This window comes from Marmota monax, unplaced genomic scaffold (genome assembly GCF_021218885.2).
Source record: "Marmota monax isolate L192 unplaced genomic scaffold, Marmota_monax_Labrador192_F-V1.1 WCK01_AAM20220418_F8-fsc00097, whole genome shotgun sequence".
Classification (NCBI taxonomy): domain Eukaryota; kingdom Metazoa; phylum Chordata; class Mammalia; order Rodentia; family Sciuridae; genus Marmota; species Marmota monax.
The window spans coordinates 3,097,653-3,169,741 of NW_026694162.1; the positions used below are offsets into that span (position 1 = coordinate 3,097,653).

At 37.3% G+C, this 72,089-nt stretch overlaps 1 protein-coding gene and 1 non-coding gene across 3 annotated transcripts; both read left to right on the top strand.

Moving 5' to 3' along the window:
- Nucleotides 1-26,108: 26,108 nt before the first annotated feature.
- On the top strand, nucleotides 26,109-54,585 carry Fem1c (fem-1 homolog C). 2 transcript variants are annotated; one of them, XM_046465838.2, is made up of 3 exons: nucleotides 26,109-26,369; nucleotides 27,228-27,954; nucleotides 49,904-54,585. In XM_046465838.2, the coding sequence occupies exons 2-3, from the start codon at nucleotides 27,411-27,413 to the stop codon at nucleotides 51,211-51,213; spliced, it is 1,854 nt and encodes a 617-aa protein (XP_046321794.1). In that variant the 5' UTR covers nucleotides 26,109-26,369; nucleotides 27,228-27,410; the 3' UTR covers nucleotides 51,214-54,585. The 2 variants fall into 2 exon arrangements, with proteins under 2 accessions (XP_046321794.1, XP_046321795.1); XM_046465839.2 differs by lacking the exon at nucleotides 26,109-26,369 and adding an exon at nucleotides 26,425-26,560.
- Trnag-ccc (transfer RNA glycine (anticodon CCC)) lies at nucleotides 34,404-34,471 on the top strand. Its single transcript has one exon. It is a non-coding gene; the product is annotated as a tRNA-Gly (tRNA).
- Nucleotides 54,586-72,089: the final 17,504 nt, after the last annotated feature.

Consider the following 72,089-nt stretch of genomic DNA (forward strand, 5'->3'; position numbering starts at 1 on the left):
AGTCTGAAACCTGACATTATTCTAGCTAATTTGCAATCCAAAAGGAGGTTGTGATGGTTACAATGAGGATAGCTGCAGAAAGAACAGGCCTTGTTGACATTCCTAAGCCAAGGTCATCATGGAAATAGGAGACAGTAAATTTTCTTCATTATTTAAACCACTTTTAATTGGACATTCAGTTACTCATAGATACACCAAGTTTACTGGGTTTTAAATGAGCTAATTGGGCACAAAGCCCCTAATCCAACACTTGTCTCAGGAAAGCAGGGGGCTGAAACTCCAAATCTCGGTTCTTGTGTTCTGATGATAGAAAATTTAAAGTCAGACACCAGAAGTCATGCAAGAGAACTTTATTAGAAGTGAAAATGAAGTGAAAGAAAAGTGAGGCTTAAGCAAAAAGGACTCTCAAGGGAGAGAGTGGGCCGAGACAGTGCTGTCCCCAGATTTTGTTACTCTTTGATGTTTACCAGGAGAACTGGGGACCACCGTGTCTGTACTCTTTGCCAATCGGGTGTTCAACTTCTCCTTCACATTGGGCGGTGGAATTTTTGACCTTAGTTGGTGTAAGCAAAAATAACCAACAGGGTTTCAGCACCATTATGAAAACACAAATAACCCAGACGGAAGCAGACCTCAAATGGATCATCAAGTTTCCTTTATTCCGCAGCAGAGACCATCAGTCAGGCACTGGAGGGCCTCATTTTCTAGGTGTAGGAATGGCCCTCAGTTACAGAGGGGCTCTGAGTTTTGTAGTTTATAATGAGGGTGATTTAATTATTGGAGACTGAAGGAGGATGTGTCGGTTTGGGCAGTCGGGAAAGAACTTGTAAAATGCCAGGAACCCATTGTCACTGGGAAAAGCTCAGAACTCCATGTTCACTGTTTATCTTCTTCCCCTGGGGCCCACTGTTACCCAGAGAGCTTCACTGTTTGCTTTTCTCCTTCTAGGCCATTGTCAGTGGGAAAGGTCCAGGGCCTAGCATTTCAGTATCCACCTCCTCCCTCAGGACCCATTGTGGTTGGGATGGAATGAATGTTTGCTTTTGGTAGAGATGCTGGGGATAAACCCAGGAAGGAATAACAGTTTGCTTTTATCGATCTGGGCCCACTGTTACTGGGAAAGGATTTACTGGGAGAGGTTTAATGTTTGGCTAATTTTCCTCCCTCCTCCAGAGGCACACCAAATTTCTGTTTTTCCCAGGGGCTGTCTTGTAGGAATACTATTTTCCATAACCCTTCAGTTGGTCCTCTTCGGAACTGTCATGGTGGCCATCCTATTTAGGGGGGCTTCATCTACCAGTCAATCCCATGTTAATGTGGGCACAGAGGTTACCTTAATGCACCTGCATACTAAAGGAATCTTCCTTCCAAGACAATTGGAGACACTTGTAGCCGTAATTCATAGCTTTTCATCTACATCAATGGATCCTGTCAAGAGTTAGTCCCATTAGTTCTTTTCTCTTGATATATGTCCCAATTAGCTCTTTTTGCTTCTGTTTATTTTCTACAAATTAACTACCACCCTTTGCTTTCTCATCTACTTTGGAAGTAGTTTAAAGAAGGACCCTAAAGTAATTTAAAGAACACTTGTGACCTTGCCTGTAGTTCACTGCTCATTGTTAGCTACTACCTAACACCCTGCAAACAGTGCTCAGTAACAGAGGTTTTTATAATCTTGGATATGTTACCTAAGCATGGCTTTTTTGTAGTTTTTGATCATTAGCAAGATGTGGAGGGTTTCTTTCTTTTTAATAATCATTTCCAAATCTACCATATCTAAGCATATAAATATAGTCGTGCACCACATAATGAAATTCTGGTCAACAATGAATAGCACATGTCATGGTGATCCCATTAGATTGTGATGGAGCTGAAAAATTGCTATTGCTGAGTGACACTGTAGCTTTCACAACATTGTTGCACAACACATTTCTCAGGTGTTTGCAGTGATGCTGGTGTAAATAAATCTACAGTGCTGCCAGTCACATAAAAGCATAGCACATGCAATTACATATAGTACCTGATTGTTGATAATAAGTTACTAAGTTACAAGTTTTCTAATACTGTACTGTACTTTATATCATTATTTTAGAGTGTGTTCCTTCTACTGATAAAAGAACTTGTTAATTGTAAAACAGTCTGCTGTGCTATGCAAATAGCTGCCTCATACATCTCATGTTTACTATGTCTCTTGATTGTATTAAGAAGCAATCTACTGCCTAGGTTTGTGCAAGCACACTCTATGGTGTCCACACAATGACATAATCACCTAATGACATATTTCTTGCCATATCCCCTTCATTATGTGATGCATGACTATAATATATAAACCAAGTAGTTGATGCTGGTTGGCTTCTCAAGAAATTAAACATGCAGCAAGGTAACAGATGAGTTAGCACAGAGCATTAAACTATTAGATGAGCTTCTGGGTCAATAATTAATTTGTTTTTCAGATCTATTCAAGTTATTATTCAAGGTCTATAACTTGTATTAAAGGATTGCAGGCATGCACATTAAATGATTTTCATTTGTTTTAAAAGTTAAAGTAATATACAAAGGACTGGCAATAACATACTTATAGTGGATCGAGTTGGGCTTTTCATTCATAGCTGGAAACATGTATCAAGGGAGACCAAGAGGCATCTCTGTGAAAGTGTATTAGAAGAACTTGTATAGGATTCAGGCTTTTGTTGGGTAATTTAGGGAAGGGTCTAAGTTGGTGAAAGGTTGTTCTATATTGGATGTTGTATGAAAGTAAGGGCAATTTCTATGATTGAATCTCTCAAAAAATCTTATCTACAGTGAGGAGAGATTAGAAAAAGAATAAAGTTGTAATTGTCTAATAAATATCAGACAATCATTTTAGCCAAGAGACCCCTCTCTTGCTTGATATTTTGCATGTGACATGCTGACTTTATTTTTCTGTACAAAGACAAAGTTATGAAGGGCCTTCTTTTGTCAAGGTCTTCAAGTAACCTTGTGTGAGGTTGATAATCTCTGAGATGATTTATATCTAATGGGAGAGTAGCATAGCTAGCATATGGTGAGTTTCTGAATGCCAGGGTCTGTTGTCTTTGTTTTCTTCTCAATGCAAAGTGAAGCAATGTAAGATGCACACCTGCTTTTCTATATGTAATGCTGCACTTCAAAATTTATACTGAGAATCAATAAGGTAATGGTATATTATTATAAAGGTAGCAAACCCTGTTGTTTCTATTAATAGTCTACATTGGGGATGTTCTGCAATTCTTGATTTAAGTAGACTGGTTTAATGAAGTCAGGGACTCCTCCAACAATAGCAGAAAAATATTTCCTGAAAAGGGTGGAGCCTCAGACTAACCATTCCTTCATCCTGGTACAAAACATACAAAGGGAATTTCTGTTGTATGATTTAGTCATTCCACAATCATCTTTTGGCAATAAGATTTAAGCAATCATCCTTAGTTTAAAAGAAAACCCATTGTTTACTTTTTAAAAACTCTTTGTCCTAAGTTTCTCTTAGTTTCTTTTCTTACAAAGTCAAGATTTTTAAAGATCATGATAATAAGTTGGGGATTAATATTCAAGGATATTAAAAATCATAGATGAACTTCAGTTATGTTCGGGTTTTAGAAATATTTGGAGGGGTGGGTACCAGGGATTGAACTCAGGGGCCCATGACCACTAAGCCACATCCCAGCCCTATTTTATATTTTTTTTAGAGACAAGGTCTCACTGAGTTGCTAAGCACTTCACCTTTGCTGAGGCTGGCTTTGAACTCCCGATCCTCCTGAGCTCCTGGGATTACAGGTATATGCCAGGGCATGCGGATTCAGTTCTAGAAATATTTCAATGCCATGAAAGTTATAGTTAGAGTCTAGAATATAAGTTGAAAAAATAAGCCATATAGGAAAAAGTCAAAGAGACATTTAATAAAAGTATTTTAGTAAATGACATTTCTAAAAAAAAAATATTTAAGATAGTATATTTTGTGTAAATGCAGAATGACAGGTGCAGACCTCAACAGATTCAGGGAAGTGGATTCAGTGGATTTGAGCCCTGTAGGGACTTATTTATTTTCTGGATGCAAAAATGGCCATTAGTTACAGAGGGGATTTTGGTTTTTCAGGGTGCAATTAGGGTGGTTTCATCATTGGAACTTTTGGGTATGCTGTTCGGATAGTCAGTGGCTTATTATGTAGGTTAAAACTTTTAAGTCAGGAGGGCAGCTATAAAAGGTTAAAGTTATTGTTACTTGGAGAGGTAGGAGTCCAGATTATGAGTGAGGGTATTTCTATTTCTTTTTCTGGAATTTACTGTCTCCCAGAGTTTCAATATTTGCCTCCTTCCTCCAGGGCCCATTGTTCAGTATGTACTGTGTGTCCTTTTAGGACTAAGAGGTTTAATAACTAAACAAAATAGGTACAAAAACTCTTTATATCTCTTGCATAACACCCCTAATATATGTAATTCTAAGTAAGAATTTTATTATTTCATTTTTGTTGCAAAAATCATTCTCTTTTCCAGAAAAGCAATATAAACACATATAATTGTATTGTCTTTCCTGAGGGAACTCTTGAGCATGTCAGTTTAGGGCTCTCTCACTGTTGTTTTTCTTCTTTTGTGCCTATCTATCCTAATAAGGTATTAGGATATTAGGTTTTCCCCTTCTCTCCTGGATCATATTCCACTTGCCCTTGTTTAACCAGTAAGAATTTAAAATCTATCTTAATTAATAATCTTGAATTAATATGCATGCATGCAGCTCAGTAGTAATCTGCTTTGTCATATGCCCAGGATGAAAATCAAGAAGAGTAGCATTTTGAAGCTGTTGACCTGACGTGTCCTGTTGGGAAAGCTCTTATGTGGCATAGAGGAAGTTGGGCCTCTGCTATCGATGTGGCTCTGTGGATCTCAAGATACTCATCAGTGGGAGATAAACGTAAAAACATTATTGCTAGCTGGGCATGGTGGCACACACCTGTAATCCCAGCTACTCAGTGAAAGGAATGTGAGGAACTGGGAAACGGGCGAGCAAGAACTAAAAGAAGGAGACCAGGCAGAGATGGCAAATTAAAGGCACATCTTTCCATAAATGGAGAGAGGCAAAATAAGCTTGAGGTTCCGAACTTTGATGGGGCAGACTCAGGGATTAGAGCCAGGTCCTCCTGTGGCAGTTAAGGGTGGGGTTGGTATGAAGGAGTGGTGAGCCCTTCTCAGAAAGGCCCTTGGACAGGAAAGAAAAATTTTTTCTTAAAATGGCAGCTGTCACTTAAGATGGCCATCCAGATGCTAAGCAAGGACCTTACACTCAGGAGGCTGAGGCAGGAGGAGAGCAAGTTTGAAGCCTGCCTTAGCAAATGAGAGAGGCCCTAAGCAACTCAACAAGACCCTGTCTCTAAATAAAATATAAAAAGGGCAGAGGATGTGGCCCATTGGTTTAGCACTCCTAGGTTTAATCCCTGGGAAGAGAAAGAAGGAAAAGGAGAAGGAGGAGGAGGAGTTTTAAACTCTAGATTTCAGGTGAGGCTTAAGAATTTGCATTTCCAAAGAAAGGTTGGGTATTTTATGAAAATCAAAGGGAAATCGGTAGAATAAAGGAGAGGGACCAGGGGGAGAGAAGAGAGGAAGGCAAGGAAAAGTACTAAGGAGTGATATTGACCAAATATTTTGTGTGCATGTACTATAAGTAAAATCAAACCCCACCATTTTATACAATGATAATGTACCAAGGGAAAATATATGGGGCATAAAATACATCATGATTTCTGGTTAAAAAAAAATCTCATTTTTAAGTTGCCAGTTGCTGCTCATACAGCTGATACAGAACCAAACCATTACTCTACAGGAAAAGAAATTACTTTTATCTCTGCCTGTTGGACCCTCATTCAGGTGGGTTACATGGGTCTTTTCTTAGGGCCAATCTTTGAACATGCTGACATTGGTTTTTCATGACCTAGTTTCAAGTTCCCTCCTGTTGCTATGCTAAATCTATTTTCTGCATTTCTTGTTTGGAACCCTAATCTTGAAGTCCCAAGATTCTTTATTATTATTATTATTATTACATATTGCTTGCACAAATTAATGGGTTTTATGATTTATTAAATTTCAATACATGTATATAGTCTACCCTCCTGGATCCTAGTATTCTGAGAAGCAAAGGGTAAGGGACTTGAGCATAGGGCCTGCAAAACTAGTTTTCAAAACCGGTTTGCTGGTTCCTGAGTTTTGCAAGGCCTCTGCTCATGTTCCTGGTCCTTTGTTTCTGGATTCTTGACATGTATCTTGGCTTTACCCACAGCTTTTTCCCTGCACCCATATAATTTGTTAGGTCTTCGTCTTCCTGTACCAACCATTCTTGACCTGCCCTGTTCTGTTATCCCCTAAATTCCTCATGAAACTTACTGATACTGCTGGTTACCTTGACGAGGCACTATTCCCCAATGCTGAAGTATAACACCAGAGAAGCACGCTGAGGCAAGTGTAGGGCGGAAAGTAAGAGGCTTTATTTAAAGGATAGCAGAACAGACAAGACATCTCCCCGCAGGAAGCGGGGGACCTGAAAGACAGAATGTGAGGGATGAGGAAGTACCATCCCTTTTATATCTAAAGTTTCCTTTGTCCCTCTACATTCCTCTCCTTTATCTTGTTTATTTCCCTTTGTCCTGCAGGTGATAGGTGATGCAGATGGGAAGGTCAAAAGGTGGGAAACAGGTGTGCCTATGGGTGGGGGGCAGATGATGGGGCAGGAAGGAAGCCCAGAGAAAATTAATTGGCAATTCCCTATTTGCTGGGAGTTGCTTCATTAACAGTTCTTTAGGATGGGCAGTATAGGCCTGGCTTTGGGGACATGAACACTTCAATCTCCCAGGTGCAGTTTCTGATTTCCCCCGACTTGGATGGACTCCATTTTCACTAACCGACTGGACTCCATTTTCTCTGTTAGACCCACTCTCAGACCCAATTTACCTAGTTACCCTAACTACCTATCTTTAAGTCTGGTTGCATTACCACCTATAGAACTCTGATTTAGTTTGGTTCCATTGTCATGATTAATATAATAAATTTGAGTTTCCCTTAGGGGTTCCAGGGTCATAGAAATGTTTATTTGATTGAGTTTTAAAGCAGAGGTATATGAATTTTTAGTAATAACTAATAGAATAATGAGCAATTGAATGTTTGAATAATATTTGGCTTCACTTGTGCAATGACACATTACACTGAAAATAGTCAATAAATATTTAGAAATGATATTGGTTTTCTCTTGCTGTGTAATAAATTATTACAAACTTAGTGGCTTAACATGATACCCATTTATTATCACAATTCTTTCTGTCAGAGTACAGCACAGCAGAGCTAGAGTCTCTGCCTTAAGTCTAATAGGGCTGAAATCAAAGTGTCAGCTGGCTGCAATCTCTCTGCAGGCTCAACTAAGGAAGAATCTGCTTCCAATCTCCTCCAGGTTGTTAGAAGAATTCAGGTCCTTGTGACAGTAAATTTATAACCTCCTCAGTTTATACCCAAAGGACTTAAAATCAGCATACTGTAGTGACACACCCACATCAATGTTTATAGCAGCTCAATTCACAATAGTTAAACTGTTGAACCAAACCCTTCAACAGATGAATGGATAAAAAAAAATGTGGTACATATACACAGTGAAATATTACTCAGCCTTAAAGAGTGAAATTATGGCATTTGATGGTAATGTTAGGTCGGTTTGAGGTGATTATGCAAACTGTGCACATGAAAGAACTACCAATCAGGAGCTGACAGAACTGCCTGTCAATCAGTGGGGTCTCCTGGCCAATCCTGGATCTCAGCCAGCTCCCCTAACCAACCCCAGTAGGACAAGGGACTCTAAAAACCCCCTTTTCCTGTCCCAAGCCCTCCCTTCCTATCCTAAACCCAATAAATATTCCAATCTGGTCCAGCCCAGCTGGCTTTTCCTCAGACCCACCCTGTTGGTCTGAGGGTCTCGCCTAGAAGTGAAATCTCAATAAAGCCTCCTTGAGCAGCCTTTTAAATCTGCCTCCTTTTGGTCGTTGCTGCCTGACCTTACAGGTAAATGGATGAAACTGGAGAATATATGCTAAGTGAAATAAGCGAATCCCAAAGAACCAAAGGCCAAATGTTTTCTCTGATATGATGATGTTAATTCACAATAAGAGTGTGGGGTGGTGGGGAGAATAGAGGTACTTTGGATTAGACTGAGGAGAATGAAAGGAGGGAAGGGGTATTGGGGTAAGAATGATAGAATTAATTGGACATTATTACCCTGTGTGCATATATGATTATGATACTGGTGGTTACCCGTGACGAGTTCTGCTTCCTTATATGTTAAAGTATAATATTAGAGAATCACGCTGAGGCAAGCATATAAACAGGGTTTATTTAAGTAGGGATAACAGACTTCTCCCAGAGGGAGAAGGGGGGCATAGCTGGTATTCTGGTATCCCAAGAAGTGAGGGCCTTCTGCCTTTTTTATATGTCCTAGGCTTTCTTTGTTCTCCTGCTCTCTTCCCTTTATCTCTCTCCTTCCTGTGAATGCTATTAGTGACTAGGCCTAGGAGATGCTCCGTGGGATGGCCAAAAGGTAGGAAATAGTGGGGCTGGAGAGACAGGGAGGAGTTATCTGAGTAGGAAGGGGGCCCAGGGTGAATTATTAGCAGTTCCCCATCTGCTCAGGAGTTGCTTCATTAACAATTCTTTAGGATGGGCAGTAGAGGCCAGGCTTTGGGGACCTTAACATTTCAATCTCAGTTTCCAACCTTTGGACCCAAACCGGTTTGGTCTGTTTTCTTCAAGGCCCTATTTATCTATCTATGCTGACTACCTGTTTTTAATTCTAACTCAATTTCATGACCTGTGTAACTCTACATCCGTACAACCAGAAGGATAAGAAGTTATACTCCATTTATGTATGATGTGTCAAAATGCATTCTACTGACATATATATCTATTAGACTAAAAAGAAAAGAAGAAGGTAGAAGTTATCAGTCCACAGCAGTTTGGACATCCAGCTGGTTCAACTTCATTAGGTTTCAGAGAGACAGGGAATACAATAATTATCCCTGATTCTCTGCTTCACCCTTTAGACTATAATCTTTTCCCACACAGGTTCCTGGTTCTGCCTATGGGTGAGCGCCACTGGGGATTCGTTCTTAGAATTCCACCTACTGCAGTTATGGTTTGACTTTTTGTATAGCCCACATTTAAGAAATCTTGAGGAGTACATGGTAGAGTGACAAGCAAAATATAACTCAAATATTTATAAAACTAATGAAATGGACCCCAATTTGTAAGCACAATATTAAATGCCATATGCAACATTGTTTAGGTCCCTTGATCATTTCCCCTGCGCTGATCCTAGAAGTAAGAAGCATGCATTGTAAAGGGTGATCTGATAATGAGCAAAGGATTAAAAAAAAAAAAAAAAAAAGGACCTGAGGCTTGAGACCTAGAATGTAATTATGCATCAATTCTCATTCAGAGGGAATCTTCAAGGTCTCTGAGTAGAGAGAGTAAAGAGGTTAATATTGTTGGAACAGCAAACCACAGATAACATTGGCAACAGAGTAAAAAATAGACTAGCAGATAGAAGGGAGAAAAATAATGATGGAAGGAATTCTAGAGATAATGTGAACATTTTGTTCTTCACATACGAAAACAATAGCCCTAACCTACTGTCAGCACAGTGTTTTCTGAGGCATTTTTCAAGTGGCAGTCATGGGTTTGTGCTAGTATAGCCATAATTTTTTGTCTCTCCTATGAACAAGGGCAAAGATTATAGTGGGTGATTGCTACAATTACTACAGTGCATAGGGTTATATGAAAATTCAGTTGGTGGTGGTAGAATCACACAAATTTAGCCAATACAGATAGAACAAGAACTCTGGATTCTGGCTGTATAAGATAAGTTAATGGATACCACTTTTGAGTGCCTTCTGTGTTTCAGACAACATGCTATGTTTTATAAATGTTATCTTGTTTTGTTCTCCTGGCAATCCTCTGTGCAGTAAAGCCAGATTTAAAAGACTGGTAGTTAATGTAGCTAGATAAATGGGGGTCTGATGGAGAAAATGAAGTCTGATTTAGTCTGAGAAATCAGAACCTGCTGCTGGGAGATTGAAATGTTAATGTCCCCAAAGCCCGGTCTATACTGCCCATCCTAAAGAATAGTTAAAAAGCAACTCGTGAGCAGACAAGGAACTACTGCTTAATTCTTCCTGGGCCCCACTTCCTGCTGGGATCACACCTCCCTGGCCCCTCCAATCTACCTGTTTTCCACCTTTTGGCTTTCCCATCTGCATCCCCCAATAATACATATGCAGGATGAGGGAGAGATGAACAAGATAAAGGAGAGGAATGTAAAAGGACAAAGAAAACTTTAGGTGTAGGTATATAAAAGGGATGGGACTTCCTCACCCACAGATTCTGCCTTTTGGGTCCCCTTCTTCTACCTGTGAGGATTCTGTTCTATTATCCTTTAAATAAAGCTTCTCTCTACTCTGTTTGCTCGGTGTGATTCAGCATTCGGGGGAAGGTAACCGGTGACCAGGGATATCAGCAGTAGGTGTTATGCTCGAATTCGGGACCCCCAAAAGACCACCAGAGACCAAGATCAATGTAAACAGCAAAGAGGTGTTTATTGCGAGCTAGCTCGGTCCTCCGTGCGCACACACAGCAACTGGTGACATTGAGAGGCCCCGAGCCCAGGGTTTGCAGCAGATTTATACATTCTTTGGAGAAGGCAGGGACCCCCACATACATCATAGCATCTCTTAGCAAATCATCACACACCGCGGGAAAATCAAATAACAACTCTAAAACATGATTAGCACATTCACTGGCTATGGGTCCCCACCTAGCCTGACCGAGTCAGGGACACCTGGTACAGCAGATCTCTCCTGTTATTTGTAGATAAACAACTTAGAAGGGTGGGAATGTGCCTAGGAGTGCTCTGTGGGTCTTTCCAAGGACAAAGGTGATGTCCCTTCTTTGGACAGGCTTTGCTCTGAGGTAGAGGCTGGTTTTTCATAGGAACTCTGGGTCCCACTTTAAAGTGGAAGAATTGGGTTCTCCAAGAAAGAAAATATCAATTTTTCCAAGCAGTGAGTAGGAGGTGGTTGCATTTATAGCACTCTGTATACTTTCTCATGGCTTACCCATTTGATCTAGACTGACTGTTGGCACCTTTTGCCCACATCAGAATGGGAGGTCAACAGAAGAGAGACTCTAACTTCTTCTGAACCTAGTATGGTCAGTATACCTGTATCAAACTGAACTGTCTGCCTCTAATGCATAAGTTATTAACATCTGTCCTGATGTGCTAATTATGTAATGTTGCTATTCATAAAATTATAAAAATGTGTCAGGGACATGATTAGGCCCAGACATAAGGACAGCTCAGGGTTTTACTGTAGGAAGGCCTTCTTGAAATGACCTATGTCTGTTCTTCAGAAGAATTCATGAAATTTTTTTGTTCATGCAAATTCTCAGTGATGAGAAACTGGACTCCATGAATAGCACATAGAATCAGTTGTAAAAATGTCTTTCTTCCTGGGGCTAGGGTTGTAGCTAAGTGGAAAAACTCTTGCCTAGCATATGTGAGGCATTGGGTTCAGTCCTCAGTGCCACAAAATAAATAAAATAAAGATATTGTGTCAATCTACAACTAACATATACATATAGATAGATAGATAGATATTTCAAAAAAAAAAAAGTCTTTTTTAAAATTCCTCTCCCCTCCACCCAAGAGTACATAGAATTGAAAGGAAAGCAAGGAACCAGGGGACCAGCGAACTTATTTGTCAGAGGTGACAAATAAAGGCACATCTCTCCATAGACATCAACTTTCTCAGAAACACCCTTGGGCAGGAAAGCAAAACTTTTTCTTAACATAGCAGCTGTCGCTTAAGATGGCCATCCAGATGCTAAGCAAGGACCTTACAAGAATAACAATAGAAATTTAACAAATAGTTATTGCATGTTTCCTATGTTTCTGCAACCATTGCTTAGCACTAGAAAAGGATCCATGTCACTCACAGAACTGCAGATAGTAAACAAGGCATGACACACTGAGGAGCACAGGAGCTGTGAGAATAAACTAGGGGGTCCAACTAAGTATTCATGGGTAGAGCAAATAGGAGGGACATTTTCACGGAATCCTGAAGGCAATGTGGTTAACTAGGCATTAGCCAGGAAAGGATTATGTGTGAAGCAAGAGGCAGAATGCAACACCAAGATGGCAGATGAGGAGACAGGGAGGAAAGAATGATAAGAATCAAAGATGTAGAGCAGATAGAGGCCAGATCCTCCAGGGCCTTGAAATCCATATTGACATTTGTAACTTTTTCCTAGGAACAGTGAGAAGCCATTCAACTTAGAGGGGTAGCATGACACATGGACCTTTTTCGCTGTGTTAAACCCTAGAGAAGAATCAGGAAGGAAACTAGTGCCTCAGTCTTGAACAGTCTTTGAACTATCCCACCCCCAGACACTACTGTAACTAAAAGCTTGGTCCCTGTTCCCAATGCCAATCAATGCCTACTTAGTAATGAGGACAAGGTTTTGAGAAAAAGGAAAAAAAAAAAGATTTGTTGCTTTGCTAGCAAAGAAGAAATACAGGGGGCTCCTATCCCAAACACTGTGACTCTCCTGATCAGTAGGGACAGGGGGATTTTAAAGGAACAACAAGGGTTACATTCCAGGTGTGCTCTGGTAGGGGGTCCCAAGGCCCCCTAATGGTGTATTAGGATTCACTTGTTAATTTGGGAGATATTCTTGGCTGGCACCTCCTTTCTGGAGTGGCAATTAACTGGGGGAAGAAAAGATAACACTGTGGCCCTAATCTTCTTAGGGAGGATGAGAGGGGAGAAGAGAGAAAGAAAAAGCAATTTTTTTTCTAAAAAATAAGCCTTAGAGTAAAGAGGGCTACATTCAGAAGGTGAAGGGACCACTGTTGCACTACCACTATTACATTCCCAACCAAGTTATTTTTCTGTCATGAAATTCACTTTGCATCCATCAAAAGTCTGGAAATACCATGAGAACAGAGTGCCTTGGACTTCTTGGTCTGGCCCTGGCCTACTTCTTACCTCTCTCACTGGCCATATTCCATACATGTTTACTTTCTTTTATTTCTATAAGTGCACTCAGTTATTTGCTCCATGCATGACAGGTCCTTAGTAAATGGTGTTTACTTCCACCTGCACCACTCGGCCTCCCTCCCTCATTTTCCAGGTAACTGCTCCTCTAACTTTCTCATGAAATGTCATTTCCTCAGAGCAGCCTACCCTGATCCCAACTGAAAGGCCTCTTGTTGTACACCCTAGAGAGAGTCCTGTGTTTCCTTCCCAATGCTTATCTCATTTCATATAATGCTGTTTTGTGAACTGTTTTCCAGGAATATTTTGATAGCAATGAGTGAAACCCAACTCAAGTTCACATAAGAAAAAAAATAAAAACAAAACAAAACAAAAAAGGGTGGGGGAACAATGCATTGACTCACCTAACAGAGAATGGAACAAGGTTGACACCTCGCTTAACTCCCTGGAGCATCACTGAACAATTCTGGAGATAAGCAATACGGTGGAACCAGCTGAGGAATGGTTAGTTCCTGACATGGCAGGATCCAGAGGTTCAAACCAGGGCATCATCCCATCTCTCCTTCATTTATGTTGACTTCCGTTTCTAGCAGGCTTGCTCCATGTGGTGGAACCCAGCAGCTTCAGGATCATATTCACCCTGCTTTAAATTCAGTGGGAAAAGTTTCTTTTTATCACCAGGTACCCAGAAAATCTCCAAGTTGTTTTCAAAAATAAAAATGGGACCAGGTATGGTGGCACACATCTGTAATCCCAATTACTTGGGAAGTTGATGCAGGAGGATTATAAGTTTGAGACTAGCCTCAGCAACTAAAGGACATCTGTCTCAAAATAAAAAAATAAAAAGGACTAGGGATGCGCTGGGAATATAGCTCAGTTGGGAGAGTGCTTGCCTTGCATGCACAAAGCCCTGGATTCAATCCCTAGCACCACACACAAAAAAAAAAAGACTAGGGATACAGCTCAGTGGTAGAGTACCCCTAAGTTCAATCCCCAGTACCATAATAAATAAATGGGAAATATTTCTCTGTTAGGTAAAAGAAATCCATAGATAAATAATCTTTAGCTTGTATGTTGTTCCTCAGTGCCAGGGTCCCAAGCTTCTTTAGTTCATGAATGTTACTTTATGTTCTGATATGGCAGCTTCAGTTTCAACCATCAGTCTATATTTCAGTCAGACGTGGAAAGAGGAAAAAGACAATTTCTCCCTTTAAGGGCCTTTCTCTGAAACTGAACACAAGACTTGGCTTATATACCAATGGCTAAAACTTAATTACATGGCCATACCTAACTGCAGACTAAGGTGTGCACAGCTAAAATTATTGGTGGTGTTGCTAAGGAAGAAAAAGAATGAATATTGGATGACAACTAACATCTCTGTCATGCAGGCTTATTTCATAGCTGGTAGATAACTAGCGGACTCATGAGGAAGAGTATCTCCCAAAAGAAAATGGAATATTATTATCTAGAGAGGAGGGAATCCTACTGAGACTTCTGGTTTAACTTCTATGTATCAGATTTCAAAAAATGGAAAACAAAACTCAAATTTTCTTAAAACTTGGGACTGGGTTGTGGCTCAGTGGTAGAGTGCTCACCTAGCACATGTAAGACACTGGGTTTGATCCTCAGCACCACATAAAAATTCATTCATCAGTGAAAGTTCATTCCCCTCATGTAAGCAGAGACTAAATCTCTAGGGTCTAATACTGTATTTGGTATACAAGAAAATGACCAATAAAAATCCATTGAATGGGTATGAAAGCACAGAAAGATCAAATACTTCTACAATCTAGTTCCTGCCCCTCACTAATGCTACCTTTAGACCTTTTTTAAAAATTTTTATTTATTTATTTGTTCACTTATTTATTTATTTTGTGATGCTGGGGATCAAACCCAGGGCCTTGTACATGCAAGGCAAGCACTCTACCAACTGAGCTGTATCCGCAGCCTACCTTGTAAGGTCTTCTGGGAAAAGTCAAGTGGGCATAAAAATGTTTCAAATTGATCCTAATCACAGACTAAGACCAATATCTGGGTCTCATGCTGGCATGGACATCCTCATGGATGCCTGCCCTGAGTAGGACTCAGAGTGTTTGTTTGTTTGTTTGTTTTTATTTTTTGGGTAAAGTATTAACTTAAGCCAGAAACAGAAAAATGAAAATGGTAAGTGCAAACCATAATCAATGAGTCATTTATAGATTTTTCAGTGAAACATGATCACATATCAAATCTAATGAGCAAATAAATCTACAATGTCAGCGAATCTAAGGAGTAAGCATCTACAAATCAGGAATGGGAGAAGAAGATAGGTGGGAAACAAATTAAGGGAACAACTCAGGATCATGAGCAAGATCAAGGTGGAGGGGCTTTCTCATTGGTGTATTCCCAGTGATGGGGATGTGGACTTGCTAGCTACAAGCTTTGGGGCAAGTCCCAAAGAGTCAAGACCCCTCCAAGGAACTCAGCCCCAGGATCCAGGGACCTTGGGGGCAGGAAAAATTATTTGCTCTCCAAAAACTTGGAGAGCAAATACCCATCACCAAGGAAATACACTGTACTGAGGAGACTATGCAGCACATAATTCTGGAGTCAGACTGTCTGGATACAAATTGCACCCACCACTTACTAGCTCAAGTCACTCAATCTCTCTATCCTTCTGTTCCCCATCCATGTAAAAGTACTTACAATGTGAAAATCATTTTGCAAGCCAGGTATGGTGGCACACTCTTATAATCCTAGCAACTCAGGAGTCTGAAGCAGAAGGATCACAAGTTTGAAGCTAGCCTCAGAAATTTAGCAAGGTCCTAAGCAACTTACTGAGACCTTGTCTCAAAATTAAAAATAAACAGGTTGCACAGCCCTTGTGTACAGAATCACCAAAAAAGCTGACTAATCTCCCCACCACCACCATGAAACGGGATAGCAGAAACCTTACAATATATTTTATGACCATTTTCCTCTACAAACAAAATTTTAAAATACATATTGAGGACATAGGGGTGCAGCTCAGTGTTGGAGTGCTTACATACATGAGGCCCTGGGTTCGATCTTCAGCACTGCAAAATAAAACAAAGCAATAAATATTTCTCAGAATATTTGCAAATGAAAAATAAGATACAGGACCTAGAAAACAATCAGTTCTCAAAAATGAATCATCATCATCACTGTAAGCATCTTGCTGGTGGTAGAAACAGGGTTGGCTCTGGAGACTGGATCAACCTAACGAAGTAAAAAGTACTTTTCACCATTTTGCTTTCCCAGGACATAGTTGAAGGTGAACGGATTGTAAAGACAGCAATAAAGATCATCTGGGGAGATTGTAGCTCTCCACCTAATATTCTCATTAGAAAGTAAGAATTACAAAATCTTTCATCAAAACAAATACTGTGACTTCTTCTCAAACTCCATCAAGCCTTGTAACTATTCCAAGAACAATAACAATGCCACCAAAGTAAAAAACAACTTAGGAACAAAAGACATTTTAAGCCATGTCACACTTCCATTGATTTCTCTATCCCTGTAGAGAAGTTTTCTGAACATTGGGTCTTTCTCCCTTCCCTAACCACAGAACCAGGGCACTGCTCAAAAGATTTTACTTTCCCAATATCATTCTTCCTCTTTTTCTCCTTCTTTCTCTTTTATTTATTTATTTAACTTCTTTTTTCAGGGTTTTAGCAACTTTGGTTTTCCCCAGGAACACTGGGTGGGTATTTCACATTGTTGTCATTTATGGACCCAGGCTAGTAATTTTAGCAAAACAAACACACCCTGGATATTATTATTTTGATGTCAACATGTAGCAGGAAGGGCTCTTCTATCAGGAAAAATGCAGGATTCTAATGCCAGAATGTACTGAATAGATCCACTAGATTAGTTTGGGTATATGTTTTGTTGTTTTTAAAAATATTTTTAGTTGTAGATGGACACAATACTTTTATTTTACTTATTGTTATGTGGTGCTTAGGATCAAATCCAGTGCCTCACACATGTGAGGCAAGTGCTCTTACCACTGAGCCCTTGTATGTTTCGTTCTCGTTGTTTGTGCTTTGTTTTTATTTTTGAGAGCAAGGTGGAACACAGGCCAATTACTGTATGCACTTATCAGAAGGCAGACCTTGAGAACTATAAATGAATGGTCCTTTGGGGCCCCTTGGCTGTAGATACTTAGCCAGGCAGACTTCAGCATCATGTCCAGCCTGCTCTCAGTAAAGCCATAAATTGATTTTTATTTGGCGCCCTCAAGGTTAGCAGAAACTAGGCCTGGCCCTGCCCCATTTGCTCAGGTTTGAGTTCTGCCTGATGAAAATTTTATTGCTATAGCATCAGGTTCAAATGATTCAACATGACTTCCTAAGATGCTCCATGATCTGCTTCCTTCAAAATTCTCTTATTTCTCATTGCACCTTTGTAATTTTCCAGCCCGGTGGAACTTCTTTCAGTTCTTCAGCAGCCAGTCCCTCCCTTTCTTCTGAGCATTTCTCTCTGTCTGGAACCTTCTCCATATGGCCTCTTTGTCTATGAAAACATTGCCTCTGAAAAGCCTTCTTCCCCATCCCATGCCCAGTCCAGGTGTTGCATGTCTAGAGCTGCAGAAGGGCATGTACAACACTGTCTTGCTCATGCACACTGTCTCCAGGCTCATCACTGGGCAGCACAGCAGTCAGCAATAAATGTCTCCTGAAAGAATAAGTGATAGGCTGAATGAATCGAAGAATGGATGGATGCATGGATGGATGAAAGATGACTGTCCTCCACCAATGACCAATCAGAAGGTTACTTTCAAGAGGGACTTGCAAGGTGAAGGTTTTTTCTGGTGTCCTTGGACTTCGAACCTCAGACTGAGGAATTGATTGTCTAAAGGACATAGGAAAACAATGATTATTTAAAATAAATAAGCTGGTGAATGGCACACACCTTTAATCCCAGCTACATGAGGAGACTGAGGTTAGCCTCAGCAACTGAGGGACACCCTGTCTCAAAATAAAAAATAAAAAGGGTTGGGGATGCAGCTCAGTGGTATAGCAACCTGGGTTCAATTCTCAGTATTGCAAAAATAAGATAAAATAAAATAGATCAACAGAATAAAATATTAATTTAGTCAAAATAAAATAAACAATGACTAACTCATTAACTGAATTGAGCTCAAATGGGATGGGTGCATAGCAGAACTCAAGTTTCAAGGACACATCTGCCAGCCTGCTCCTTCAGATTTGAACTATACTTCTCAATGGGAGAACTTTGAGTCTGTAGCACAGATCTACACAAATGTAAATCTTTAGATGTTCCCCAGGGTGCTCCCCTAGCGTACTGAACTCACAGAACTGGCACTAAGGGGCTCTTCCCTTTCTGGTTAGAAAGCATAACCTAAGATTTGGTTATAAGTATGGTGGGCTACTTTGGACCTATGTGGCAGGAAGAGAGGCAAAGACTTGGCATAAGGCCTACTTTCTAACCTAGTGGCAAAAGAATAGTGCCACTGGAAGAGCCAGAAAGGAGTCACTCTCATCAAAAGGCACAGCAGAATCTAGATGGGTGGAAAACACCTGTAATCCCACCTACTTGGAAGCCCAAGCCAGGAGGATCATGAGTTTGAAGCCAGAATGGGCAACTTAGTGAGACCTTGCCTCAAAAATAAATAAGTAAGATAAAAAATAGAAAATAAACAAGAGGCATAGCCTCACTCACAGTCAGGACACAACTAGCCAGGGGATTTCCAATCAGAAGTACTGGAGTTGAAGTTATGTTCATGGCTAGCTCCAGCAAGAATCAAGAGGAAGGTTCTTACAATCAGGGTTGAGTTCAGCACTGAAGTAAGGATGAGACATGTTGGAACTGCCAATTGGTGGTAGGATAAAGAAATCAGAAGCAGGAGGGATTGGGGTCAGGGAAAGTGACCCTGCTGAGGCACTGGGAATTTTTCACAGGGTCAGCATGAAACACTGGGCCTGTGTAGGAAAGACCTAAAGATGAGTGAGAGGCACAGAGTCAGCTGGGAGTAACCAGATGCTCAGAAAATCAGAGGGTTTGGAAGTGAAGTGGAGCCGATCCTGGTGTAAAATCATCTTACTAAATTCTACACTATAACAATGGATTCCACTAGTGGTATGGATAAGAATTCTAGATTTGTGAGCTCCTTGGGGGTGCTGAAGAAGCTCTCCTTAGCAGAAAATGAATCATCAATAATGACTCAAATTGAGTGTCCAAGGAGGTGCCTGGGAGCTCCTGTGTAGGGAGGGACGGTATTTGGTGAATATGGTGGGGAGCCAGATTTGAATGAGAGTCTGGAACTAGGGTAGGATGTGAGGACACCAAAGAAGTGAGACTGTGGAAGCAAAATTCATTTTGCAGGCTCTGAAAGAAAGAAGCATTAGAAGATGTTTAGGGTCTGGCCAACAGGGGCTTTGCGGTAGCATCTGAGGCTTTCTCCTCAGGACACAGTGTGGTCCTGGGAGTGCCCAAGACCCAGGCAGGGAAGGCAATAGGGATTCCCTCATTCTGTGCAGAGACTAGATAAGGCAACTGGGTTATAAACCATCTGATTATTTCTCCTCCAATACAGTGTGGCTCCTATGATGTCGGGCTTGGTTTCATATGTCTTCAAGTGATAACGTTCTGACTCCATCTGCCATCAGTTTGGGTTGTGAGAGAGAACTCAAGACCAGAGTTCCTCATTGAGGGTGTGGCTCATCAGGCTGTGAGCCAGGCTGATAAACTCACTAATAACAGAGTCTTACCATGTTTTGGGGAAGTCCATCAGCCATAAAGTCATATATTGCTAGCCTGGGCTGATGAGCTCTGTAGTAGTCCTGGGTTTTCTGCCCAACATATACTAGTGAGCAGGTCCTAACTTAATGAGAAGGAAGGATGGCTGGGACCCACAGCAGCCAGACAAGTGATAGGGATTTACACCTGTGACAGTAACTTCTCTTTAGAAAGTGGAGTACAGGGACCAATAAGGCTATGGGTCTCAGACTTGGCAGGCATAAGACTCATCTCTGGGATTTCTTAAAAATGTAGAATCTTGTACTTCCCATCAGAACTAGTGAATATGAAATTCTTCAGGTTGGTCCTAGGAATGTTCCTTTTAAACAATTTCTTGAGCTCTATGGACCATATTCTAAGAAATAATAATGTAGAGGCACATTCTGCCGCAGCAAGTGGAGATGGATTTTTCATTTTATAAGGACTGGGTAAAATATACCTTGGTTAGGTGCATGCATGGTGGCCTAGATGTGATCATAAGGAATTTGGGAGAGAGGTGGTCATTCAGACTACACAATAATTGATTAAAATGAAATAAGATGGATAAATGTTGCAGGTGAATGATTTCTGAATTCCTAAGGCAACCTGGGAATGAAGCCAAGGAATTACTGGTGAGGTTGGAGTTATTCCTGCTTGACTGGATGGACACTCACTCCGGCATGAGCAGCCAATTGGGGTCAGAGCAGAGGTTAGGGCAGGAGGAAGGACTGAGACTGAAGTTGCAGCCAAGGTCATCAACAACCAGGGATCAATTCCACCTGCTCTTGGTGCACTGAACAGAGCCTGCTGCTGACAGTGGCCTCATATCTGGAGTGACTCTGGCCTCCTTCATATGTCTTTCTCTTAGAATTTCTTAGAACAGATCTTCTGCTCTCATGTTATCAACTACATCCTCATCTTTCCAAGAAACTTGGGTGTCTATAAGAGAAAGCTTAGAAAATCTTTGGGTGGGCTGGGTTGGAATAGGGAGGGGGAAGCTACTAATGGGTAGAAGCCAATTCTTAAGACTCTTTCCATTCTTTTTTATCTATTATTCCTTGAGTCAGGGCCCTGACAACTTCAGGAAATGAGATAACAAGGAAAAGAAACAGACACTTTTACAAATGATACATGATTTCTAGCTTGTGCTGGGTGTGATGGAGAAAGCCTATATTCCCAGCAATTGCCAAGGCTGAGGCAGGAGGATTACAAATTTGAGGCAAATCTCAGCAATTTAGTGAGGCCCTAAACAATTTAATGAGACCTTGTCTCAAAAGATAAAAAGGGCTAGGGATGTGGCTCAGTGATTAAACATCCCTGGGTCCAATCCCCTCTACCAACAAAAAGGAAAAAAAAAAGATTTATAGCTTGTAATGATATGATGAATAAAATAATAGCACCATACCAAAAAGGTAGACTGTGCCGAGAGAAAATAATTAGAATTTGCTAACCAATTTACTGCCTCTTTATCTTATATCATTCAGGGAAGTAGAGACTAGACCAAAATACCCAAGGGGACCCTAGACGTGTCCCTGCTAAACAAACACTGCCCTGAATATTTCTAAATTTTAAGATTCATTTGGGTTCACAAGTTTCCTACTAAAAATGCTTGTACCCCAGAAAACTATTCTGGCTTTATGAAGATAACCTTAATCAGCACTCCTTAAACCTCTGAGAGAGCAGTGGCAATGAGACAATATGAAGGATGCTTATGCTGCAGAGATAAGAAGTGGTGTATTAGGATGCACTTGATGCAGGGAAGTGTACATTCAAAAGGTAGCTTAGGGTACCACTCTGTAACTGACAGAGAAGGAAAAGAATGAAGGGGCCACCCCATGGCTTCTTTCAACACCCTGCTTTCTCAGTAGTGTTTCCTCTTTTTCCTATCGCCTCTTGGCTGGGCTACTCTCACAAATCCTTTAAGATTCATTTTAACCATCACCTCCTTCTCAGACTTAGCCAGAGTTAGCAGCTCTGTACTTTGGGCTCTCACTGTTGTTTAGATACATAGTTTGCTCTATTCTGTTTATAGCTGCAAATCTCCCACAGACTATCAGTTTCTCAAAAGGAGGAAAGTAGTTCATGCTCTTCTAACTTGAACTGTTTTTCAGTTAGTTACTCAAAACTAGAAGTATTTTTTAAAAAATTAATTCTGACTTTTCTTCAAACTAGACCAAGTTAACAAAGTTTACCAAAACCATGCAAACAGACTATTTCACTGACGATTCTGGGTTAAACATAGACTGGCAGGAACTAAACAACTGAAAATTCTCAGAAGGAATAATGTAGATGAAATATTCTACTAATTACAGGAAATTACATTAAAAAAATCAAAGGGTGAACAGGCAAATTTTGGAAACTTTGTCATACCATTTTATACATGTGAAACTAGCCAGAATTTTAAAACACACATTAAATTGGGTAAGGTTTTGGTAAAGCTGACACTCTTTTGTTCGTTATACGCCAGACTGGTCTAACTCTTCAGGAAGCAGTATGAAAAAAAATATATTATACACACACACGTACATACGTACAAATATAGATTTTTATATATATGTAATATATATGTACATTTTGTTCATGATCAAAAAGTACATGTGTAATTCAGTTCTTGGAAACTTATCCCAAGGCTAAGTGTGAGAAGAAGAAAAACACTTAGATACCTGAATATGTTTATTTTAGTAATAAGGTTGTCCACTCTTTGCTGATCCAATTCCTCCTCCCAACTACCTTCTCAGGGATGGGGTAGTGTCTCCTCTGGACTTAGAGTCATGGTATAGGGAAGAATGGATATTTAGAAACCCAGTGAAAGGACTTTCAGAATAAAAGTAAAAGAAAATTTAGTTAAGTTTCTCTGTAAGTAAAAAAAGAAATAAAAGAAATAAAAAAATAAAAAAAAAATGTGAAGAACAAACATTGCCACAATCTTTGGAAAAGGAAACAACTTCCAAAGATGGTTGATAAATAAATCAGAGGTCTTCAAATATTTCTGTCCACACATACAACAGCTACCTTCTTGCATATTCTCTACTGACATCTAAATAAATTTAATTCTAAGTTTAAGTCGTTGCAAATGGTGCTATTTCCCACATATTTTAAAAATTTAAAAGCAAAACAGTTGTACTTATAAATGAGTCTAAATCACAGTAATTATGCTTTTTATCAACCATTTAAAAATATATGAGCAAACTTATAGGATAGTTTACACAATTTATTTTTCTCTTTATGCCCATAATTCTTTTTCATCTCTCCATCCCTCAGGAGTAAATCCTAATTAATGTATCTTTATTTTTAATTTTTTTTATCACTCATAGTATTATATCTCCGCAGTGAAAACACATTTAAAATTTTTGAATTTTCTATGATGTAAGAATATAAGTATTTAAATATTTTCTTCTAGACTGAAGCATCGTTACACTTATTATAATAATCAAGTATCCAGAATAATACAAAATATATTACAAATTTTTATAATTAAAAAAAATTTTTTAGCTGTAGATGGACACAATACTTTTATTTTTATTTTTTTTATTTTTATGTGGTGCCAGGGATCAAACCCAGTGCTTCACACACATGCTAGGCAAGCGCTCTACCACTGAGCCTCTGACCCTGGCCCCATAAATTTTATAATTATTAAATGTGATTTTTTTACAATTAGTGCAGGCATTTATGGTTAAATACTACTTCTTACTAGAATGAAACAGTTCAGCATCAATGCTCTCTTAATTTTTCATGTTTATAAATTCTGAGAAAGTGTTTTCACATTAATAAATAAGTCTAGGACTGGGGTTGTAGCTCAGTGGCTGAGCGCTTGCCTAGCATGTGTGAGGCAATGGGTTCGATCCTCAGCACCACATAAAACTAATAAAATAAAAGTATTTGTTCATCTATAACTTAAAAGAAAAAAAAAGAAAAAAGTCTATAAGGATTTCTGTTTGTATATCAATGTCACTCAATTCTTTGAACTCTTTCACTTTACACTTAGTGATCATTAGGTCATACTCTGTTGAAAGCAGTTATTTGGAAAGCATGTGACTTGCAAGAGAATTTGTAACCCAGCTATTCGAAGTATATAATTTCTCAATACAGCTCAGTATTTTAAATCCATAAAGAACTGGCAAAGATTCCCTGAAGTCTTTACATCACAGAGTGGCGCATCATTTTGAGACTCTCTATGAGTGAAAGCTTTTCTTTTTGTAAATCGAGAAAGACACAGCTGTTGTGAAAGAGTTGGGAAATGAATCAACAAATTACCTTCGCCTTACCAGCAATGGATTTTAGAAAAGAATATTAGGTGTTTAAGTTGGAGATTAGAAAATATGTTCACCTATTCCTTGAAAATCCAATGGAGGATACACACCTCAGTTTGAAGACCAACAATATAAATTTTTACATCATCTTACAGAATTAGATGAAAGAGAGACATCAACTCAGGTTAGGCTTCCATTGGGACACCACACCTGGTAGCTATTGAAAGAAAAGTGAGAAAGCAAGAGATGCACAAGGGAGAAATGAAGGAAGAAGAACAGGCAGAGATCCACAGAAGTTTGTCAAAGCTGACAAATAAAGGCCATCTCTCTATAGAGAGCAGAGAGGGCCCTGAGATATTCAGGTATTCAGCTTTTGCAGGGTAGGGGTTTGCAGTTGTGGTTGTGGTATTATGGGATAGGCTCAGGGGTGCTTGCCTCAGAGCTAGGCAGGTGGGGAATAGCATGGGATTGGCTTAGGTTGATGGCACCATGGGGCTTTTGGAGCAAAAGAGTCCTGTCCTTCCAGGATTGGCTTAAGGTTATGGTACCATGGGGTAGGTCACTAATGGGGATGAGGGGAGTTCAGGAAAGAGGAAGTACAGGAAAGTGAAACTTACCTCATAAGATGGTGATTAACATTTAAGATGGCTGCTCCAATGTTAAATCAATACCCTACAGCTATACCCTAGGAATATAGAACTGTCACCTCTATGATGGGGATAAAACAGCTAGTCCTCTTGGTGGTTTAATTTCATTAGGTGGTTGATCTTATCCTTTATACTATATTCTTTCATGTTTTCTTCTTAGTGGTAGTAACCTCAACTTCAATTTGGACAATTTGATGCTGAGTGTATATATGGCTAATATTTCCTAAGGGAAATATTGTGCTTCACTAAAAACTCACTACTGTGATAAGACCATTAAAACATGAGAAATATCTAGGGTGCCAAGGTTAAAAAGCAAAATACATATCTGTATGAAAATCATGATTCAACTATGTAAAACTACATAAATTCCTAGATAATACTATAATATACAAAAATGGAGTTGTGATTTTTAAAGTAAAATGTGTTTAGTGTTGCATGGCTTCTAACAGAAAGATGATCATATTGATGATGCTGAAGGTCTGTCTACTCTAATATTCTTTTTCCTAGCGGTACTACGGAACGTTGTGAATTTAAATCCCACCAGATAGTGTTCAAGAAATTGAAGGTCCGTTTTCAAAAATGGTTTTCTCATGATACATTGTGGGTTGTTATTCCCCTAACACATTTCAATTCTTCTTCATCCTTGTTTAATACCGTACATTCCAGGTCTTAACGTCACGAATTCCAGTTTATTTCCTGCTGTATTAAGTAGTAATTTCTTTCATCAGTGTACACTTTTTATCTTTCATTTCATAGTTTTATTATTTAGAATTTAAGGACTAGACCTTGTTGAATTTATACTGCTCTTAGGTTTTACGATTCCTTATAGTCTTTATATTTTTCAGAGACCATATTTTTAAAAAAATCAGTCATGTTTGGTAGCTTTCAAAGCTAATCTCATTTTCTGAAATTTGTCTTGAGTGTTTTGACGCGTAATTATGAGCTGGGTTTATTCAGGGACCACCAAAAGAAAGCAGCGAAGAGACTACCCTGAGAGTGTTCAGATGAGTAGGAAAGTATAACTGGATGCTACTTCTCCCAGCGCCCTGAGACCGCGCCCAGCATCCCCAAAGCCAGCGTAGGGAAAAGCAGAGAGGTGGAGTAAGAAGTGGGGAGCACGCGATATTTCCACTGTTTCTCCGTCTACCTCGGGCCGCTGCGGCACGGCCCCGCCCCCTCACGGCGTCCCGCCCCCAGCACGCAGACACGTCCTTCGCAGAGCTCAAGGTCCCTCCCCCTCCCACGGCGCCCCGCCCCAGCCACGGCGCCCCGCCCCGCCCCTAGGCGGTTGCTCGCGGCGGCCGCCGCCCTCCCCCGGCCCAATGGCGCGGCTGCCGCGTCAGTGATGTGAAGCTTTGCTCTGGCTTGTCCGCCCCCGGCCCGCAGCCCATTACACCATCCGCCGCGGCAGCCGCTGCAGCCGCTACAGCCCGAGCAGGCTGGGAGGGCGGGAGGCAGCTCGGCGGGGCGGGGCGAGCAGCGCGGCCGGATTCATTCCTCTGGGGCGCGGGGCATGGAGGAACTGTGCGGCCGCAGGCGGAGCAGGGCGGCCCTGGCGGCGGCGGGGACAACGGTTTCCATTTAAAGGGGGCGGCCCGAGCCCGAGCGGCCAGCGGCAGCTGGAAGGACTAGCCCCCGGGCAGGTAGTGGCTGCGGCGGCCTGCCAGGGCCCGGGCCGCGGCCTGAGCGCCCGCTGGGAGGCCTGGGCGGGAAGGAGGGCGCCCCCGGGAGCGGCAGGCGGGCGGCAGGCTGGAGGCCACGGGGTGGTCAGATCCCGGGAGGGGGTCGTGATCGATCGCGCAGTTTAGGGAAGAGTTCTCGGTGTCTGGAAAAGGTACTGCGCTGGTTATCTAGGGGCGATTGTGGTTTGGGGAACTCGCAGATCCTTGAGGCGGGGGGTTACGCAAAATGAGGCGGGCGAACTTAATGGCTAAAACGCAGCCGGATTTCCTGAGACCGTCGAGTTTTAAAGGAAAGAAAACCTTGGAGTGAGGGCTTTGGTGTTAGCTGCCCAACGACTGGTGTGCCCGACCTTTTTGTTCCTTTTCGAAACCCATCCCAACCACAATGAGGCCTTCCAGCCTGGCGCCCTTGGCCCCCTCTCTGCAGATGCAAGCAAAAGAAACATTTCTGAACCTGTCTGTCTCCTTGTCTCGGTTGTACTTTCCTTGGGTGTGTGCAAAGCAAAACTAGAACAAAGCTTGGCTGGTGAGAACTAGAGACGAAAACCAGTTGCCTGTAGTATTTAAATTTTCCGCACACAGAAGAGAGGGCCTCCCACCAAAACATTTGGGTCTCCTATGAACCCTTTTGTATTTTCCTTTCCCACGTGTGTGTGTATGTGTGTATGGGGGGGGGGGCGGACTAGCCTCTAACGTATGGCTCACACCCCCACCCTCCGTTTCTTCCCACACTAGTTAGAAATTAAGAAAATCTAGTGTTTTTCCCTTTACCTATGGAAAATTCAAAACTGCTACTTTTTTTTTTTTTTCTTTCTCTAGTTTGGTGCTCTGGTTATCAGATGTTGGAAGGCAATAGGACAAAGCATACTCTCCGTGGGTTTATATCCGTTCTGGGGTGCAGTGACTAACATTGAACTTTGGTTCCTGTAACTCTTGCCTGCAAGAGAGCTAAGCCGGAGCTTTGCTTTGAAGGATAAAGCACAGCCTCTCAACTGGACATAAATGGATCTAAAGACAGTGGTGTTTAACGCAGCGCGGGATGGCAAACTCCGGCTTCTCACCAAGTTGTTGGCAAGCAAATCTAAAAAGGAGGTTTCCTCCTTGATCTCTGAAAAAACAAATGGGGCCACGCCACTCTTGATGGCTGCCAGGTATGGGCATCTCGACATGGTGGAATTTCTCCTAGAGCAGTGCAGTGCCTCCATAGAAGTCGGGGGTTCTGTCAACTTTGATGGCGAAACCATTGAGGGGGCTCCCCCTTTATGGGCGGCTTCTGCAGCAGGGCATCTGAAGGTGGTCCAATCTTTGTTAAATCATGGAGCATCTGTCAACAACACGACTCTAACCAATTCAACTCCTCTTCGAGCTGCATGTTTTGATGGCCACTTGGAAATAGTGAAGTACCTTGTAGAACACAAAGCTGATTTGGAAGTGTCAAACCGGCATGGGCATACCTGCTTGATGATTTCATGTTACAAAGGACATAAAGAGATTGCTCAGTATTTACTTGAAAAGGGGGCAGATGTTAATAGAAAAAGTGTTAAAGGTGAGTTTAACTTTATTTTTAATTTTTTAATGTGTCTAACACTTATTTTAAGGAAGTTTGATACATAATTATAAGCATTGGTGTTGAGTTAGCCAATACAGACCTTTTTCGATTAGGTAACTCTTCTAGTATTACCTTGTTTAGTGTTTCTCTAATATTAGATAATATATTGAACAAGTGTGAAAAAAGACCTGTCACTATGTTAAGCAGTATATTCTTTAATTTGGAGTAAATTCCAATTCCAAAGAATTTTTTCCCCACAGTTACAGAGCATGTTAATGGTAATTGATCTAAGCCTTTAGGTCTATAATTTAATCTGTTTGGAACTGTAGTTAAAGGTAATAGCATTTTCTCAAGCTTTTTATTTTTTATTTTTAAGAACAACCTTGGCGTAGAAACTACTATAGTTAGTGAGTCATCATTTTGTTTGTTCTAGGTAGGCATTTCATTTGTTACTCTTGTCAGGGAAGGCTAGGCCAAACTGACCTGAAAGGATTAATATCAGTGGAAAAGGCTAATATCTATTTCCTGATTCCACATTTATTTGTGGTCAATAGGAAATCCTTTTATGTAGAACGTATGTTAAATATAGCAAAAGAAAACAGATTTTTAAAAACTGCTTCAGTACTGAGGGAGCAAAACAAGACTGTTAAATGTGAATTTGTTGACTAGCAACAATGTAAAGACCTTTGTTCAGAGAAGAGCTGAACATTAAACAATTGTGTTTAATTTTCATCTATTTTAATAAGCCACAAGGAGTGATAATTTAGAATTCTTTAAACCCTTAAAAGCAACTATTTTTCTTAGAATAATTTTGATTCTTGAAAACTGTATTTTCCTTAAATAATTCTATTCAACAACAGAGTAATTCACTACCTAATTTTGAAAAGCTCTTAGAATTTAAAAGTAGCATAAATGCATGTTAAATATTTCAAATAATACAAAGTGGATTACAGTGTTTACAGTGAAAAAATAAGTGTTATTACTCCTGATTGCTAGATCTCCAACACATAGGAAACCACTATTTGCTTTGTCCTTCTAGATAGTCTATGCATCTACAAGTATACTGGTCTGTACATCCCTTTCCTCTCTTTTCTACTCACTGTTGATGCATATGATTCTGTCTTTATTTTCTAAAACCACAATTTATCTTGGCTGCTATTCATCTCCAACACACATAGCTACCTTAATCTTCTTTCACAGGTATACAGTATTTAATTGTATGAATGTACATAATTTATCTAGTCTCTATTAATAGACATTTAGGTCATATCCCATACTGTGCTAATATAAACAATGTTGCTGTGAACATTCTTGAACAAAAATGTGTCTTCACACACTTGTGTGAGAATAGCTGTAGTATAAATACCTGTATTTGGAATTGCTGAATCAAAGTGATGTATTTATAATTGTGATAGTGTTGGGTTGCCTTTCAGAGAGGTTAATTTTGGGGCACTACATTAGTAAATAAGCATATTTATTGAAGATAATATGATCTTTTTTTGGTTTGTTTTAAAGGTTAATTGTAAAAATATACAAAATCATAATTTTCAGAAATTCTTTTTCAGATCAAGTGTGAAAATCTGGCAAACTCCCAGCACTCAGTTAATCCAAAGATGTTTTTGAATTTTGTGTACATATATATGTGTGCAGTTTTATATGCTGTTCTATAACCTGTTTTTTAAATGGAGTTTTATGTTGCTTCTGGTTTTTCAGTATGACAAAGTTTCTGTAAACATTCTTTCTTACAAGTGTTTTTATTTTTGATTATCTTTAGAGGTAGGTTGTTGGGTCAAAAGACAATGACTTTTTAAAAACATGTCATCCTTTTAAAGAACATCATGCTGTTTCAGGAACAAAGTATTCTTTAACCATGTTAATATTTGGAATGCTTTGAAATTTGGAGAAGTGAAAGGGTTAAAAGGTATACCTGCTTGTTAGATTTTTTTTTTTTTTCTTTTGGCTATTTTTAAATCAGCTTAATGATGTTCAGATTATTGGTAAACTCATATATTTAAGTCAAATCAAGGGTGTTTTAAACACTTAATGTCATTGGAGAGGTGAGACTGGTATTATTTCCCTCTTTTTCCAAGCTGCTTTATATATTTCTGGAGCCATAATGTATGAGAGAACTAGAATATAAATAACTCATATTTTTGTCAGCATTTCCTTCTAGTAAACTGAACAATATTTTATTACCTCTAAGCTATTTCAGAAGAATGTTCCCTTTATCACCATCCTAATCTTACAGCTTTGTATGTGAGGTTGTGAATGCTCCATTTTTGTTAGTCTGCTAATTCTGTCATTTTTTTCCCCAGAATCAATATCTTAATATGTACTCCTTTAAAAAAAAGTACACATGAGAAGACAATTGCATACCAGAAGTTGTTTCAGATAGCCTTAGTTTTATGTATATATATATTATAGAGATTTTTATCACTTTTGTGAATCACCTTTAACTTTTTTTCATGGTGCCATTTAATTTCAAGAATGATTATTTATGAATATTGGGGGCAGGTTCAAGGAATATGTACCCTCCTTTACTCAGATCCTGAAGCTTTGATTCTTTGATAATTATTCTCTCATTGACTCTTTGGGGTTTTTTGTTTGTTTTAGTTGGTGAATGGTAATCAAAAAAGCAGGACCCACTTGAAACTGAGGCAGGAACACAGGAGAAGGATATGAGATAGCAGCAAAGTAGTTCCACCCAAAAAGTGGAAAATACTGATATAACTTGGGATAAAGTGGGCTCTCTTTTTTGTGGTGTGTGTATGGTACTGTAGATCCAACCTAGGGCCTCCTGCCTGCTAAGCAAAGGTTCTTCCACTGGGCTCCATCCCCAGCCCAATTTCTTAGGACACTTTACATGTCATCCATGGAAATATTCTGAAAAAAGAAAATGCCAATACAAAATGCATGTGACTTCTGCATTCCATTACTTTTTAACAGGTAGTTGACATTTGAATATACTATTTAACCTCTTTCCATTACTTTTTAACAGGCTATTAGCATTTTGAACATGTTCTAACTTAAGGTGGAATTCATTCATTAATTGAGAGCATTTCTTGAGTCCCTCAGTGTGCCAGGTTTTTAAATGTAGGATATACAGAGATGAGTAAGACAAGATGTCCAGTCCTTGATTTTCTGTTCTTGAGGTTTGATTGGACAGACAGGTTCATAACTGCTTATGCTTACTTAAATGACAATATGTTAAGTGTAGTAGTAGTGCTTTCTTTCTTTTTTAAATTTTTTTTTTTTTTTGTAGCTGTAGATGGACAGAATGCCTTTATTTTATTTGTTTATTTTTATGTGGTGCTGAGGATTGAACCCAGTGCCTTGCACATACGAGGCAAGTGCTTTGCCACTGAGCTACAGCCCCAGCCCTCTGTAGTGCTTTTTTTTTTTTTTTTTAGTTGTAGTTGGCAGATCCTGAAGATTTGATTCTTTGAAATTATGTCACTTATTTATTTTTATGTGGTGCTGAGGATTAAACGCAGGGTCTCGCATGTTCAAGGTTGAGGGCTCTACCGCTGAGCCACAACCCCAGCCGGAGTAGTGCTGTCTTCTGTTAGATATTTGGAAATATTTTATCCCTAACAAATTATTACCTAAGGGAATAATGGGTTCCTTTTTCCCCCAAAGCACTATGGGAGAAAATCTTTGAGATATTCAGGAATAACTCTGTAATTTAACACTTATAACAATTGATTTTTTGAGGCAAATCAGAAGTAATTATAAAAGCACTTTTCAGAGCTTTCACAGAGTTTTTTCCAGCACTTCAGGGTTATAGTTGATTTGTTTTCTTTGGTTCTTTCATTGTTTGTTTTGGGTTTTTCTGTTTTTGTTTGGATTCTGTAGGACTTTGCAGATTTGAAGTGAAATTACTTAAAACCCTCCAGTTGAACAGTTGAAAGTGCTAGTAACATCACTGTCTAGGTTGGAATTAGGAGATTAAGCCTAGAAGACACTTTGCTTATTCATGGGTTAATCATATTAGATACTGAAGGTAATTAAGTAAATTGAAAATAAATATGGCAAGGCATTATGTTGAATATTTTGGAGGATGTCCAAAGTATCATAATTGTTAACTGTTAAAGGAATGGTAAAAACAAGCTATGTTGTAGGATTTTGGAGGAAGAGTGTACTGACTGGGAATGCATCGTCAAGGTAGAAAATGAGCCTTAAAAGGATTGTTGGGGTTCAAATCTGCAGAGAGGTTGTGGTACTTTTCTAGGCTTAGGAAATTGGCAAAAGGAAAGGCACATTGAGAAATACACTTGGAGGGACCAGGAATTGGAAAGGTGGCACATTTGGATGAATGAATTCTAGGTAAAGGAGTTAATTTTATTTGTCATGCATGGTAAACCAGCAAGTTTTTCAGCAGAAAAATAACAGATTTAACTGCATTCTACTACACTATAAATCACCTAACTGCAATTCTACTATATTGTAATTTTTTGAGGCCCGAGACCTGGCATTTCTGTCACATGCATTAGGAAGAGTATCTGGTCTATAATGGATATTTGGTAAGTGGGATTGTTGAATGAGTTGGGTTTCATTGAGGAAAGATTGTTAGCTCCTTGATAGCAGTGTATTTTGTGGTCATTTCTGTATATAGATAAATAGAGTTGATGAAGACTTGAAATAACAAAGTAAGGTAGTAATTGTCAAAAATGAGTAGCATGGGCTGAGGTTGTGGCTCAGCCGTAAAGCACTCGCCTAGCACTTGGGAGCCCTGGGTTCAATCCTCAGCACCACATAAAAATAAATAAAATAAAGGTATTGTGTCCAACTACATATTTAAAAAAATGAGTGATATAGGTAGAACTTTGAAGGGATAAGAAAAATCTGTGTAGATATGGGATAGGTGTAGTTAGCATTAAGAAAGATTTGAGAAAGAGCTAATTTGGGCATTTTTTTTCCTTATGGAATTTGATAACATAAATAATTGGAGAGAACCACATGTATAATGTTGAACCATGTTTGTATCTACCACCTTACTTCAACAATTATCTACATCTGCCATATTTTAAAAAAGTGTTTCACTCCTTTTGTTTTCTGAAGTAGTTCAAAGCAAATCTAGAAACATTGTATTACTTCTCTCCCATAGTATAGTCATTTTAGGGTATGGATGCATTTTATTCAAGGAAATATTTTTAAAAATTCTGTTTTTCCCTCACTGTAAATGCAAATAAATTTTAAGGGAATTTCCCCTGTAAGTTAAAAACTGTTGGTATAAAGATATAGACTAAGATAATGATTGTTGTCATGGTATGTAGACTTATTTTAGTGTAGTTTAATACTATCTGAGTGTTGAAAGCTGAGGTTCTCTGTTGAGAACTCGACTTTTGTTTATCTCAGAACACCTTCTTGAGAGGAAAGTAAAAGGGAGTAGGCAGGGATTTAAAATTTCTCTATACTCTGTGACATCTTTGGTTTTATTTTGATTTAATAATGTTTATATAATTTTACAATTGAATTCATTAAAGTTCCATGTTATTTCTTTTCTCTCTTGGATCTCCTGGCACATTTGTCTGTATCCTTCAGGAGACTTAACATCTTAGTTGGGTAGGCTAAATTGAGTTCACTGGGGAAATATTCATGAAACCTCTGTCCACGGAAATTGGATTTTGAACTGTGAATCCTCACAGAATTGAACTGAGGTTGGTGAGAATGAGCAACAATGTTAATTTAAGAAGAGTTTTGCTTATTGAGGTTCAGGTGTATATCGCCCCCTCACTGGGTTCATGTTTATCAGGTTTATGTTGGTTAATTAAATTTGTTTGCTTAAAATAAAATTCAAGGAAGTCTGGTGTTCTAGTGATTTATGATCTTGAGGTAACAGAAATAATATATGTGTTGGAAGATCCATGTGGAAAGGTAGGGAGGGGTCCAGATAAAGAAGTTCACCATGAATGGTAATCTCACCAAAACATTTGTCTTCCTCTCTTTTCCCCCTCCTTTTGGGAAGAATTGTGATTGAATAGACAGTTTGTGAACTACACTGGCTAGGAAAGGGGAAGTCTGAATTGTAATGTTTTCAGTCTTTAGATGAGATTTTTACAGATATTAATTATTGAGCCCTCATCCCTTATCTCTACCTAGCCTTGAAAATTCTACTTTACATCAAGATCTATTTCAAAATGGATGGGCTGTGTTTGACCCTCAACACTGTAAAACTAAAAAATAAAAATAATAAATAGCTTTATTAAGGTATAGTCCTCATGCCATTTACCCATTTAAACAATTCAGTGGCTTTTTAGTTTGTTGAAAGAATTGTAACTCCATCACCTTAAATCAACTTTTCATCCTCATCCTGCATCTTACCTTTGTGGATGCAAATATTTTTTAGCATTTAACTTTGCTGTGAGTTCAAGAACATGTGTTATAAAATTTATGTACATTTCTAGTTTAGTGCGTTATACAAAGAACTAATGAAGGGCTGGAGATATAGCTCAGTTGGTAGAGTGCTTGCCTCCCATGCACAAGGCCCTGGGTTCAATCCCCAGCATCAAAAAAACAAAACAAAAAAAGAATTAATGAAGAGAGCTCATAGGACTCTTGGCAGTTTGTTTTTCTTTTTGTTGTACTGGGGATTGAACCCAGGGTTACTCTAGCACTGAGCTACATCCCCATCCCTTAAAAAAAAAATATTTTTTAAAAAATTGTGAGACAGGGTCAGGGTCTCCCTAAATTGCTGAACCTGACTCGCTCTCTCTCTCTCTTTTTTTTTTCCTTCTTTTTTATACACTTTGTCCTTGAGTATCTCCCATGATAGAATATAGATGTGAAAGGGAAACAGTAGAGAAACGTTCTAGTACTGCTTTGATATCCTAAATTGTTTGTTTCTTTATATTCTTCTCACTTCTCTCAGTGCACACAAATTATAGTTATGCAGGTATGTAATACTTGGATCAGTATTATCCTGTATTTTGAACTGTATCCCAACTTCCATCTTGATTAGTGGGTCTCTTTTAGACCCAGCTCAGCCCAGTCTAGCTTCAAAGATGAGGAAAAGTGGGTTGGTGTGAAGCAGGTTGAAGAGGAGAGATAATAATGTTTCCAAACAAATCTGTTGCACTATAAATTCCTTCAATTGCTGTTTGTTAATTAAAAGTGCAAGTATTTTTAATTTTAATTGAATTTTTAAAAAGCTTCACTGAATGTGCTGGAGATGTACCTCAGTGGTAGAGTGCTTGCCTAGCATGTGCCGGGCTGTGTTTGATCCTCAACACTGTAAAACTAAAAACTAAAAATAATAAATAGCTTTATTAAGGTATAATTTACATGCCATTCACCCATTTAAACAATTCAGTGGCTTTTTAGTATATTGAAAGAGTTGTGCCTCCATCACCTTAAATTAACTTTCATCTTCCCTAAAATATCATGTTCATTAACCACTCACAACCTGCCCCCCATCCCTGAACCGTACTAGTCTTAAGTGACCAGTAATCTTTCTGTGTAATTTTGCCTATATTGTATATGTGGATTCAAAATATGTAGTCTTTTGTGATTTTTTTTTTTTAATACCAGGGATTGAACCCAAGGGCACTTATCCATTGAGCCACATCCTCTTAGCCCTAATATATATATATATATTTTAGAGTTAGAGACAGGGTCTCACTGAGTTGCTTAGAACTTCACTAAGTTACAGAGGCTGGCTTTGAACTTGTGATCCTACTACCTCAGCCTCCTGGAACCCCTGGGGTTACTGGCATGAGCCATTGTGCCCAGTTTAAATCATTTTTATCCATTCAGCAGTTGAAGGACATTTGATTGTTTGTACTTTTTAGCTTTTATGAGTAATGCTGTTATGGACATTTATGAATAAATTCTATAGATGGATATTTTCATTTCTTTTGGGCACATATATAGGAGTTGGAATGTTGTGTCATGTGGTAACCCTAACCTGTTGAGGAACTGAACTCCAAACCATTTTCTTTCTTTCTTTTTTTTTTTTTTTTGTTCAAAAGTTGCATTTTATTATATGCCAAAGATAATTTAAATGAGTTATTATGGTATTGTTGAGAGTGACTCCACAATTAAGATTCTGGTGAAAACAAAATTAGGATACAAAATATAACACATTAATAATGCTATAAGAATATCCAACAAAGTATAAACCTAATTACAAAAAGATATTTTTTTTATTAGTTACACATGACAGTAAAATGATCTTGACAATTCATACATTTGAATAAATGGGGTATAATTTCTCATTTTTCTGATTGTACAGGTTGCAGAATCACATTGGTCATACAGTCACCTATATACATACAACAATAATAATGTCTACTGATTCCTTGGAAAGCTGGGAATGGAACCACCATTTGACTCAGCTATTCCCCTTCTCGGACTATACCCAAAAGACCTAAAAAGAGCATACTACAGAGACACAGCCACATCAATGTTTATAGTAGCACAATTCACAATAGCTAGACTGTGGAACCAACCTAGATGCCCCTTCAATAGATGAATGGATAAAAAAAACGTGGCATTTATACACAATGGAATATTACTCAGCACTAAAAAATAAGATCATGGCATTTGCAGGGAAATGGATGGCATTAGAGCAGATTATGCTAAGTGAAGTTAGCCAATCCCTAAAAAACAAATGCCGAATGTCTTCTCTGATATAAGGGGTGTGACTCAAAATGGGATAGGGAGGAAGAGCATGAGAAGAAGATTACCACTAAATAGGGAAGAGAGGTGCGAGGGAAAAGGAGGGAGAAGGGGATTTGCACGGAAGATGGAAGGAGACCCTCATCATTATACAGAATACATGTATGATGTTGTGAGGAAAAAAAAAAAAAAAAAGAGAGAGAAGTGTGTCCAAACCATTTTCAAAGCAGCTTGTTGAATGAATGAATTGGATTCCTGTAGGCAATGTAGGAGGGTTTCAAGTTTCCTATACCTTCTCCAGCACTTGTTATTATAGCCATCCTAGGAAATAAAAAGTGGTATTTCACTGTGATTTTGGTTCCTATTTTTCCCATGGATAATGATGTTTAGCATCTTTTCATGTACTTAATTCATATGCATATTTGGCATTTGTGTATCTTCTTTAGAGAAGTATCTTTGTATTTTTTGTATGCTTTAAAAATTTTTATTATCTAGTTTCAAGAGTTGTTTGTATATTTGGAATACGAATTCTTTATCAGATATATGATTTGCAAATATTTTTTTCCAATTCTGTGGATTGTTTTTTCACGTTTGATGGTATTTCTTATAGCAATTTGGATTTTTATTTTACAGACTGATTTTTAAAAAAATTTCACTGTGGGCCACTTATTTAACTTAAACAAGAAAATTGTTAAAAATGGACTGTAGAGTTTACCCGTACCATTTACTACATATGAACTTTCCATGAATGAAACTGTGTAAGTTAGTTGTAAAATACATTCTGTTCTTGCTTTGGCATCTATTTAAATTTCGAGTAAGCAGAATAATGGGATTTCATTTCTGTATGGTATAAAACAGGGCTGCAACCTAGCCTTCCATTTAAACTTATATACTTAATGTAGCTTTTGGATATGTTAGCCATATGACAAATATATCTGTAGCAAACAAGAAAATAAGATTCTTTCTCTAATTCTTTGCTTCTCAAGGATGAGCACCATAGATATCACTTGGAACCACTCCATATCAACTAGTTACAATCTACATTTTACTATGAGTTTCTGGTGATTTTGTATGTTCAAGTTTGAAAAGTACAGCTTTAAGCTTGACTTGTACTAAAAACAACACACATACATAAAATTGTTAACTTTTAAGGATTCTTCTACAAAGAGCAAAATTTGTTGGATTGTTATTGATAGAAAAGCAATTCAAATTATAATAGGCATTTTGCATTCATTAAATATTTTGCAGTTCTTATGAGAACATTTCTGTTTTATTGAAAAACTGCTTAATTCTGTCTATTAATTTGGGAGGTAACTTAGAAACTTGATCCTGGTGAGTTGTAGTAATTTTACTCAAATCGAGATATTTATATATGCTAAATTGAAGTTCTTGTACAATTTAGGTGGTATAACAATTGTGTGCCTTTATCGTTAAGTCAAACCAAAACATCTAATGATGACTAATGAGACTCTTAAAATGAGACTCTTAAACTTCATTCTGTTTCTTATCCAAACTACTGGTTCGTTTTTGGCTTATCTACTTTGAGAAAAACATTGACCCCATTTTAGGAAACTTCTCACAGTTAAGCATGAATTCTTTCTTACGTGCCTGCTATCATGACAGGTGTCTTTAAAATTAACATCTCTGAAGATTCATATTTCAGATACTTTTTGAGTAATATTACAATGCTTTCATGTATGAGCATTTCTGATAGTTTTCTGTGCTTGATATCCACCCCCAAACATTCCAACAAATGTGGCTATTTTTCATTTTTCCAGATTTTATTAGTACTGTTTCTATGTTCTTTTGTAGTTGAAAATTAATGTATTTACATTATATTATTTTAGCTTTCCACAGAAATGCTTTAATTGAATTGATACTTCCTGTTGTGACATTAGCTTGATTTTAAAGGAATGCCCATTTAACAAACATGTCCTTTGAGAAATCATTAAAACTTCCACTATAAAATCAGTGCCTTAATTTTTTTTTCCCCTCAAATGAACCTTTTCTTGAACAGGTGTTGAGAATAGTATAATATTGTGTTTTTCTTTTTCACTCTCTTTTTTGCCTTAGTTGAAGGTAAATTTATTAAATACTAATATCCTTGATTTCTTCTGGGATGCCTAGTAATTTTGTATTTGAACTCTATTCAATTATTTATTGCCTTTGAGAACACAAAAGGAAAACATAATAAGGTACTAATGCAACTCTTTTGGAAGAACAGTCATCGTATAATGTGAATATTTTTAAAGGGGCTTGAAAACTTGGGAAATGTCCAAGTTGAATCTCTAGTAATTGGCATATGTTGCTATGAACCTAAAGTTCAAGTCAGTGATGTTACCTAGCAAAAATTAAACATGACTTCAACAATCTTTGATGTGTAACAACTCAAATCAGTCATAAGAACATAGTAACTCGATTTTTAAATTTGTATGTTACCACAATAATTTTTCACAAGAAATTGTAATCAGTACTTAGAGTATAATATTCTTGAGTGAAACAACTGATAGAGCAAAACAGACAACTGGCTATCATAAAGTATTAACACATAGACTAATTCCAGAAACTGAAACATGTCATTAAAGAAAATTTGTTAATAGACATGAGACATTTTCTTTACCTAGCAGTAGAAGTAATATAAATTTAAATATTAATTTCAGTGCTAGAATGAATGCTATAAAAATGGTACTTTAAAAAAGCTTATTCCCAAATCTTGGGGTATAACTTGGTAGCAGAACATTTAAAGTGCAAGACCTTAGGTTCAATCCCCAACCCCACAAAATAAATATATAAATAAAGTTTAATCCTTTGACAGTGAATTGAAGATGTATATTTATCCATTACATATTTGAGTTCCTACTTTAAACTAGGCATTTATTTATTTATTTATTTGATTGATTGATTAATTTTTGTATTGTGATCTTACTGTGTTGCTGAAGCTGGTCTCAAACTTGACATCTCAAGTGATCTTCCTGCCTCAGCCTCCTAAGTAGCTTGTACTTCAGCATATGTTGTTTGGCATTTGTTTATTGAAGTATTACATACAGTAAAATTCACCCTTTTTAGTATATTGTTCTGTAAGTTTTAGCAAACATACCACTGCTACAATAAAGATAACAAAAAATTTTATTCTCACCCCTTTTGAGTTTAACCCCTTCACTAGTCTCTGGCCATCATTGGCCTGTTATCTGTCCTTATTTTTTTTAGGCACTAATTTTTTTTAGCTGTTGAATGAACATTTATTTTATTCATTTATTTATATGTTGTGCTGAGAATTGAACCCATTGCCTCACACATGCTAGGCAAGTGCTCTGGTACTAAGCCACAACCCAGCCCCCTAGGCACTAATTTTTTCTTTTTTATAGTAGGCTTTCTGCTATCAAATTCTATTTTTTTTAATATTGATTTTTTAGTTTTAGGTTGACACAATATCTTTATATTTATGTGGTGCTGAGGATCGAACCCAGTGCCTCACACAAGGCGCGTACTCTACCACTGAGCCACAACCCCAATCCCTAGGCACTAATTTTATTTTTTATTATTTTTTTTGCAAGCTGTTAACTATTTTATTTAATGTAACTGATAAAGTTAATAGACAAATATATCTTAAGGTAACAAAATGTTATAACTGATGTTTACCATCTACATTTTAAAGGATATTTTAGTATAGCCAAAGACTTTACAAGTGGATTTTACCTATTTTTGAAATGTAAAATGCACAATTATAATATTCATACTACATATTTTACAATTTTAAAGTTTTAGCGAAAACATTTGAGTCTCTGCAAGTAAAAGCAAGAGTTCTTCTATACCTGAAACAAATAAAATGTATTACTAAGAAAGTGCCAACAGATTAGATAATGCAGTTTCAACTATTTCGTTTAGGGGTAGGAGGACAAAAGTACGTAAATTGATTACAGAACTAGTCATTTTCATTCTATTAGTATAGAACTAGCAATTTTCATTATGATTCATAATAAGCAAAAGAGTGCTTATAGTAGATATTAACCACAATAAAGAATTTTTCTCAAGAAAGATCACAACTAACTTGACAAGCTACTCAGATATTAATAGAGTTTAGTGTCCAGGGTTTTTAAAAAGTGCATTCTTAAACTAAGATAAAACTAATTCTACCAATAGCAGGAAATAGTTTTAGGGACTTCAAATAAATCAGATAATCTCTCTCTCTTTTTTTTTTTAATTGGTAAAATAGGTTTCCATCTGTTGAAAATAGAAGGATCTAGTGTTGAATGACAAGGTTTGGCAAAAGTATTTTCTCGCAGGTGAAAGCTTGGTATGCATTGCTTTAAGATGCATCTTTCCCATAAAGAAAAAATGTTTATTAGATGAATACAGCACTTTTCAGGCACTTGATCTCACTTGGTGTTCAGATGTTTATTTAATGGAAAAAGATTAAATTTTAAAGTGACTTTAAGCCATGTTCCCACAGAACATCTGTGTTCTGTAATCTAAATTCAAATGTTCCCTGCTAAAATCAAATAACGATTAGGTACTAATTTTAATAGTGAAAATTCTAAGCAATGCAAGTGTCCATCGACAAGGAACTATTTATATAAGTTTGGCACATTCCCTTAGTTTTTCACTATTAACCTTTAAGAAAAATTATGTAGTATCTTTGTAGTTTATAGAACCTATCCAGACCGTGTAGTAACATTAACATAACAAAATGCCCAAGATGTTGGTGAGAAGCAGGAAGCAATTTTGTATGTACTGATTATAACTTTGTCAACAAACAATATACTGTAGATAAAGTATGTTTCAAAAAATTGGAAGAAAGGATTTTAAAATTTTTACCATAAAGAAATGATAAATATTTGAAAAGATAGGTTTTAGTCTAATTTAAACATTACATAAAGTATAAATGTATGGAAACATCTTGTTGCCCCATTAAGATGTATTTTTTTTTTTAAACTTGGGGTGCTTAACTACTGAGCCACATCCCCAGCCCTTTTTATGTTTTTAAATTTTGAGACAGGGTCTTGCTAAGTTCTTTAGGATATTGCTGAGTTGCTGAGGTTGGCCTCAAACTATCTATCCTCTTGCCTTAGCCTCCCAGGTTGCTGGGATTACAGGTGTGTGCCACCACATCTGGCAGTATATACAATTTTAATGTTTTCATGTATTGAAAATCACTTTGGCTGGAGAGTATAACTCAGAGGTAGAACACTTGTCCAACATATACAAAGCCCTGGGTTCAATCCTTGGCACTGAAAAATAAGTAAATTAAGTAAATAAAATTAATTCATTAAATTAATTTAAATTAATTTACTGGATACAGTGGCTCATACCTTGTAATCCCAGCTGCCTGGAAAGCTGAAGTAAGAGGAACAAAAGTTTGAGGCCAGCTTGGGTAACAATGAGACCCTGACTTGAAAAGTAAGGGCTGGGGATGTAGCTGAGTGGTAGAGTGCTCCTGGGTTCAATTCCCAGTATAATAATAACAATAACAATAATAATAATGTAATTAAAAAGTATGACTTGGAGAGATGATACAAAAGTTACATTGGCTTTAAAATTATACTTTTTTTTTTTTTTTTTTAACAAAAAAAAAATTTTAAGTCTCTCTCTTACAAACTTTAAGTAGTGGTCCAGGCTATAATTTAAAAACTCATCTTGCCAGATGTGGTGTCTCATGCCTGGTCTCATTTGGTGTCTTAGCAACTAGAGAGGCTGAGACAAGAGGATTGATACTTTGAGACCAGTGAGGTCCTAAACAATTTATTGAGATCTTATCTTGCAATAAAAAAGGCTGGGGATGTGGCTCAGTGGTTAAGTGCCCCTTGGCTCAGACCCCCATTGTAGGGGAGCTTTAGGGTCTTCCGAGGCATGAAAGTATGGTGGTTACATGCTTGATCTGTTGGGTAGTTGAGATCTCCTCTTTTAATTTTATTTTTTGAGCTTATTTTGTCCTCAAAAGCTATGTTTGGATCACTTTTGGTGATATCAAGTATTAAAAATTTAGAATCTACCTTAGCTTTTTGTGGGACAGAAACAATATAGGATCTTATACTTGAGGAATAGACAATTTAGGTAAGAGAATCTATTTGCAAGGCAGCAGCATTATACTAGTGTAAGGTATATATAAGTATATACAATTTTAATATTGAGTATCTACCAGGATGAGACATAGTCACCAGACATGTCCAGAATGACAAATTGATATGGTATAACCAAGAAGGCCTCTTTGAGTTGCTGAAATTCTTGAGAAACTTGAAGAATAAGAAGTTAAAAAGGTAAAGAAAAAAGTGCATTATAGAAAATCAAGACATGGAGGTGGAAATAAACTGGTGCTGGAAGAAATAGGTTGGAGTAATGTTAAAAGCATATGTAGAATCTGTAAGTATGGGAGTATTAATAATGTCTTGGCAAACTGGGGTCAGCTCCACTTAGTACTACCTGAGAGAGCTAAGAAATAGCTCTCATGTTTTACATTTTTTAGCTTTAAAGTTTTTAGTGGTTGGGAAAAATGTCAAATGAGAAATATTTCGTGATATTTAACAATTTCAGAGTTCATAAATAAAGTTTTATTGAAAATCAGTTGTGGGGCTGCGGATGTGGCTCAAGCGGTAGCGCGCTCACCTGGCATGCGTGCGGCTGGGGTTCAATCCTCAGCACCACATACAAACAAAGATGTTGTGTCTGCCGGAAACTAAAAAATAAATATTAAAATTCTCTCTCTCTCTCTCTCTCTCTCTCTCTCAAAAGAAAAGAAAAAAAAGAAAATCAGTTGTGTCTACTAGTTTAACATATTGCCTATGGATACTTTCATTCTACTTGGCAAATTTCTACTGAAATCTTATGGCGTGCAGAGCCTAAAGTGGACACTAGCCTTTGCCATCCCCTTGGCTAGATGCATGATGAATCATTCACACCAGTGGTAATGAGAAATGAGGCTGGAGGATTTGGGATCTCAAAATATTTCTGTCATTTAAAATCCACATCCCGATGTGTATCTTAAGTGTGTCTATGCTAACCAAGATATAATCTTTATTCACATAACATGGTTTCTAAACCATAAATTTTATTACTCTCTTCTCCACATAAATAGTGCTTGAGAATCAATGCTGTAGAATTTTGAAAGCTATCTTAAAGATTTTCTTGTGTTTCCTTAGAAGAAGCATGAAAGTTTTTGAGTTGTAAAGTAATGTGATTGGTTCAAGTTTTATTGTGAGATTTGGCTTATAGTCTGTGTAATTTATTTACTGGAGTTTAGTGTGATTGGCATTTAACATGATCTTAAAAATGATTATTACACCAAAGTGGCATTTGTGTCATTTGTGTGTTTATGTTTTACCACTAATCTGTATTTTATTTGTAGGTAGAATATGTTTTTTTCTCTACCTTGCATAAAAAGGTACAATAGCTAATACAATGTTAAGAAAATAAAAAATACTGTACTAGTGTGCTTACACTTTTTCATTCATTTCTGATTTTTATTATTTGCTGCTTTTCTGGGTTTGTTCTCCCCACCCCCCAAATAACTTCTTGGAATGGATACTTAGGTATTGTAATCCTTTCTTCTTTTCTAATATAGGCACTTAAGAGTATGTACATTATCCTCTAAGTACAGGTTTTATGTCCCACAAGATTAGTTCTTTAGTATTTTCATTGTCATCCCATCAAAATATTTTCTAATTTCTATTAGCTCTTCTTTGACTCAGGTTATTTTGTGAACTTTTAAATTTCAAATATACAGAGATTATTCTGGTTATCTTTTTGTTTTTGATATCTAACTTTATTGCAGTCTTTTTTACATTTGTTGAAACTCCTCTTATGGCCTAAAATATGGCCAGTGTTTGTGCATACTTCATATAGTCTTGAAAAACAATGGGATTCTACAGCTGTTCAGTCCTTAAATCAAGTATGTTAATTATCGTTAAATTTCTTTATCTTTACTGATTTTGGTCTTCTGTAGTGAAAGGTATATTCAGTTATACTGTTTGTGGATTTGTCTGATTTTCCTTGTAGTTCTGTTGACTCTTGCTCTATGGATTTCAAACCTATGTTATTAGGTGAAAACAAATTTAGGGTTATTGAATCTTTGTATTTTGAATTTTATCATTATAAAATATTTCCTTTATGTCTAATCATGTATTTTGCTTTAATGTCTACTTTGATAATTTAGTTCTAAAGAGCTTTCTATGGTTAATTTTTACATAGAGTATTTTTAAATATAATTTATATTTTTGTGGTTAGTTTATATATATATAGGATATATTTTTGCCACCTTTTCACTTGTAGCATTTCTTTATCCCTTTATTTAAGATGCATCTTACATGTCTTGAGTTTTTGGAGTTTGTGTTTTGGGACATTTGTCTTAATGGAACCATTTAGTTAACTTGCATTTAATATAATTACTAATACAGCTGAATTTAAATCTGGCTACCTTTTTTATTTTTATTTGTGCTAACCTGTTTTACATTCTTTGTCATCATTGTCATCATCACCTTCTCTGTCTTTCAGATTATTTGTATTCCATTTTTTTCTTCTGTATTAAAGACAATGTAGTAGTTATATCCATACTCTGGAACTATTATTCTAGTGATTGCTTTAGTGATTACTACTTTGACTTATTGAAGACTAACAGAGATTTCTAATTTTACTCCTTTTCAACAGTGCAGAGATCTTACAACATTTTAACGGCAGTTATCTTGCTTACTTTTATGTTATTGCTGTCAAAGTATTTACTTATATGTATTGCAAGCTCTACAAGATACTGATATTTTTAAAGTCAGTATTTTAAGATTTATCCACAAATTTACTCATTTTGTGGATACTTATTTCCACATCTCTAGCTTCCAAGTGGCTCATCTTCCTTCTGTCTAAAGAGTACTCCCATGATATTTAGGTCTGCTAGTAATAAATATTTTAGTTTTGGGTTTTTCTTTCTAATCTAAAATGGTGTTTTATTTCACATTTATTCATGATGTGGGTATAGAATTCTAAGTTAGCAGTTTACTTTTCTTTAGTGGCTTTAAGTATGGGTTCCATGTCTCCTGGCTTCTGTTGTACCTAGTGAGAACTTTGCTGTCAAATTGTTCTTTTGCAGGCAATTTCTACCCTTTGTCTAGTTTTAAGATTTTCTTTCACCTTAGTTTTCAGCACTTCTGCTGTGCTTTGCTTCAATGTAGTTTTCTTTTTATTTATCCTTTTTGGTGTTTGTAAAACTTATTAAATTTATAGTATAACCTTTCATCAGCTTCAGAAATGTCTCCAACTTTATTTCCTTAAACATTGTTTTTGGCTCATTTCCTTTCTCTCAAATTCTGGTTTTATGTATGTTAATGCTTCTGGCATTGTTCCCTGTCTCTTAGAGTCTCCTGCTTTTCCATCCTTGCTTTATTTCTGTATATTTCATTGGGCCTATATTTTAGTGTACTAATTCTCTATTCAGCTGAGTGTTACCTACTTTAAAAGCCACCCACTGAGTTTTTCACTTTTAGAATGTTCATTTGGTTATTTTCTGTAATTTCCAGTTTTCTGTTGAATTCTCAATTTTTAAAAAATCTCTTAATATGCTAAGCATAATTGCTTTTAAATTTGTGTATATAACTACATTAATTGAATGTCATGATAGATTTAGCTCTCAGGTCTTTATTTCTCTTTAGTTTTTGTGTTCTGGTTGTTTGTTTTATGTCCATTATTTTTTGATTGGGTATACCATTGGTTACATATCATCAACATAAAAAATTGAGCTCTAGAGGGCTGGGGATATAGCTCAGTTGGTAGAGTGCTTGCCTTGCATGCACAAGGCCCTGGCTTCAATCCTGAGCACCACCAAAAAAAAAGAAAAGAAAAGAAAAGAAAAAAATTGAGTCCTAGCACTATAATATCTTCCTTAAATAGTATTTACATTTGCTTATAGCTTTTGATTACATATACTACTCATCCTGGATTGTTATTAAATTCTGTTTGAGTTCCTATGATGGCTTGCCTATTTGTAATTTACCTTAACTCCCTAAGGTACCAGCCTTTGGTACCTTGATACTTTTGAGGTAACCCAAAGTATGAGGAATTTTTAGAGTTCCTTTTTTGGTAGACTGTAGACTCAAGTTTTTGCCTTTAGACCTTGTAAGGCTATTGAAAGTTCTGCTCAGTTTTCAGATGTCTCTTCCAGAATTGGTAGAGGCCATTGTGGAAAGCTATCCTAAATCCCTCTAGTTTTCTCACTTCTACATTTTGCCCCCTTGTTGTCTCATAAATGCTATGAAAAAAAAAATTGTACTAGAGATTGAACCCAGGGATGCTTAACCACTGAGCCACAATACCATCCCCTTTAATTTTTTATTTTGAGACAGGGTCTCATTGAGTTGAGGCTGGCCTTGAATTTGACATCCTCCTGCCTCAGCCTCCCAAACTGGTGGATTACCAGCATGAGCCACCATACCCAGCTCAAGCAAATTTTTAAAAATACATTTTTCATCCTTCCTAGTTCTTATAAATTGTTAACCAGTTGCACTGCAAGAGCTCCTTCATCTTTCCTAGTTCTTAATGGGTGTGTGGTTATGTTATCCCTGCGATTACTAGGTGCCAAATTACCTCCTCACCCCTGCCTTCTATATGAAGTAGTTTTCTGCTGAGAGCCATGGCCGAGTCTGTATGGCCCCTGGCATTTTGCCAACAGTATTGATTGACAGGCGAGGCATTACTATCCGCCTCTGCCGCAACTTTTGAGTTCTCGCACTATTTTGGAGTTCTGGTGGGGATTTCCGGGGATTCCCCGAGAGTTCCCATTGGTTGGGGAAGTGCAGGAGGAGGGATTTCCGGGAGAGATATTTCCGGCTGGGGGTTCCTGGACAAGCCTCCTGGCGCTTTCGGGAGGATTCCCCGGGAGCTGTGTGAAGTGTTTTCCTGCAGTTTAAAAATAAAGTTTGTTCCTGCTTCAGTGGCTCGTGATTTGTGCCCAGCCAGACTGCGGCAGTTTTCAAAATATTAGACTGTATTATTATTCCAAAAATATAGGCTGTATTATTTCAAGAAATGTAGAAATTTAGTTAATTTAAAAACTGCCTTTTGCTGCATTATTATTTTGATTTTATATTATTCTGAATAGAGAAGAATGCCGTCTAGGTCCTCTCTTCCTACTGAGATTTCTTTTTATTTCTTATTGCCTATGTCTTGGGGGGAAATGGAAATAGTTGTAATTCTCAATTCAAAATAGTTTACATAAAACAAAATAGTTTTTAAAATATATTTGGTCTAATAAATGTGTTTGATAGAAATTATTTTAAACAAATGAACATCAGTAGTCAGAAATTCTAGGCACTCTCAGTGCTTGGTCACCTTACACATTATTAAAACATTTTTTCAGCTGGGTGTAGTGTCCCAGCAGCTTGGGAGGCTGAGGCAGGAGGATTTTGAGTTCAAAGCCAGCTTCAGCAACAGTGAGGTGCTAAGCAACTCAGTGAGACCCTGTCTCTAAATAAAATACAAAAAAGGGCTGGGAATGTGGCTCAGTGGTTGAGTGCCCCTGGGTTCAATCCCTGGTATATCCCGCCCCCCAACAAAAAAATATTTTCAGACATAATTTCATTGTTGATCATTGAAATTTTGAGTCAGAATTAACCTCTGGAATAATTATGTTGTCCTTACAGATATCATGGAAGACAAAACAGGACAAGCATATAAGTCCTAATGAATAATAACTTTTTTTCCTCTAATTTTAGTGATAAAGTAGGTTTGTTATTTGAAGTATTTAGGCTTAAACAACTTCCTGCCACATGGCTGTGTCAGAGGTCCCAAAAGCCACGCCTATGTTTAGGGTGATTTACCATACAATTGTACTCATGGCTAGGATTTATTACAATAATGTAATAAGGATACAGAACTTGATCATCAGGGGAAAAGATGCAACTGAGGTCTAGAAAAATATGTGTGCAGCCTTTTTTTATGCTTTCTCCCTTTTATGAAGAGGCACACAGAGCACATTCCTCCCTAGCAGTGAAAATAAACTGCCCAGGGAAATTTCGTGACATTTAGTTCTATGGCTTTTACTGTGAGACTGCTTATGTAGGTAGGTACCCTTTGCTTTAACACCTAAAATTTTAGACTGTAGAAAGAAACCAGGTTTTTGACATGCATTGTGGGTGCAGGGGGCACAGCGAGCTACCTTATCCTTTGGGGTTGGGGATTATATCAATGCAGAGAACTGTTAAAAATTCCCAAATGCCAGCCAAGGGTCAACCTTGCAATAGGTCTTTCTGAGGATGGCAGTCTCAGCATGCTGTTAATTAACTCTTTTTCTATAGACATGCCCCAGATGACTCACTGTTGAAATGTTCTGCAAACATTGTATGTGAATATCAAAGATCTGCATGATAATTTCTCTTGATAATTAGTAAATACTTATCTTTAAACTTACATAGCTAGGGGCCTGCAGTTGTAGTTCAGTGATAGAGAACTTGCCTAGATGTGTGAGGCACTGGGTTCGATCCTCAGAACCACATAAAAATGAATAAAGATATTGTGTCCATCTACAACTAAAAAAAAAATTACATAGCTAAAATACCTGATATTTATGTCCTAATATACTTCATACAGGCTTTTTCTAATGTTCCAGTGCCTGTTGTCAGTTTTAATTCATGTGTGGGAAGAACAGGACAGTGTTAGAACATTTAGTACAACTAAAAAGAATGTTTAAAAAAATTAAATTACAATGGGAAATATTTCATTACGAAAGGACACTTCAGATGTCTCCTTTTAAAGTTCATATTGAACTACCCACGTATTTTTCAGATTTTAGTGGATTTGTTTTTCTTATGGGAGGTTTTTAGGGAAAGTACTTCGTAATCATAAGTTTTGGCTAAAATAGCTGAAGCTTACTTGACAATTTCTGACCTCCATTAGAATCAAACGCAAAAATCTTAGATATTAAAATACTAGGTTTCTCCTTAAGAAATGGGGAAGCTGATCCAGAAAGTTAAATGACTGTCAGCAAAACTGAATAGCTAGTTAATTTTATTTCATCTGTTTTTAGTCATAGAATATTCACTTAAAACACTAATGAAAAATACCAAGAGGCGTTATATTAATTCTTTTATCTGGTGACTTTAGATATCTTTCTTTACCTAATTTGGTCATGTTATTTATTCAGTAAGTTTAACAAATATTTTATTCAGCTCCTGCTGTGTATCATATATTAATTTTAGGTACTGAACAAATTGTTTTTTTCTTTGTAATTAAAATATCACCTAGTTAAGGGTGGCTTGGAGTTGTCTGCTTTTCTTTAGATTCTAAAGTACATATTTGTATTACTTTATATTCTTTTCTCTCAAATTATATTACTTTTTATTTTCCTCTCTTTAAGGTAATACTGCATTGCATGATTGTGCAGAATCTGGAAGTTTGGACATCATGAAGATGCTTCTTATGTATTGTGCAAAGATGGAAAAAGATGGTTATGGAATGACTCCCCTTCTCTCAGCAAGTGTGACTGGTCACACAAATATTGTGGATTTTCTGACACACCATGCACAGACCAGCAAGACAGAACGTATCAATGCTCTAGAGCTTCTCGGAGCTACATTTGTAGACAAAAAAAGAGATCTCCTGGGGGCTTTGAAATACTGGAAAAAGGCAATGAACATGAGGTACAGTGATAGGACTAATATAATTAGTAAACCAGTACCGCAGACACTAATAATGGCTTATGATTATGCCAAGGAGGTAAATAGTACAGAGGAGCTAGAAGGTCTTATTGCTGATCCTGATGAAATGAGAATGCAGGCACTATTAATTAGAGAACGTATTCTTGGTCCTTCTCATCCTGATACCTCTTACTATATTAGATATAGAGGTGCTGTCTATGCAGACTCTGGAAATTTCAAACGATGCATCAACCTATGGAAGTATGCTTTGGATATGCAACAGAACAGTTTGGACCCCTTAAGCCCCATGACCGCTAGCAGCTTATTATCTTTTGCAGAACTATTCTCCTTTATGCTACAGGATAGGGCTAAAGGCCTGTTGGGTACTACTGTCACATTTGATGATCTTATGGGCATACTGTGCAAAAGCGTCCTTGAAATAGAGCGAGCTATCAAACAAACTCAATGTCCAGCTGACCCATTGCAATTAAATAAGGCTCTTTCCATCATTTTGCACTTAATTTGCTTGTTAGAGAAAGTTCCTTGTACTCTAGAACAGGACCATTTCAAAAAGCAGACTATCTACAGGTTTCTTAAGCTGCATCCAAGAGGAAAGAATAACTTCAGCCCTCTTCATCTGGCTGTGGACAAGAATACTACATGTGTAGGGCGATACCCTGTTTGTAAATTTCCATCTCTGCAAGTTACTGCGATACTGATAGAATGTGGTGCTGATGTGAATGTCAGAGACTCTGATGACAACAGCCCCCTACATATCGCTGCTTTGAATAACCATCCAGACATCATGAATCTCCTTATTAAATCAGGTGCACATTTTGATGCCACAAACTTGCACAAACAAACTGCCAGTGACTTGCTGGATGAGAAGGAAATAGCTAAAAATTTGATCCAGCCCATAAATCATACCACATTGCAATGTCTGGCTGCTCGTGTCATCGTGAATCATAGAATATATTATAAAGGGCATATTCCAGAAAAGCTAGAGACCTTTGTTTCTCTTCATAGATGATAATTTGACTGTATTTAAGCACTGTTAAAGCACGAATTGGTTAACAGTTGTTTCATAAATGAGCACTGTTGTGATAACACCAGCATTCATTTAGCTTAATATCATTGTGCTCTCATCGGCTAACGCATTGTAAGCATCAGATTTACAGGATTGGTTTCCCAGTATTTAATATAAATATACCATATATTATTTGTGAATTACTGAGAAATTGTAATGTCATATTCAAATTTCTAAAGTTGTCCACCAAAGGCTTATCCATTCTGGTTTTGTTTGCTGTTGCTTGTTTGGGACAGAGTTAACTGTTTTTCAGTGGTGTCTTTATACTTTACTGGTTTGTGAATTTTATACAATTGAAGGTCTCTTTCCTGCTTCTTTCTTCTCTCCTCCAAGCTTCTCTCCTGTTTCCACTTTATTTATTTTGTTTTTTCTTAACCATTTCTAATACAAAATTTTTCCCCCTTCTGGACCCATGCTAGGTAGTACAAAGTACAAACCTTATGGACTTGTTACCATTTGCAGTTACCATAAGTGCTTTATCTTCTCTATGCACCGGCTTAAACTTGACTCTTGTATGTTAGTGTATTTTCTATGCAGCAGTTGGTCAACTTCAACTCAAAACACAGTTTTCTTAAGTTTGTTACAAAGTTCATTTTATGAAAGTACTCTTGTAGCATGACAGTTTTTAGAGCTGCAGATTTGCTATCTGAGCTCAAGCGTTTTTGGTTTTTTTTTCTTCACATCTGAGGTTTCTTTCTCTAATCCACAGAAATTTTTGTGTGCTAAATTTGGGAAACAAATCTATTCTAACTCATTAACCCAGTTGAAATTTAGGTCTGTCATCTTAATATATCATGCAGTAAAAGGAAGACTCCAAAGTGACCCACCTTTCATGCTGCTCCAGCGTTGTCCTGCTTGTGCTGATGGTGTGATTAGGTGTAGAAAATTTGCTTAAATTTAACCTCAAAGTTTATCACACAGCTTAATAAGTCACATTGAGATATTCAGTCATCGAACTGCAAATCACGTTTTGTTACAAAAAAAGAGCTAAAGCATGTCGGTGGCATGATGCTTGCCAAGCCAGATCTAGGCATCTAGGATAATTAAGGTATTTTATGCAATTTACTGCCGTAGTATCAAAGGTCAGTAACAGTGTTCTTTCTTTCTTCAAGCTTATGTATACCTTTCAAGATAACTTGCATGAATTACTTTGGTCTCAGTTATTTGTCACCCCACTTAAACACAAAAGGTTGCAGTGCTTCCTGTTCCTTACTTAAAGTTAGCCCTTCCCTCTTCTCTCTTCCTCTCTCCCTCACCTTCTCTCCCTCTCTCCCTCTCTTCCTCCTTCCCTCTTTTCTTTCACAGATTTGCTAATGCCACAGAAAGGGCTCTTTTAAGAAAAGATAAGTGAAAACTACTAAAAAAGATTCAGGTAATTTTCATTCAGCACTTTATTGTTATTCAGAATAAAATTTATGGTGGCATATTTGCCCTGAAAATGTCTTAATGAAATTTTTCTGAATAAAAAGCTCCTTATTGATTTGAGAAAAATTCAGTTTACCTGTGAGTTTAAATGAGCTGGATCACCCACTTGGATTTTGGGGTTGACATTTTATTCTGAAGGTTGATGCAATGCTATTTAAAGAGTCATCATGCACACAGTTACATTAGATTAATCTTCATCTTAATTCAGTAGAAACTTGTAATGAAGAGTAGTTAATAAATAAAAGAACATTAGACTTTTTGGCTAAATAATTGAGGTTTGATTTTTAAAAAGATATCCTTCCTATTTTACTAGGTTGTAAATTTAATTTCACCATTGGAAAATGATTAGCTCATTTGATCATTAGCTCAATTTGATCAATGGCCACTCTCCAACTTTTTGATGAAGAGATTTTACTATCTCTTACTACTCTGGGCAAATTTGATGAAATATTTCAACTTCCACATATATTAAGAATAATTTATGATTTAAATGTTCTAGAAATATCAGACATTAATATTTTTAAATCATCTGCCTCTAACTTTGTAATATAAGATATATTCATGAGCTACCTTTTTTTTAAAAAAGGAAAACTTTGCAAGTATAGTGACTCTATATTAATTGATCTCAGTTTGGAGGTAAAAGATGACAATTGGATTTTTTAAAGTGATTTAATATTTTCCCCTCCTTTTTTGGCAGGGGTAAGGGAGTGGGTTTTACACATTCTTTGAGCTAGGCACATCTAATGTTGTTTTACAGGTGAAATTGAATCGTGCAACTCCAGTATAAAATAAGGATTTCTTAAAATATCATTTTTTCCACCACTAAAAATAGGTAACTTAGAACTAGTCTTCAGTCTTGATAACTGTAATGTCTTATTTCAATTAGGGTACAATTCTCCCTCTCTACAAATGCCATTGGGAGCTCTGAAAAATCAGTTTAATAGATCACAATTGTCCATGATTTTATTTTAGAGGAAGTTGGTTCATAAGTGTGACCTCAGATACTGTTAAGGCCTTCATCTGAAAGTATTCTTAAAATTGTAAGACTGAATAAAATAAAATTCTTAAATTTTAAGAGCAGATGAATAAATGTTTAGTGAACTAATTGTACTCATTTGAGCCAAAATAAAACTGTAGTATGATGGTGTTGGCTTGAGTTAATGTTTGAATTTGATTAAATTTCTACAAAAAAATACCCTGTTGGGGCTTTTGAATTTTAGATGTTCCACTGTTTTGATAATTTCTATAAAAGGTCATTTTACTCAGATACCAGTCTACTTTCTGAAGACAAATAGATGATAGATTTTAAAATAGTCATTTTTCTTGTCCCTAAATCTGACAAGTTTAAGTCTAAATCAACAAAGATAATTTGGTGCCCTTACGATTTTGAAGTTAGGTGATTGCTCACTTATAAAGTGGCTACCTTAATTTGTAATATTTTAGAAACCTCCATTTACTGTGACTTGGGGAAATTACTTATGTGATATTTGAAAAAGTAGCTCTTTAATGCCATATTGCCCAGAAAAAACCCTAGACTGAATTTACAGGTATAGTAATGCTTGTAATTAATTTTCTCAGAATTGTGGGAGCTGTATGAGATAATACCGTATTCTGTACATTGTAACAACAGCATTATTGCTTGGAACTATAAAATTAGATACTAAGGAAACTAAATTGGTCATCTTTTTCTATTTTTCTTTTTTTTTTCTTTTTTTCCCCACCCTCATTGTATTACTAAACAACTAGTTTCTCTCTCTTTTGTCAGTTCCCATTGTGTATTTTTCAGAAGAAGTACTGTATTCAGGTGCCAGCCAATAAATTGTCACACAGTGGAAAACAATATGCCACAACATTCATTGTAAGGTCTAATAAAATTAAATTTGCACCAAATTTAAGTGTATTCTTATTAACTTTTAATACTTAATGGTTGTTATTTTAAAATATATGGTTATGGGCTCATGGACTCTTTTTTTTTTTTCTTTTTTATTTTATCCTGGACTCCTTTAAAAAAAAAAAAACTTATTTAGTAATTTATGACCAGTTAGAATTTAAGAAAAAGCATATATTATTAATACTTCTATGTAAAAAAGATGGCTTTTCTTCAGTTTGTTCTAATGTTTTCCAGGAAAGACCATAAAGATAACAAGTCTCTTGTTGTGAAATGTGTAGGAGGAGAATTGCTTTTACCTCTTCTTTTTTTAAAAATAGTTTTGGTACGAAGTATCAGAAGTATATATAGTAATATAGATACTATAAGGTAAATATTATATGTTTATATCTATCACTTAAATCATAAATTCCAAGTAGTCTTTGTCTTTTCCTTATGTCTTAAGTTACCTGATATAAAAAGTTTTAATTGATCCAGAACATGTGTTGGCCATTATTTCTAAATTTTAATCATGAATTGAAATCCAGTGTAACAGGATTTTCTCTTTTGAATAATTAATGTATCTCATTCATGGATCCTTTTGACAGGGCCTTTTTAAACATTAGTCTATGGTTGTCTCTACCAGCAGTACAAATATTTAAATATTTAAGGCAAATACAAATGTTATATTTTCAAGGATCTGAATAAGAAAAAGTCTTACTGTGCTCTCTAGATACTTTTAATTTCTCTGAGATATTGTATTTCATATTTTCAGGTCTATACTGTTAGATACAATGGTCTTTGTCAAGAACTTTGTAGCTTTGAGAGTTAAGTGAAATAGTTGGTTCCTGGGTACCATGTTACCTTATATGTTTATTGCAAAGACTCTTAAATAGGATTTTTTCATGAAATTACAGCTTTATATAATTTTGCCAGCTTAGCTGATTTTCCTAATATGCTTCATTTATGTTTGATTCCAAAAGTTAAAAAGTAAATTTCCCTGTCTTTAAAAAATTGAAAACTTAAGCTTGTAAAAGAACTGTAATTGCTGGGGCTGCAACTCAGTAATAGAAGGCTTGCCTAGCATGCTCAAGGCCCTAGGTTCAGTCCCTAGTACTGGGGGGCATGGGGGAAGCAAAAAGAAGCATAATTAAGACATACATTCCATTAAAGAAGAATGAGTGGTAGTTTCATTAGTGCAGTTAGAGTGTTAATCAGTATATTCTTCAGTGTAAGTTCAGGAGTAGAGTGGTTTAAAGTATTTGGCATTATCACTGCCAAAACTAAAAATGGAAAGATGATTCAGACTATTATAGAAAAATTATAAAACATCCCTGTGATCATTTTTGGTGAAGTTCTTGATTTATTTTAGACATATTAGAGCTAATTTAATATTTACTTTTTTTCCCTCTAAAGACCAAATGAATTTCTTAATGCAGGCTTCTTCTCTTGTTTGCATAACTACAATTGTTTCTAGAATTGGCATTTATTTTTAAATCCTTTCATCTTTATAATTGTCTTACAGACTGTAGATTACAAAGAATACTGGTGATTATACATGTCTGTCCTAAAACTTGACACCCTGATTGATTTTTTTTTTTTTTTAAGCCAAATGTAGTCAATTTATTTTTCACAAGGGCTCAGCATGGGAGACAAATAGAAGCAAAATAAAAGTAACAAGTTTGGCATAGTGGGCTCAGGTCTGCAATCCCAGCTACTCAGAAGATTGAGGCAGGAGGATTACAAGTTCAGGGCCAGCCTGAACAACTCAACCAGACCCTGTCTCAAAATAAAATTTTAAAAAGAAAAATAAGACATCCTAGCCTAAGGCACAGAAACCAGAGAAAGAACCATCTAAGAAAAAAAAATGAAAACACCGGAAGAAAAGCTGGACAAGGTGGGTCAGGAAACATTTTAGTTTTCTTACAGTATTTAAAGGCCCTGTGTGTATCCAGAGTGTAGCAGCATGTGTATGCAATGTGCTGTCCATTTTGGATAGTGGGATGGTCCTAATGTCATATGGGGCAGACCACTTGTCCTTTAGTATGTCCAAGTAGATGCTACCAGTGGACATATTGGGATGGTAGCAGGGTATGAAGAATTTGGCAGTGGGTGTGTTTGTAGTTGTAGTCACTAGGGCACTGCAGGGAGAACTTTGACCTCAAGTCTTCGTGTACTCTCGCCATTGTTTCACAGATGGTCCCTACCCGTTTGAACTGTTTGACACAGGGAAGGCAGAAGTTCCTTTGTCACCAGACATCTAAGCATCATCAGCTCCATTTGTCACCTCTTGTGCCCAGAGTCCTGGGTAGCATTCCACAGGGCCAGTTCCCGAATGGCAGCAGTGAAGATGTTGGGTGGAGGCCTCTGGAAGCCATCCTTACCTTGCTTCTTCAACAAAAGTGATACCAGTTAAGTATTAATTCAACCAGGAACCCTGAATATCTGCACTGTGCCACAGGATGGTTATAGAACCCTCCATTACAGAAAACTGGAAAAGAAGAAAAACCAAAAACCACCTATCTCAGTTCTCAGTTACACACAGTTAATGTTCAGGTATGTGTTGCCTCCCCCAGCCCTATATCATTTTATAGCTTCAGTTCTTTAAAGACATAGAATATCTTAAAGTAGTATGTGGTAGCTAAAATTTGGTAAATTCTGGAAAGAGTTAAGAAAGAACCAATTTATGTTGAGGGAAAGTTAAAGGTATTTGCCATGCCCTTTCAAGGAAATCTTTCTTATACACACAAACGATCAATAAGCTCACATTCTTTGCCTATAGGCAACAATTCCTTGCTATTCATCTTCTCATTAGCTGATATTAGGATATCCTCTCTCTCTATATATATCCTCTATATATCCTCTATTCATCTAAATGCAATTTTTAAAGAAATTGTGAAAGTTTTTAGTTATAGAGCTTATACATTTAAGCTTTTCTGATTTGTAATCTTTAATAAGCTGATATTTTATAATATTTAGTTCTCTTTCTGCATCATTGATAAGTTTTAGTATATGGATTAAGAAATGTTTTATCTTACAGATAAAATATACAAATTAGTAAGGATTGCAGAAGCTTTTGAAAAAGTTGGGTTAACTATAGATTTATAGAAAAGCTTCAAAGTTAGTACAGAGTTACTATGCCCTGCTTTCAGCTTCCACTAATGCTAACACCTTCTATAAACATTACAGGTTCGTCAAAACTAACTTGTTTGCATCAGGATGACACTAACTAGGATTTTTGTTTTAGATTTTGCCAGTTTTCCCACAAACATCTTGTTTCTGTTCCTAGACCCACTGTAACACACTGCACTTCATTTAGTCATCATGTCTTCTTAATCTAACAGTTTCTCATTCTTTCCTTGTTTTTCTAGATCTTGACATTTTAAATTATAACCTATAAATATTTTGTAGAACATCTCTCAATTCAGATTAATGGATATTTTTCCTGTGATTATACTGGGGAAGAATGTCACAGAGGTGTGGTGCCCTTCTGAATATATCAGTGTGTACATAAGACCAATGTGACTTATGATTGGTGATGTTAACCTCTAACACTTGGTTAAAATGGTATCTGCCAGATTTTTCTATTGTAAAACTATTTTCCCTTTCCATATTTTGTTCTTTGGAAACAAGTCCAAACATACATGACGAGAAGACTTAAGCTCCACTGGAGAGGGGGCTATCTACACATATTTGAAATTCTAATGTAAAGGAGGGTTGTCCCTTCTCCCTTATTTACTCAATCATTTTTTAAATATAAACCCATGGAGTTTTATTTTATTTTAAAACCCAATACTATAATTATTTGTTTTGTTGCTCAAATTGTTCCAGGCTTAACCATCAGGGTTGCCCCCAGGCTCTTTTTTTTCCTCCTCCTTATCCTTGCTTACTTGCTGGAACCATAAGATGCTCCAAGATGGGAGCTCAGTGGCAGATTGCATGAGTGAGGCCTTGGTTTCAAATCCAGCACCACTCCTCCACCCCCCACATAAAAAAGTTCTCCAGATTTATCTTGTATTTTCTCCTTCCCAACTCCAGAAACAGTAATTTCTCCAAAGATCCCTGTTTCTTTCTTTGGAGAACAGTATTCAGAACTTAAGATTTGGGCATTAGATGTACTTGTGCTATTAGGTTGCTTCTAGATCTCAATGAACAGAGCTGGGAAATATATTAATGTGTATTAACATGTATATACACATCTATAATGACTTTGGTATATTCTATATGTATTTGAAATGTGAGCTCATACTGATATCTCCAACTCCTAATCCAGTACCATAGGATTCATTCTAGCTTTTCCCTTTCTTTGTAACTTATTTTTCTTCCTATTATCTATAATTTGCTTACTTATTTTTTTTCTAGCCCTGGTACAAATATAAAGTAACTTGAAAATTGCTAACCTACCATACCTGTATCAGATGTACTTATTAAAGTACAGTGTATATTGTTTATGTCTCCAATCTTACATTACCCAGTCAAAACACATTACAAAGTTAAAGCAGCATCAATAAAAACTTCCCCCAACAAATCTTTTTTTTTAAGAGAGAGAGAGAGAGAGAGAGAGAATTTTAATATATATATGTTTTTTTTTTTAGTTTTCGGTGGACAACATTTTTGTATGTGGTGCTGAGGATCGAACCCGGGCCGCGCACATGCCAGGCGAGCGCGCTACTGCTTGAGCCACATCCCCAGCCCCCAACAAACCTTTTTTAATGACAATTTTAAATTGACATCAAATCAAGTGACCCCAGGTGATATAAAATTCTGATTACCAGCTGTTACCTTTATCAAAAGAAGGAAATGTATTAAAGACAGTTCAGGTAGAAATCTTAAAGACAGTTCGGGTAGAAACCCGTTGTCCCTTCGAACTGTATTCTTTGACCTGTCTTTAAAAATCAATCAATTTTGGCTGATTGTTCAAAAAAATCTAACTAGTATCTTTTCATTGCTTTTGTTGATTTTCTAGTTTTTTTTAAATTTCAAAGTGATCACTGATAAATTATATCAACTGATGATATTTGTCTTTTTGGCATTTTGAATAAGGCTTTAAAAATAATACATTTAAGCATCATCAGGAATAGGAGGAAGTGATATTAGTTAAGAGTCTTTTAATTATCTTTTAAGTGTGTTTATTAAAAAGAAATTACTCCTATGTTTAAATAATGAAGCATCTTACTTTATGCTGAAAGTCAAAATAAGATACTTTTCTAACATCTCATAGTGCTCTGTATTGAAGGCATTGGCTTTATATTAGGTCCTAACTACATGTTTTACATAAGACATGACAGGAAAGAATATTTTGGGATCAGACTGTCGGAACTTAACCTCCTCTGGTTTACAAATGTTGTAAAGGTATAGGGGAAAGAGTCTACAACCTGGGCTGGGGCTGTAGCTCAGTGGCAAAGTGCTTATCTGGCTCTTGTGAGGTACTGTGTTTGATCCTTAGCACCATATAAAAATAAACAAATAAAACAAACACATGCTGTCTATCTACAACTACAAAGAAAAAAAATTAAAATAAGAGAAATGTTTTGGGGAATTTATCCTGTCAGTTGCACATTCAACAATTTATTTACCACTAAGCACTATCCAGTGAGTTAGGGATGTAACGATGAGTAATACAATCCTGTCATTCAAGAGAGTAGTATTTTGGGGGAGGTAAACCAAATTGATTTTAAACTATATTACGAAAGGCAGAAGATTTTCTGATTGTTTGGTTTAATAAGAATTGAGATAGGTCTTGAATTAAAATTCCTTTCACTGTCCACTTTAAAAATCAACCACCACCATATTTCACATCATTAGGGCTGACTTTCTCATCTTTTTATCAGAATGGGAAAAAGGCAGTCTATTGACTGAGTTTTTTTCATTTTTTGACATCACTATTGTGCTCAAAATTTTTATTTGGCAATGTGTATTTTTTTTCTTGGATAAAATCATCAGATATTCTTTATGTGTTTGCAATTGACTTTTTTTAAAAATTTTATTCTGAACTCATTAAAATTGGCCCATGCTGTGCATTCAGAAATTGTGCTCACCATGATTGAAAATCAGTCACAGTCTACTAGGTTTGGTAACAAGATCTATTCTTTGTAGTCAGAAATTTCAAAGAATGCATTATCATTGTTATTAAGACATGAACTTGGCTGAAGAATAAAGATGAGTGGGGGATGAAAAATGAATCTTAACAGTTTTAATCTTTTACTAATTCTTTTAAGCCACTATAAGTACTATTTAAAAAAAAAATCTTGTGGGTCGGGGTTGTAGCTCAGTGGAAGAGTACTTGCCTAGCACGTGTGAGGCACTGGGTTCAATCTTCAGCATCACATAAAAATAAGTAAATAAAATAAAGGTGTTGTGTCCATCTACAACACCAAAATATTTTTTAAAACCTTTTAAAAAAAATCTTCAAACTGATACATAAAAATTAACTCCCTACCTACTTACTCCCCAGAAAGGAGAAATTTGGCTTGAAAGGGATTTTTTTTCTTTTTATTCTCTAGCCTTTGTAGTCTAGTCTTCCCATTGTCACAGGTGAAAATGATTTGAGCACATTAGATGAAATTGCATTTCAGTTTTGCTAAGGCACTGAGGAAGGTATTGAATGAGCCCAAGCCTGTAATCATGTAACCATTTATAGTATGGGTGTTTTGTTTTGCTTTTAATCTATACTGACTTTTAAAATAATTGTATCCTAACTTGTTTACATGTAAAGTAAGTTCTTATTTATTTGAACTTCTACCATCTGACCTTACTGTACTTTTATTCCTTCTTTCCTATTTTAGGACAAGGAGATTGTTTTCTCCTTTATACCACCATTTGTTTAGAATTTAAACATTCTACCTTTCTAGAAAGACTTTTTAAATAGCTACCTTATTACATGACAGTAGAATGTATTTTTTTTTTTTTTTTTTTAATGGTACTGGGGAATTGAGCCAGGGCTTTGTGTGTGTATGCGAGGCAAGCACCCTACCAACTGAGCTATATCCCCAGCTCACAGTAGAAGGTATTTTGGCAGAATATACATACATAGAGTATAACTTATTCTATTTAGGTTCCCACTTTTGTGGTCATACATGATGTGGAATTACCTCAGTCATGTATACAAATTATAAGTAATTAATTCTACTGTCTTTCCTATTCCCTCACCCTTCCCTTCCCTTCATTTCCCTTTGTCTAATCCAATTGATTTCTATTATTCTCTCCTCCCACAATACCTTTACATTTTTTTTCCTTTATTTTTATTTATTTGTATGTGGTGCTGAGAATCAAACCCAGTACCTCACACATGCTAGGCAAGCGCTCTATCACTGAACTACACCCCAACCCCCTTTACATTTTTTTTTTTTTTTTGTACTGAGGATTGAACTCAGGGGCACTTGACCACTGAGCCATATTCCCAGCCCTTTTTCTGTATTTTATTTAGAGACAGGGTCTCATTGAGTTGCTTAGCGCCTTGCTTTTGCTGAGGCTGGCTTTGAAAAACTCTCAATCCTCCTGCCTCAGCCTCTTGAGCCACTGGGATTATAGGCATTCACCACCGTGCCCAGCCTCTTTACATTTTTTAACACAAGTACTGGGTTACACTGTGATCCCCAAAGGATATGTGCATCCAAAACTTCAGAACCCAACTTTATCTGGAGTAAGGATCTTTGCAGATGTAGTTAAAGCAAAGATCTTGAGATGAGGTCATCTTTGGTTCAGGTGAGCCCTAAATGCAATGATGAGTGTCCTTATAAGAACAAAAGAAGGCACAGAAAAGGGCAAGGCTACGTGAACATACAGTGATCTAGCTGTAAGTTAAGGAAGATCAAGGGTCGCTGGCAATCACCAGAAACTGGGAGAAAGGAATAGAAGCTTCTCATTTGGAGCTTTCTGTTTGACCTAATAGGTGATGAAAGTATACAAAAAAGGAAGTAACCCCAGAAACATCTTGATTTTGGACTTCTGGTTCCAAAAATGATGAAAGAATGCATTTCTGTTGTTTTAAGACATTGAGTTTGAGAGAAATTTTTGTAACAGTCCTAGGAAACTGATATAACATGCATGCTGGCTTAACAGAACTATACATAGTACAACTTACAATGTTCTGACTCTTACCACATTGCCCTCATTTTTTAAATATCATAAGTCTGTTTGTTTCACCTTGATTTTAACCCTCCTTTTATCCAAATGGATCATTTTGTTACTGTTGTAGTTTGTGCTCAAATGCACTTAAACCAGCTTTGTTGGTGGCGCCATTCATTGCTTGCATCGCCTTCCTTCCTTTTAGGAAGTGTTCTCTCTATACTACTTCCTTTTAATATTCTTTTGGGAACAGGGAAAGAGGGTACTGTGTGTTAAACTGTGTTTCACCCTAACAGTTTCTCCTCAGCATTCTTTTCTTGGTGCCAAGGAGTGCTGTTTTGAACCCGGGGGAACTTAACCACTGAGCCATGTACCCAACCTGTTTTGTTTTTTGATATTTTGCAGTTGCATTATGGTGTGACTAGGTTTGGATTTATTTATCCTGCTTATAAACTCAGCATGATTCGTTACTCTATACACTGTTTCTCTTTAGGCCTGGAAAATTATCACCTTTATTATCTTTGACTGCTAACTTTTCCTTATTCTTTTTATTATTTTCTTCCAAAACCCCATTATATTATCATTATACATTATAGCTAGGTTTCCCAATCTATTCTTGGTCTCTTAACTTTTCTCATATCTCTTATCACTCTGTACGAGATGTGGTGATTTTCTCAAATCTTTCTTCAATTCACAAATTGTTTTCTCCTATCTAGTCTACTGTCTAACACATGCATTAAGTTTCTAAATTTCAGTGCTTATATTTTTTTTTCAGTTCCTACACATCTTATCATTTAAACATCCCTACTTCACCATTTCCTTTAGTTGTCCTATCTTAAGTTCTTAGAGTACTGATCTTCCTGTTAGCTATACTACCCGTTTCATGATGGATCCTGTACCAATGTCAATTATAACTTTGCTTTTGAAGCTGTGTTAGCAGCTGACATTTCTCGGGTGTGAAACCTGAAGTCCAGGGTTTGGGGAGTATCCCTAAAGAGGAACCAGGGCCCTAGGAGTTCCAGAATCAGTTTTTTTTATATTAAATTTCCAGCTTGGGCACCCTATAAGAAGAGGATGGAGTTAATTTAGATTCCATGTAGGCTTAAAGTTCTGGTTTCTCATAGAATCACTTTGTTTTTTTAACCCAACACAGAGTAATGGGCAGACAATGTAAGTTCCCTGCTGCTCCCCTGGACTAGAAGGCTAAAGGTTTTTGGCCCGCTTTACTTAATGAAGTCTTTCCAAGGTTCCTGATATTATGCATGAATTTCAGTTCCAGCTCCTTGTCTGAGACTCATGGAGATGCCTCCTGTAAGGTACTAAGCCCTCAGTTCTTAGCCATCAGACCTGCCTGCCCCCACTGATGCTGGTTAACTCATGCACTTAAAGTTCTAGTTTTGAACACCCCTTTTCATTTTTTAAACTTAAGGATTTTTCTTTCAAGATAAGCAGTATAACTAAAAAAAAAAAAAAAAAATTATTGTTTTTTGACCTGGCTTAGTGGTACATGCCTATACTCCAAGCTACTCAGGAAGCTGAGGTAGGAGGATCACAAGGTCAAGGCCAGTCTTGGCAAGCTCAAGGTCAGTCTCAGCTATGTGGTGAGACCCTGTTTCAAAATGAAAATTATAATGGGTTGGGGATGTAATTCAGTGGTAAAGCACCCCAAGTTTAATTCCCAATACCACAAAAACATTTTAAAGAAATATTTATCTGGCATTTCTATGTTTGAGATGGGAGAGTAGCTTGTAGTAAGTCAGTCCACCATTTTCATTTTAAGCTGCACTGGATTACTAGTACAAATTGGCTGTTTTATAAATCAGAGCGGATTCAAGGTCATTCTTATATTGATATTCTCCCTAGAATTCAGTTACCCTTTGTTAACAGACAAGGAAAGTATAGAACTATAATTGTGCTGAGAATCATATATGGCCATGAATATACATATGGAATTCAGTTCTGAAATGTCTTTCTTCTGCCACAGTAGAAAACCAAGTTGCTTGAAGCAATCTGTAATGAGGCCAAGATTCGGAGCTGAGAACCTTTTGAGTCACTGAGCCTGTCTTCATTTTGTTGTCACAGACTACAGGGCCAGCTCAAGCAGATGCTTCTGAGAGGTTCAGGTGAAAGGACGAGGAGCGTTTGCATAATGCATTTCCTCTAATTTACTAGGAAAATTCACTCCTGGGTTAGTTTTGTGTACAAAATACAACTTTTATTTTTTTTTTATTATTCACTCATATGTGAAGCAGTTAACGTTTAATAGCCTTTTAAGATAACATTGCATGCCTCTACCAATGGACTCATATCCCAAGGTAGTTGAAAAACGCATGTTTATAATATATTCTTTCATCATACTTAATTAAATGTACATATATATTGACTTCTAAGACAGTCTGTTTAATATATATGTATACATATATTTGTCCACACACATACAGTTCTATATATAGAAACAGAGAGAGAAAGATCCCTCCCAAGGCACTATTTAGTGTCTAGCCAAGTGATAATGCATGTTGTTAGATTGAGACAATAGCAATAACAGACAGTGTATCTGCTGGAGTGCTCTTGTTAATGTTAAAGAGTGCCTTCTTATTATGGCAAGACTGTTTTTAGTCTTTAGAAAATGCAAGCCATTCAAGTGTCAGGTGTCAAAGAAAAAATTAGATCCATCAGATAGGAACACACTTTAAATAATGGTGACCACATTTGTTTTGCTTGCTCGTTGCCTAGTAACCACAGGGCATGACAGAATTGCAGACATAGAGAAGGTTAAGGGCAGAGAACTAGCTACGTTCTGGTGGTAAGAAACTTATCTGTTCAGAAAATAACTCACAGCTCATTGGCTCCTTTATACTATACTGAATTCATTTAGCATACCCTTTTTATAACACACAACTAGATTGTTAAAGGACTAACTATTAATTTTGGATATGTTCAAGTTTTCTTGGGCAACTACCGAACACCACCTTTTTTAAAATGTAAAGTTATGCATGATTTTGTTTATTCACCCAATTATATTCAAGAAACTGGGTCAAAGGCAGTGATGTGCAGAACACAATTTTTAAAAAAGGAATTAAGCTGGGGCTGGGGCTCAGTGGTAGCACACTTGCCTGGCATGTGTAAAGCACTGGGTTTGATTCTCAGCACCACATATTAATAAATAAATAAAATAAAGGTCTATCAACAACTAAAAAAATTTTTAAAGGAATTAATAAAATATCAGAAAGTAAAGATTAATGTAGGCTTAGCACATGGGTCTCTATTAGCTGAGTGACATTGAGCTAATTAATTAACTTTTCTAAGCTTCAATTTCGTGGTTGATGAGAATTTAATACTTATCTTGCAAGGTTTTTATGAAGAGTCAATAGGCATTGTAAGCTAAGTAGAGCACCTGGCACATAATACTGTCTTAATAAATGAGTAACTATTATTATTTGGTGGAAAAGTAGATCTTAAAAATATTTTAAATACTAGATTTGTTTGTATTTTGACCTTTAAATGAACTTTACATCTGCAACTAGCTTATTTTATACTTGATCAAAAATGTAAAAACATATATTTTCTAAAATCTAGAATATAAAACTGAAGAGTGCAGCTGGTATTCAAAACAAGCAAGTTGAAATATTTTTTTTTTTGAAAGATGAATTTAGGAGATAGGAAGAGAGGAGTTAGAATTAGAAAAGCTTCATTCTTAATTTTGCATCATGACAAGCAAAGCCATGGGACTTAATAAATTAAAATTTTGTAATATCTTTTAAACTAAGCCCTGAAATAGCAGGCCCTGGATGACAAATGTGTTAGACTTTTCAAAAGCTTCACTTTGAAGGGTCTTATTGTGTTGTCTTTCAGAAGTGGAGAATTGATTACTAGTTCTGCATCTAAGGGGAAATTGGTCACATTTTCAGTATTATGAGCAGACTCCTAATGCCCAAAGGGAATTATGTTCTGTCTTTTATTGCCTGTGGGAGGGGTGTTGCTAAGAAACAGAATTCCTGATACACTCTGAGGAAAGCAGCTTGTCATTTTAGTGATGCACTGAGAATAAAATGCAGCAATGTATTTTCAAATTTGAAGGCTGCAAGTAGCCACAGAAAACCACATCTGTGGTTGATTAGACATAACTCATTTGATTATTGTGAGGCTCAGAAAACAAACCTTAAAAGCTTATATATTGATGCTCTAAAAGCATAGATGGCATGCTAGATCATTCTTTTGTGTTTGATGAATGAAAGGAAAAGAGCTACAGAGTCTGAATAGAAGAAAACTAGCAGGCACCCAGCACTTCCACACAAGCATGGGGCCAGGTTGTCTCAGCCACATCTTACAGACTCTCTACTTTATTATTATTTCCACTTTACAGATGAGAAAATGAGTTCATCTGAAGTGTGACCTAAGTAAGTGTGACCTAAGTAAGTCATGAAAGTGCTGGTAACTTTAAGTTACGAGGTTCAGGTGAAAGGACGAGGAGCTTGCCGCTACACTTGCCCTGTGTCCACTTCCCATATCAGAGTCTAAAGCAGAGTCCGAGTTAGACTGCCACTGTAAAGGAGATAGGGCAAATTCCATAATGTCCAGACATGGTACTAGAGTTTTAGGAAGGCCTAAATTTCTGGGGAATTTTTTTGTCTGCTAACAAATTGACTCTTTCTAGTCATTTTTCAATCTGTTAAGGCAATACACTCTTATGTGACTGCCTCTTGCCAAAGATCTGGAAGGGACCAAGAGTATGAAGTTACAGTCTTTGGGTGACCATATAAGCTGGTACACAGAGGAGGCTACCTGAAGTGATTGGAGTCTTTTCCAGTTTTGTTTCTGTTATCTCACCTCATTTCTAGACTCTTACCCTCAACTTTTCAACATTCACATTAGTTTCTCCCTTATTATAACTGGGTTCATAAGTAGCTCATGGAGACAAATGATGTATTCAGAAATAGGAAAATGCATTCCTTCAACAAGAATTACGAAAGCATAGTACCTGACAGGCAGCATTTCAAGGCTGGAGAATCAACAGCGATTAAGACCAAGTTCTTATTCTCCTGGAGCTTATCTTCCTGTGGAAGACAGACATGTGAAAAATAATTTTAGATTAGGTGCTTTACAGAAAATCCCAATGCAGAGGGATGGAGAGTGAGTAAGAGTGGGAGGGAGTCAGTACAAGACAACGGATCTCCAGGACCTGCCTTCGGAACTGAGACCTGAAAGGCAGGAAGGAGCAAGGGGTGCAGGCTTCTGGAGGCAGAGTATGGGAGGCAGAGTATGGGAGGCAGAGGGAACAGCATGCACAAGCTGCTGACATGGGCTCTAGCCTGTGATTCAAAGAATGGCCAGGCAAGGACACGGAGCACAAGTCAAGTGGAAGCGGCTGATGGGGGCATTACACCAGGCTGAGTCGGCCCTGTGGAGGAGTGTGGATTTTATTCTGGGTGTGATGGGAAGTCATGCAAGGTTCTGACCTGAAATTGACATTCTCTGTGTTATTGAATTATATCCGGCTGCTGCCTGGAGTATCCGTTGCTGTGAGTTGAAGTTGGGAAACCTTTAGGAAGCTTTCTCTGTGGTCTAGACGAAAGATGAAGAAGGTTGGGACTAGGGTGCTGGCAAGGGAAATGGGAAGAGGCAGTCCGACATAGGCTGATACCTAGCAGCAGCTCCTAAAGAAGGGCTGAGGGGCTGAATGAGTAGTGTGCAGAAAAGAGGAGAACAAAACTAGAACAAAACCTGCCCTGCTGATGACACCGGTCATTTCTGTCCGAAGCACAGCAGCAGTGACTGACAAGAGAAATTAGCATGTATGAGTGCTAATGGGATTTTTTTAAGTTGAAGCTTAAAAATGTTTCATTATTTTAATTTTTTTTTTTTTTACAAAAAAGAAAGAACGAATATTTCCTTAGTTGTCAGAATCTTAAAATTAGAGGAAAGATACAAAGAACTCTGTGTATGATTTTTTATTCTCATGGAGCATAAAAATAAAATTCACAATGAAAAAGCAATTTAGGGGCTGGGATTGTGGCTCAGTGGTAGAGCACTTGCCTCACATGTGTGAAGCATTGGGTTTAATTCTCATCACCACATATAAATAAATGAATAAAATAAAGATCCATCAACAACTAAAAAATATTTTTTTAAAAAAAAAGCAAATTTAAAAATATTGGCCTATTTAGAGACTCCTAAGAGGAAACAGTAGGACACACATGGGTGAATACACCTTTCTCTCTGAAATAATAAGTGCTAAAATAGAAAAAAAAGAAAGTAATGATATTTCACTTACGGGTATATAAAGAGCACAGAATCTTAGGTGTACCCGGGTGTTAAAATAGAACACAAAAAACAGGGCTGGGTGTATTGCTAACTAGTAGGGCCTCGCATGCATGAGGCCCTGGGTTTGATTCCCAGCACTGCAAATGAGTAACTAAAATAATAAATAAAAGGTAGGGAGTGGGGAGCACAGAATAACTATATGGCTTGCACAGTATGAAAAGTCAATGAGAAGAATTTGCTGTGCTCAGGAGGGAAAGGGAGACAGTTTCTTCAGTAGAACTCATGACATGCTCTCTGGTGCAAATTTGTGACAATCACTATGCCAAGTGTCTGTCCTGATTGCTAAGCCAATGCATGGTACACTAAAGTAATGTATTAATTAGTCACAGTCATGAAATCAATACTTAAAAGTACCTGACAAAGACAGTGAGTTACCAGTGAGTCACCTGGTAGTCTAGAGTAGACATTTGTCCTCCCCACCCCCAATCCCGCCCCTCACCCTGCCATCACCTGTTTGTGACTTCTGGGACAGATTCACGATTTTGTTTGGGAGACTAACTATCCCCCAGTGGTTTCAGTCTTAGTGGGATTTTCCTGCCAGTGCTGACTAAGGAAGGTTCATCAGATGCACAATCAGAATTAGAATCTGGATTCAATACACACACTAAAACATGGCTGGCACTCAGTCAAATGAAACAATGGCATCTTTAAAGAGATCCCTGTTGATTTCAACTACACTGATTACCAGAGCAGCCTGGTTCCTATGCTCACTGAGACCTGGTTTTACAGCTATTCTTCTAATAAATCCTTTCTTTCCCCTCTAAATTAGCTGGTGTTTCTATTGCTCTTGAGTGAATCCTAACTGAACAATTTATGTCTTTTTAATATTAAATCCTAGTTTTAATAAAAAAAACTATCTATTTATGTAAAAGAATATCAGAAAAGACTTTGTACTTTTTAAAGTTTCCAGTTATAGCTACAACTTCAGAGGTAATTGGGTTAAGTATACATATATTTAGAAATGGTTTTAAATGCCACATCAGTTCCCAAGACTTTCTCAGAAAGGCACTGACTGGTGTGATACAGCTGTTCATTCACAGTTATACGGTTCTCATTCCTCTGTGTTTTCTTTACATCTGGTTTTGAACAGCAACTCTGTGTTCTATACAATTTTTGAAGGTCTCAATTTAGTTTATGTTGCTTTTTCTGTCTATGAAAGTGTTCACAATTTATCAAAATGCCCCTCTTTCACCTGAAATTTTCTCTCAAGAGAAATGGTAAGAGCCCAGATCAAGCTTACAAGGCCGGGAATTCAACACAGGGGAAAGATCAGGGTCCATTATTGGAGATGGGAGAAGGAAAGGGTGTTTAGCTCTTCTTTTCTCTACTATTTTTTAACACCATCAACATGTGTGGTTTTGCACAATAAGCCTATTGCTTCTGTGAGGCTTTCTTGGTTGAAATGAAGAACTTACAATTTAAGTAAGATATAGACATGCAGAAGGGAAATAAAGCCATTGAAGAGAAAGACAACTTAAATTGTAAATGACATGAAAGACAGGAGGAATAGGAAGATAATTAACTTATGCAACCAAGTTGCAACCAAGTTCATGCAGAAGGGGTGTGGAGTGGGGGTGGGGCAGTGTGTACTTTGATTTGCCATGAGCAAGGTACCAGTAACATGAGCAATGCTCTATATAAACCAGCAAGGCATTGGATGCCATCACTGGGACTGCATTCTTCCAGCATTGAGACAAGGGTGGATGAGGGGCTTTGAGAGAGAAACTGAGAGATTTACTTGCTTTTAAGCCAATCACCCCAAACAGCATTTTTTATTACCCTAAATTTTTAGAAGGGTCCCTACTCAGGCCTTGTGTTACATTGAGGATCTTCTACCACCAACATTTCTCTCCATCCCTTACACGGAAGGAGAAGTCATGATCTGATTGTAGAGCTTGGTGACTCAGCCCAGACATAGGACTCCAGATGTACTGTAGGAGGTGAGTTCTGGGACTGACCAGTTTCCTCCTTGGATAGCTTGCCTGTTTTAGTTGGCTTTTCTGTTGCTGTGACCAAAAAAGTGTTCAGGAAAAATTGGAGAAGGAAAGTTTATTTTGGCTCACAGTTTCAGAGGTCTCAGTCCATAGACAGCCAGCTCCATTGCTCTTGGCCCAAGGTGAGGCAGAGTATCTCAGTACAAGGGCATGGCAGAGCAAGTAGAGAAAGAGAGCTCTGTGCACTGGAGCCAAATATGAACCCCAAAAGGGACATTTCCAGTGACCTACCTCCTCCAGCCACACCCTGTCTGCTTTCAGTTATCTCCCAGTTAATTCCTATCAGTGGATTAATCCACTGATTAGGTTTCTACTTTCATAATCTAATCGTTTCACCTCTGAATGTTCTCATGTCTAACACATGAGCTTGGGGGGCGGGGGGACACCACATATCCAAACCATAATGCTGCCCTCAGCACAGGTACATTCTCCATCCATCCTGCCCCTCATGTAGTGAGTACACCTGGGTTAGTTCCAGAACCCACCTTCTACATGTGCTTCTGGAGACCTGTGTCTTTCCTTCCTTGTTGTCAGGGTTAAATAAGTGTGAGGTAGAAGTGTCCTTTGGTACTAACTGGGTAAGTTTTCCATGGTCTGGAGGCCCAGTCTCTTCTGCAGGTGGGTTTTAAGACTTAGACTCAGGAAGCAAGTGGTAGAAATTTCATCTAGAAGCCAACTTAATTCATGCCAATAGTAAGGGCTATGAAGAAATTAAAGCAGTGTTACAGAATGAAAGGTAGGGGAGGATAAAAATAGGACAGCTAGGGAAGTCCCCTCTGAGGAGGTGACATTTAAACTGAGACAGGAATGATGTTCAGGAGAAAGCTATTGTGGAGATTTGAGGGCCAAGTGTTTCAGGCAGAGGGTACAGCAAATGTAAAGGTCCTGAGGTAGGACTTTCTTGGATTTTCCAGAAACAGCAGAGAGACCAGGGTAGGAGAATAGTAGGACATGGAGTCAGAGGATGCAGTGGGTAGCGGGGAGGGGTGGTATCTTTGAGGCCCTGGAAGGAATTGGGATTTTATTCCAAGCAAATTGGGAAGGTGTGAAAGGTATTGAGTACAGAATTAATATGATTTTGTATTTTTAAGAGCTCACTCACAGTTCTGTGGAGATGAGAGGAAGAGAAACCAGAGTAGAAGCTA

Coding starts and splice junctions, on each gene's coding strand:
- Fem1c (XM_046465838.2), top strand. CDS start 27,411: ATGGATCTAAAGACAGTGGTGTTTAACGCAGCGCGGGATGGCAAACTC. Junction 27,955..49,903: donor TAATAGAAAAAGTGTTAAAG/GTGAGTTTAACT, acceptor CCTCTCTTTAAG/GTAATACTGCATTGCATGAT.